The 72,089-nt window shown below is 36.4% G+C and overlaps 1 protein-coding gene across 1 annotated transcript; it reads right to left on the minus strand.

Moving 5' to 3' along the window:
- Positions 1-26,293: 26,293 nt before the first annotated feature.
- Positions 26,294-27,745, minus strand: LOC114653909 (transcription factor 21). The gene is made up of 2 exons (XM_028804457.2): positions 27,192-27,745; positions 26,294-26,539 (listed from the first exon to the last, which is right to left on the minus strand). The coding sequence occupies exons 1-2, from the start codon at positions 27,642-27,644 to the stop codon at positions 26,453-26,455; spliced, it is 540 nt and encodes a 179-aa protein (XP_028660290.1). The 5' UTR covers positions 27,645-27,745; the 3' UTR covers positions 26,294-26,452.
- Positions 27,746-72,089: the final 44,344 nt, after the last annotated feature.

The raw sequence follows: 72,089 nt of genomic DNA on the forward strand, positions 1-72,089 counted from the left end.
TTAAACCTGATACACTGTACCTGAAGGCATGTAGCATCTCATTTACTAATGCTCACTCCACTCTAATATTCAAAATATAACTTCTGTTCCCTATAATTATTAACTATTGAAATGTTTAAACTGCAACTTGTGTTTAAACCGATTCTATATAAATAATGCCATTTGGCTTTTCTGTTGTTTCTTCTGGGTACTGTCATTTCGTTAACATTCTGAAGATGTACAATTAATTGACAGCTCTAAATTGGCTTGATGCAAATGAATATGTGAGTATGTGTGTTTGTGCACAAGTGTGGCTTACAACTGTCATTGGTTCCGTCCTGGTTTAATTTTTGCCTTGTGCTTAGTGTTGGAATGATGCAGTAGATTCAAAAACTATTCCCTATTCCACACATTTTATTGTGTTGTAGATTTATTTTAAATATATACATTTGCCATTTATGCCCATCAATCTATACTCAATAACCCATAATGACAAAGTAAAAATATGTTTTCAGAGAGGTCTGCAAATGCATTAAAATCTAAAACTGAAATCTCTTATTCATATTAGTGTTCAGACCCTTAATTAAGCACTTTGCAAAAAACACTTTTGCAGAAGTTATTGCTTCAAATCTTCTTGGGTTATTCTGTATAAACAATGCACCCCTGGAGTTGAGTTGTTTGTCCCCTTCTTCCTAGCAGATCCTCTCAACTTCTGTAATCTGTCATCTTCAGGACTATTCACAGATGTTCTATGTGGTGTAGGTCTAGACATTGGCTGGGCCATTTAGGGACAGTCAGAGAAAGTCTCAATGCCACTCCAGCATTGTCTGGGCAGAATGCTTCATTTCATTTTGTGCTAAAAGGTGAACTGTCACACGAATCTGAGGCTGCATGCAGACTGGAGCATAGTTTGTTCAAGGGTCTTCTGTATTTGGCAGCTTTCATCCTTCCCTCAATTCTCACCATTCTCCCTGTCCTTGCCACTAAGAAGCCCCCCATAGCATGATGCTGCCACCATCATTTTTCACATTCTTCACTGTAAGGATGATATTAGACAGGTGATGAGCAGTGCCTGGTCTTCAACAAATATAGTACTTGACTTCTGCCCAAAGAGTTAAATTTTTGTCTCTATAGAGTAGGACTTCTTTTTCCTCATGCTGTAAGAGTCCAAGAGAACTGTCATATGCATTTTGGTCCCATCTAACCACTTTACCAGTTGACTGATTGATAGTCAGCTGCAGAGATTATTGTCCTTCTGAAAGATTCTGAGAGATTCTGCTGTGTTAGAGTCTACCTGACCTGGTTACCTACCTGACTACAGCCCCTCTTGCCTGGTTACTCAGTTTGACCAGACGGCCAACTCTAGGATGAGTCCTGGTGGCTCAGAACTTCTTCCATTTCACAATTATTAAGTCCACTCAAAGTTTTAGAAGTGGTTTTAAAACTTTGCTCTTATGTACTGTTTGTCTTTCCAGAATTTGGTTGCAGAACATTCCTTAGTCTTAGATTGTTTTTTTGCCTGTCATTCCTTGTTAATTGTGAGTCCTTTTACACACAGTTGTGTGCCTGTATAAACGATGTCCATTTAATTCAGTTTGCCACAGATGGACTTTAATCAGGTTCTAGACACATCTCAAGGACAATTAAAGCAAAGGATACACCCAACAATAATTGGAGCTCCACAGCAAAGGGGTCTGATTCTATATATATATAAAAGCTAAACACCACTGACTCGCTAAGAAATGGTTTTAAAAATTTCGTGGTACAAGCGCAAAATTTCTTATAGTTTTTTAGACCCGTTTATATGTCTGTCCGCTTTTCACGAGAGAACTACTTAACAGATTTAGATCAGGTTTTTTTCTATAATTTACTTGAACATTCCTTTGATTTTGTGACATTCTCATCAGGCTAAGTATCATAGTTCGCTTGCAGTACCGATTTATTAGCGCGAATCCAAGAGAGACTCATTGGGCTGCGGGGAGGGGGGCAGGGCCCTCCTCACTCACGTGTCTGCCTCGGGGCGTAACCTTAACTCTGCTTAGTTAGCGAATGAGAAAACTACTTAACAGATTTAGATCTTTTTTTTTCTATAATTTGCTTGAACATTCCAGTTGATTTTGCGACTTCTCTCACTGTGCCAAGAATCATAGTTCGCTTGCAGGAGCAATATATTTGCACTAATCTGAGATTGAGGCTGTGGGCCGAGAGGGGTGGGGAAGAGTTACGTCAGGAGTAGAGAGCTGGGCGGGGCCCTCCTCACTGTCCTGTTTCACTAATAAAAAGTATGTGAATTTCCCCTTGGGATTAATAAAGTATCTATCTATCTATCTATCTATCTATCTATCTATCTATCTATCTATCTATCTATCTATCTATCTATCTATCTATCACTAATACGTGGGTGAAGCCACAGGGGATGGCTAGTACTTATATAAATGAGAGATTTCAGTTTTTTATTTTTAATAAATTTGCATAGATTTCTGAAAATGTGTTTTCACTTTCTCATTATGAGTTTTTGAGCATAGATTGATGGGCAAAAATGGCAAATTTATCCATTTAAAATTAAATCAGCAGAGCACAATAAAGTGTGCAGAAAGTGAAGGGGTCTGAATACATTCTGAATCCACTGTAGGTACTGGTCACCTATGACTATTTATTATATAAAGCACACTGGAAAAAATGAAGGTTTAAATACAAGTATTTAGTACATCATCTTGTTTTCGAAGACCTACTTATTTATTTATTTTTGTTCAATGTGTGCCTGACTTGTGATTTGTATAGAAGGGAAGGTGGAGGAATCAATATGCAAAGTGATTTTTTTTGTATAATTGGAGGAAATTGGAGATGCAGGTACAAATAGAAAAGATGAAGTTGGAGACAGTTTAACCAATTTCTTATAAATTTTACATTGTTTTTTGTTTTTTTTTTTAGACTTCAATGAATTTTAGCACTGGCCATTTCTTGCTTTATTGCTAGTTTTTTTGTTGCTTTATCTGTTTTTTTCCTTTCAGAAGAACAAATGATTACTTGAAAATAATGATATATTGTTTAGAGAGCCTTATCATGTGGGAGAAATATAATGAACTGCTTCTCCACTGGCTAATACTAATATTGTACAGTGCCAGAAATAAAAACATAAGAATTATGCTGCAGCAGTTAACACACTAGACTAGGGGTACTCAAACGGCGGACCGCGGTCCACAATCCGGACCGCCAAGACGTTTTTGGCGGACCGCGACTGTCTTCTGCGTAAGTCAAAAGTCCGAATATAAAAGCACCAAAATTATTGTTGTTTTATTATTTACTCTGTAGCAGGGTTGCCAACTGGTATTTTTTATGCCAAATAACTGAAATCTGGCATTTTTGAAAACTGTTTGGCATATAAAATTTGCGTTTGGTCATCTGGCATTTTTTGGTCTTTTTTACAATGCGAACTATCCACCAAAGTAGGAGCTCCGTTCACATAAGATCGACGTCCTTAAGTCGTCGTTGGTAGCGAGTTCATCGCTGATGACGAAAGCGACTACCACACAATCAAATGTTACAGAAGCTTCGCTACGCATTGTTTGGGTTCTTGGCAGACATAAGAAAGCATTTACTGATGCAGAGGTTGTTAAAGAATGCATGATGTCTGCTTCTTCGGTTCTGTTTAGCGACAAAAAGTGTGTTGAACTGATTCAGCAGATACCATTATCAGACAATACTGCTAGTCGTCGTGCAGATGACCTTTCTGACAATAGATAGATAGATAGATAGATAGATAGATAGATAGATAGATAGATAGATAGATAGATAGATAGATAGATAGATAGATACTTTATTAATCCTAATGGGAAATTCACATGTGGTCGGTGGTCAGTTAATATCAGATCTTAAACAGGCTAAATTGTTTGCTCTCGCGTGCGATGAATCCACTGATAAAACTGACATGTCTCAACTCTGTATGTTCACAAGATTTTTTGATGGCCATAATTTTGTTGAAGACTTTCTGACATTACTACCGCTAGCAAAACAGACCCGCGGTGAGGACGTATTTTCAGCATTATCGCAGTTTATGCACGCAGCTGGATTGGATGTAACAAAAATGGTTTCCCTTACAACAGACGGGGCACCAGCAATGACTGGTAAAGATAGAGGACTTGTCACTCGTATGAAGGCACTTCAGCCCAACATTGTTGCTTATCACTGCATCATTCATCAGTCTGCCCTCTGTTCAAAACTTTGTGACGAACTGGCGGAAGTGATGTCTACTCTTGTGAAATTAGTGAATTTTTTACGATGTAATTCGTCTCTGCAGCATCGTCTGTTTCGTTCTTTTCTTGAAGAGATGTCTCCAGAATTTGGAGATTTGCTGCTTCACAATGACGTCAGATGGTTAAGCAAGGGCCGTGTGTTGGAAAGGTTCTGGAATCTCCGTGAAGATGTAGCTGACTTCCTGCAGTCTTTGAATACAAAGAAGCTGCAGAATTTTTAACATTTATTCAAGACAGTGACAAGGTCGCACTGCTTGCATTTCTTGTTGATATTATGGGACATATAAATACACTGAATTTGTCACTTCAGGGTGCAGACAAAACCGTTGTCAAATTGCAAAAAAATGTTGTGCCTTTGAAACAAAACTGAGCATTTTCATCAATGACTTGGAAGGTGGCAAGATGCTGCATTTCCCAAACCTGAAGAGCTGCATGACAGCTGATCAACAGGCATGTTTTCAGTTGATTTCCACATTTCTACATCATTTGAAGGTCGAGTTTGATGAACGTTTTAAGGATTTCAGAAAACTGAAGCCTGTGTTTTTGTTTGTTGCTGATCCTTTCATTGTCCAGCCTGATGGTGAATGGACTCAAACCCGTCACTGTTGCAAATGGAAGCAGCTGATTTGCAAGCTTCTCACGTTTTGAAAGCAAAATTGAACGAAGTCGGCATAACAATTTTTTGGTCAAAGTTTGTTCCAGATTCTCAGTATCCTGCTGCAAAGAAACTGGCGATTTCCGTGCTCACTATGTTTGGTTCAACATATTCTTGTGAGTGTGCGTTCTCCACTATGAACACTATCAAGACGAAACATCGAAGTGTATTTACCAACCAGAACCTCAGGAATGCAATAAGAATTGCACTGACTGGTTACTCACCGAACTATGCTGCCATTATGAAATCGAAACAACAGTTTCACACTTCACACTGAGTGACAATCATTTACGTACTAGCTGTTGTAATTGGTGTGTTAATTGCAAGTAGTCATGTGACTTTTTTGAATTGTTTTCCATGTTTTGTGTATGTCTTGGTCTTCTGTAAAAATTTTATCATTTCTGTTGAATCTATTACTAGCCTCCTACAGACCTACACCTACAGTCCTACAGACCTATACGGTAAACCTAGCTATAGCGGACCCCGATGGTTGGTGGCGAACTGAATGTGGACCGGCATTCAAAAACTTTGAGTACCCCTGCACTAGACTATAGACTACAAACCTCATTATTTAATTCCTGCACCTGCCTTGCTACATGAAAAAATAACTAGCTCTCTCTTGCCTTTTATAATGGAGGTGAAGAATACCAAAGTCTTAAAGTCTTTGAAACTTAATCAAATATGTTGATCTTTGAAGCCAAAAATATTACTGAGTGTTGAACCTTCTCTTGAGATTATATACATATTGCATAACAAAATATCTAAGTAATTTTAAGAAGGAAAAAAAAAAACCAAAACACTGTTGTGACATTCAGCCATTATAAAGAGAGACTGTGCACTTTACAGCACTGCTCGTCTTCCTTGACAAGTCAGAGCCATTGATTCGCCTTGGAAAGCCATTGCTAAGCGCCATTATTAAAACTGAGTATTAATGCCCAGATGTGAATTGACAGACAATCAGGCAATAAAAACAGAAAAAACACATTTGTAATTGCTTATATTCTTTCTATATAGAGCTTATTTCATAAATTTGCCATGATACTCCCTTCTTCCAATGGGCTGAAAATACATGCATGTGCTTGAGTGAGAGAAAATATTGTAATGACACGGAGGGAGTGAGAGACAGAAGAATGGAATTAACCACATTATGCTGACTGCTGGTGAGGTGTCCCTAATAAAGACTTTCTGGTTTCTTCAGCAACTGCCCTATCTCTGCTCGCCTATGGTCAGAGGCAACTGTATGACATTCTTTCCCTCAGCTCCTTACCAGCAGGTATGTGTCAAGGCTGATGGACTGTAGCAGCTGGGAAATGTAAAAGTAACATCACAGTGTCATGGTCTGCATGCGTTTTACACAATCTCACCATGTATTTATGGATTGACTGTTATGAGTGAGCCTCAGATACAGTAGTTTACTCACTCAAACATGTTGCCATAAGTTTTTTTTATTATGATATTCTCAGCTAAAGTGACTCATTGAGCATTAAAAAAGTAATTAATTGATTTGTGGCACTTCATTCAGGTTTATCACTCACACTACCTTTTTCATTTTTTTTATCGTGCATGTACGGAACACACCATGGAAACTGCAATGTCGCAGTGGTTTGGTTCTTTGAAAAATTTAGGGCTTTTATTAAAAAAACAATGCTATATAATCAGTACTCTTCAGATTTATTATCGTTTGTACGCTTCCCTGCGTGGAGTTTGAATGTTCTGCCCGTGTCTGTCTGGGTTTCCTCCGGGTACTCCGGTTTCCTCTCACAGTCCAAAGACATGCAGGTTAGGTGCACTGGCGATTCTAAATTGTCCCTGGTGTGTGGGTGTGTGTGGGTGTGTGCGCCCTGCGGTGGGCTGGCACCTTGCCCGGGGTTTGTTTCCTGCCTTGTGCCCTGTGTTGGCAGGGATTGGCTCCTGTATTTAGGATATAGCAGGTTGGATAATGGATGGATGGACATCTGTATGCATAGCCCTATTTGCCCGTTTTCGTTTTTTTTCTTTCTTCAGTAATATTTCAGCAAACCCGGAGCTTGTCAGTTCAAATCCTGGTACTGACACCACTGTGTGACCCTGAGGAAGTCACTTCACCTGCCTGTGTTGCAAAAAACAAAAGTAATGTAACAAATTGTACCTCAGATGTTGCAAGTTGCTGGAATAAACGCATAAGTAAAATAGATAAATATGTATTATACACATAGGAACTATTAATTTATTTTCAGTTAAGTCACCTGCAGCAAACCTTTATAAATGAGGGTTTCTCCTTTTTAGATAGTGCAAACTGTTTCTTCTTCATTGACGTTTTCTCTTGGAGAGCTTTTTTCATTTCATTGAAAATGAAAGCAGCAGCTGCCAAAATATGTAGCTTTCTTATTAATTTTTCAACATTGTGTAAAATAAATTTATAAAGTAACATAAAAGGTTTAAATACTGGTTATCCTTTTACACTAAAATATTACTAAAGAGATACAAAAAAAGTAAAATGCATATGTTGTTTTTCTTTAAGGAGATTAAATATTACTGAAGAAAGAAAAAAAAAACTAAAACAGCCAAATGGGGCTATGCATACGAACTTAAAAGGTTTAAATAAAACAGAAATACAGTAATCCCTCCTCCATCGCGGGGGTTGCGTTCCAGAGCCACCCGCGAAATAAGAAAATCCGCGAAGTAGAAACCATATGTTTATATGGTTATTTTTATATTGTCATGCTTGGGTCACAGATTTGCGCAGAAACACAGGAGGTTGTAGAGAGACAGGAACGTTATTCAAACACTGCAAACAAACATTTGTCTCTTTTTCAAAAGTTTAAACTGTGCTCCATGACAAGACAGAGATGACAGTTCTGTCTCACAATTAAAAGAATGCAAACATATCTTCCTCTTCAAAGGAAACAGAGAGGAAAGCAAACAAATCAATAGGACTGTTTGGCTTAAGTATGCGAAGCACCGCCGGTACAAAGCTGTTGAAGGTGGCAGCTCACACCCCCTCCGTCAGGAGCAGAGAGAGAGAGAGAGAGAGAGAGAGAGAGAGAGAGAGAGAGAGAGAGAGAGAAACAAAGTCAAAAATCAATACGTGCCCTTTGAGCTTTTAAGTATGCGAAGCACCGTGCAGCATACTTAAAAGCTGCACACAGAAGGTAGCAACGTGAAGATAATCTTTCAGCATTTTTAGACGAGCGTCCGTATCGTCTAGGTGTGCGAACAGCCCCCCTGCTCACACCCCCTACGTCAGGATCACAGATAGTCAGCGCAAGAGAGAGAGAAAGAAAAGTAAGTTGGGTAGCTTCTCAGCCATCTGCCAATAACATCCCTTGCATGAAATCAACTGGGCAAACCAACTGAGGAAGCATGTACCAGAAATTAAAAGACCCATTGTCCTCAGAAATCCGCGAACCAGCAAAAAATCTGCGATATATATTTGAAATATGCCTACATATAAAATCCGCGATAGAGTGAAGCTGCGAAAGGCGAAGCGCGATATAGCGAGGGATCACTGTATATACTTTTATTTTTACTTCCTTAACTTGTGGAGGGTGTATCCTGTAGCAAAGCCCTAACTTTTTTCGTGAAAGCCCGTTTCAGTCAATAAGTGTTAAAAACAGGTGTAAAGATATTGACAATAAGCTACGCAAACCCACCAAGACATGGAATCGTTTAAATCAAGTATCATTACATCTTCCTCTCTTAAAGAGAAGTAAGGCAGTACTTATAAGCTTACATATATATATAGACATACATACATATATATCTATATCTATATATATCTATATCTCTATATACATCTATATATATATATATATATCTATATCTATCTATATATATATACAGTATATCTATATATCTATATATATATATATAGATCTATATATATATATATATATATATATATATATATATATCTATATGTAAATCCCCGCAAAGTACTGCTTTTAAATTTTTATTAAGAAGAAAAGCTTTTTAAATTGAGGGAAAATATCCCAATAACAATGTGTTAAGGATCTGTTTTTTTGTGAAGCAGCCTTAACACAGCTTTTCCGCTGTTTTATAAAGGAACGTCATATAAGGTCTTCCTTTTTCCTTGCTTCGCCAAGGAAGGAGCCTTTTTATTAAATCCAAGGGTTCTTCGCTTTTTTTTTTTGTTCGTTTATTACGATTGTTATAATTCTGTTTGTATACCACGTTGTCAGTTCAGCACTCCGGTTGTAATATGACCAAGCTGTGCAAGCTTACTGTTAAGAATGCAACATATAGTTGTACGGGAGAAAAGCAATCTTGCCTCAAATCAATGGCAACCTTTTGTAGGTCTATGAACTTAATTTAAACTTTAGGTTTACATGGTGCTTTCTTTCCGAAGTACTTGCACTCATGAATATGTCTGTATGCGTCCGTCGCTCAAATCCACGCGCTTCGCACCGGGGAAGTACTGCTTTTAAATTTTTATTAAGAAGAAAAGAAAACCTTTTTAAATTGAGGGAAAATATCCCAATAACAATTTGTTAAGGATCTGGTTTTTTGTGAAGCTAACTTCACACAGCCTCTCCGCTGTTTTATAAACGAACGCCATATAAGGTCTTCCTTTTTCATTGCTGCGCCAACGGAAGCAGCCTTTTATTTAAGCCACGGGTTGTCAGCTGTTTTTTTGTTCGTTTATTACGATTGTTATAGTTCTGTTTGTATACCACGTTGTCAGTTCAGCACTCCGGTTGTAATATGACCAAGCCGTGCAAGCACATTCTTGAGAATGCAACGTATAGTTGTACAGGAGAAAAGCAATCTTGCCTGAAATCAATGGTAACCTTTTGTAGGTCTATGAACTTAATTTAAACTTTAGGTTTACACGGTGCTTTCTTTCCGAAGTACCTGCACTCATGAATATATCTATATGCGTCAGTCGCTCAAATCTCCACGGTTCGCACCAGCGAAGTACTGTTTTTAAATTTTTATTAAGAAGAAAAGAAAACCTTTTAAAATTGAGGGAAAATATACCAATAACAGTTTGTTAAGGATCTGTTTTTTTGTGAAGCTGCCTTCACTCGAGTGATCACTTCGAGCTTTAAGCCTGAGAAATCACCCCGTAAATGCACACGTTTAATTGCACATCTGTTAATATGTATGCTTACACAGTATTAAAAGACACTCAACAATTGCACAGTATTAAAAGACACTCAACAATTAACGTCATTTACCTTCGTTCCCGCGTTTGACTCGTGCTGTAAATCTCTTCCTTGTTTTCAGTTAACGTGATTACGTAGGAGGCGTAATACGTGATGACGCGATACGTGACTCCGCCTCCTCCATTAGAGTATATGGACAAAAAACAGGTTCCAGTTATGACCATTACGCGTAGAATTTCGAAATGAAACCTGCCTAACTTTTGTAAGTAAGCTGTAAGGAATGAGCCTGCCAAATTTCAGCCTTCTACCTACACGGGAAGTTGGAGAATTAGTGATGAGTGAGTCAGTCAGTCAGTGAGGGCTTTGCCTTTTATTAGTATAGATTTGTTGCAATAAATAGCTATTGGTACAACTGCATTTAGATACATTTAATTGTGATAATGATGTCGGAAATAAAAAAAAAATATATAAAATTAAATGGGGATGTAGAAGCTTATTGTTCCTATTACATCTTTATATTTACATGGCATGTTTAATGTTTACACGTTATTGTTAAATTGATGATGTATAAATTAAAATAAAATCCATAATTGTTATTGAAAGAATATGCGTTATATTAAATACAGTTTTAATATCATGTACACATTTATTTATCCATGATACAAAAATTTCGGATGGTTGTTTAAATAAGATACTACATCGGTTGAGTCATTTTTCTCAAATTTCATATCTGTTTACTTTTTATCATTATAAATATCTATACAAAATTTGAATCATCTATCTGTAATTACAACCTTAGTTTACTTGTAAATTCGCAAAAGTATTCAGTTAAAGTACCAATACCAGTTGTGCGATTTTTATCAAATTTCATAATTACTTATTTGTTCGTCATTTCCAATATCCACACAAAATATCTGAAATGTGTTCAGGTAAAGTACCTGTACTTTCTGGTCGCGGGAAGTGGCCGAAAAGTTGATAGGATTCCTTATTTTTGATATAAAGCAGGTGTTCAAAATCTCATTGACCTAGGTCAAAGTTTTTTTGAGTTATCGTGCTTACACACAGACACATAGACAGACAGAATTTCAAAAATGGTACTTTCAAACTCAGGAAAGTCTAAAACGTCAAGACTAATTAAAATCTTGAGGTCGAATTTTTTCATGATTCCTATACTTTCTGTATACTATGTATATGAGAAAGTAAAAAGTAGGTGTCATTTTGGAAATAATAATCATGATTTGATTGTGAATCTGTCTGTTATTAGAATAACTCCTTTGCTCATCACTATCTATTAAATTTTTTTAATACTACATTTTACATAACTTACATAGTGAGATTTGAACTGCCAGAGTAAATGCCGTCAAGCATGCAGATAAGAACTTCATTTACTATGTACTCATGACAGAAAATCTGAAACAAACTCATGATGTTAAATTTATCTCAAAGCGTTACGCTGTTGTGCACCTGTATAGCTATATCACTATACTTCAGCCACAATAAAACAGAATGAAGCACAAGTTTTTTAGCACCTTCCATTGTTTAGATAGAATATGGTAGAAAGAATGGCTGAGAATGGCACTACTTTTACTGCTTCTTGTTGGTAGACATTTATCCAAAAATTATTTATCAAATTATCATATGGCACTGCTGTCTAATAATATGAAGCCCCACAGGCCTCTTTATTGCATATAGTTTCTGCAGTCCATGATGCATTAATTCATCCATTACCAAATTTGTTTAACATGATGCTGGAGCGTACTGTATGCATGCAGCTTTTGGCACTTGACAGAAACCACCCCCAAAAGGGATGCCAGTTCATTGTAGGGCACAATCAGGCCCACACACGCACTCAGACATGGGAGGTCTATTTAGAGTCTGGAACTAAGATAATTAAGTCACCTTTGGTAGCTATACAATTCTAGACATTCAGTGTCAGAGACTGCAGAAGCTACAGTATATTTGATTCACAAGCAGTGTCATTGTAGAATACCATGTAAGTATATTGTTTGTAAATCCTAATTTATGAGCATCAAATATATTGCCTCTATTTCTATATATTTTAGTACTAGGGTGTTGTACCGTTTTAGCCATTATGAATGTAGTGAAAAGTCAAGCAAAATGACACCTTTTATTGGCTAACTTAACAATTAATTACATCTTGCCTGAAGAAGGGGCCTGAGTTGCCTCGAAAGCTTGCATATTGTAATCTGTTTAGTTAGCCAATAAAAGGTGTCATTCTGCTTGACTTTTCACTCTGTATATTTTACAAACAGTAGCATACTGTACATGTGTCCTGACAAATCAAAAAATGGTGTCAGTAGCCTGTAAATCCAATTCAGAAATTAAAACAAAAGCTGTCATTAACAATGAGCAATGATGTCTGTTTCAAGCCAACATAGAACTATGGGTAACCTTCATCACTAACACGGTGTTTCATTTTACTTGTTCAGAGGTTGCAAAATAACCTTCTGGAACACTTTTTTTTAGATACTGTGGATATAATTTTTTGACATGGGTTATATATGCTATTTAAGCGATGTAAAGAAACGTAAAATGTTTTATAACAAGAAAAATTTTTTTGTGAATGTTCATTTGTAAATGAAGAGCTTTTCAATCTGAGATTTCTACAGTAAAGTGCAGACACACTTCATTAAGTGGCCATACATACATTGCCCCTAACATTTTCGATATGAAACTTTCTTCTTTTTTTTGTAGGGAGCCAGACAATGCATGGAAACCTTATAGTATTTTACTGTTGTTTCATATTGTCAATTTTCTTCTTCTAGTACACATATCTATTTTAAGTTTACAATGTGTAAATTATGTCATTTAAAACGCGTCAGGTAAATTTGAACCATGTGTGTTTTGTTACGCTGTGCTATCTGTGGCCCTTGCATCATCTCATTGTAGCAAATATGTCATATTTATAGGCAAGTAATAAAAATAACGTCAAATGTACTGTATTTATATTATGTATAATGTTATTGAACCCTTGTGCTGTTTCAGTGCTTGTTATACTTCATTGAGTGGAATATTTGCAGCAGTTCTAAATGATACCAGTTCTTCCTGAAAGCCCTTCATTTTTCACTCATACACACGTCACACTTTAGGCATGTAGTGTACTTCAGTGACCGAGTGATTGCGATTTAAACCACAAGGTCTCAATTGTGATTCGGTACAACACACTAAGAAAATCACTTATCCTACATGTATTAGCTGTTTGTTCTTATATAAATGGATATTGAACACTCATCATCAAAAATATTAGTTGTTTAAAGAATTCACAAAAGAGCACTGATTTTGATACCAGAGTCATAACTAGAGGGTATGCCAGGATCAGAATCAGAAAGATTTCACAAATAAGACAAAAGGCACTAAGTAAATTAGCTGAAACAACAGTTTCTACCCATTAGAAAAAGTTGTTAAGGGGTAGATGGAAAAAATTGTGATTGTTGAGCTAAGATGCAGCTCATGTAAACCGTGTAAAGCTTGACAGATTAATTCACAAAAATTAATGCAGATATGCTATATGCTTGCACTGGCCAATGTAAAGGTGGAAATATTCTAAACAAGCTACGCTTAAGTAATAAATAGTGAAGGTGTCAACCTGACAATAAACAAACACTTCACTTATACTGGATTGATAGCAGATTTACATTAAGTGCGCTTAGCATACAAGAATTGATTTGGTAGTATAGTTACAAGTGTAGCCTATTGAAATGAAGGAGAGATATTTTATTTGAATATGACCACTGACAGATATGTAGAAAGAGTTTTGCAGATGGACCTAAAAAGGGTTTAGAGAGCAGGAAGAAGTCAGAGAGCTAAATGTGGTTTGGCTGACCATTGCGTAATAAATGCTTGTAAAATAAAGGAGCTTGCCTTGGAGAATTTTAGGTACTGTATGTGGCAATTTGGTATGAGGCAAGCAATGCTAATATATCATCTGGATATATATATATTAAAAAAGAAACTGTATGGATGCCAATTGTTTATTAAAGTATTTTAGCACTCAGTATTAATGTTATAATGAGGTGGAGAAATGGGTGAATCTGCAATCATCGAGTTTCTGCTGTTTGGCCTTCTTCTTCCCTTTTCTCTGTTAATTCTTCCTTACAAGAATTCAGTATCATATCTTCTCCTGAAACCCCTTATAATATGTCTACGTATTTTAGTGTATTTTCTTCTTTATAAATGGAGTAAATAAAAGTTGTTCATCTGTTCCTGAAGTCAGAGTTGATTTTAAAAGTTAGTTACTTAATCTTAACAACACTGGTCTGCAAACACTTTTTTTTGTTCCCATCGAAAATTGCAGGTGTCCTTTATAGATCTGTGGGTGCTGAAACCAACTCAGCCAACAGAATTGCTCAACCACATCCAGTTTTAGAAAGATGAAGGTTCAAGACAAAAAAAACACTATTTTTTAAAATTAATTATTCATACTTTAAAAAATAATAAATTACAAATTCTTCTTCTTTTGTTATCTACCATAAGGCAGGTCTTTCATTCACTAGTTCCTCCATTATATACTGTCTTTTAAAGTTCTTTTCATTTCTTGGTATGATTTACCATCTTTCAGGTGATGTAACACGTTTTGCCTTGGGCTCCCTCTTGATTTCTTTCCCTCCCTCTCAGCTTCTTCTAGTTGTGTTGCCTTTTTCTCACTGTTACACATATAATTATTTTAAATATAATTACTTACAAAAAGTAGTTACTTGCTTTTTTTTTCCTCTTATAATGCTCTTATGGTGTTTCACGGTGGAATGACCAACAGATGTGTGCTAAAACAGACTCACTCCACTTTCCACTATAACGTCTCTGCATGTGATTGATGTCTTTGTAGAACCTCTCTCCATGTTTACTAGAGGCTGCTCCCAAGTTCCTGGGGGAAAAAAACTCCAAATCAGAACATAGGAAGTAGATATAGTACTTAAAGACAGGTTGAATCCATGGTCTAGGTAAGAAGTGAGAAGCTCTGCAACTAAATCCTCATAGTTTTCTGCTTTCAATGAAGGAAGGCTATGTATTCTTTTATACCTGGTCAAGACAATGGATGAATCAATTCAGCCTTACACATTTCTGTAAAAACCATTTAAACAACGAATTTCTCCCTCTTGGATAATAAACACACATCTTTTTAACTTTCTAAATATAAATTCCTGGCTATTTTGAAGGAATAACAAGAGAAAGAGAAATAAATGTGTAGCCAAAATTTAATTTTGGGTTGTATCCACCTCAACTAACATTAAGAACAATAAAGACTCCATATATACTTCAGATAATATTCTGAGCATGAAAAATACTTTTGACATAAAACAAATTTGTTTTTTTTTTCTCATTCTGATGTTTTCACCGAATCCAATGTGTGACAGAAACAATTTGAATTTCAGAAATGGATTCAGCACACCTAAAACAAGCCTTCTGCTGTTTCCTTGTGGAGATGTTCTACATGGCTTTGGTGGAACATTATCTTTCCCAAGAAGGATTTTTCTATGGTATCTTTCTCTTGGTCTCTTTGATAATTATACAGTAGTTTCATAATAGGAACATATACTTTTGATAAGCATCTTAACATTTTAGCTTTGTAACTGGATACAGATGAAACAAAAGAAAAATGTAATATGTATCATTATATTAAATTATTTGACCTAAAAATGTGCTCTTTATTCCATTTTGGTATAATAGCTTTTTTTAACGTAGCTGTGCAGATTTCTTTGATATAGTAGTAACAGGATTAAAGAGTGCAGACAGCTGAATGTGAAGTGGAACAAATCACTGGGCAGGTCTCCAGTTCATTGAAAAATTGTAAATGAATCTCTGTGTTGAATGACAGCTGCTTGGTCACTAGGCACACCTCCAAAATAATACAGCAGTTTTACATTTCTTTTCTCAGCTTTTATCTGTTTACCTAGCTTCATTTTATATAATTTCTTGATCTGTTCTACCATATGCTGGTGCCAGCTTTTTATGGTGTCTGATGAACAACTCCTTTCTTTCCTTCTCTCTGGTAAAATATCTATGTTGATTCAGCCATCTCCATAATTAAAAGATGTCTGCTTGCTGCTCTCTTTTTCCCCACATTGCTACTTTCCCAGCCCACCACAATAAAATAAGTTTACTTAATTTCTAACATCTATTTTTGGAAACTACCTATTCCAACAGAGACTCACGTGGAGTCGGAATCTATACTACTAGTACTGAGCATAAGGTAGGAAGAACACTGGATATAATAGCAATATTCAAAAGTTCATGGCTGGGCAGGTAATCATGCCAGTGTCTGTACAGCTGTGAGGGAGCAGTACTAATTTGTGCAACATATTGATGCCCAAGTCTAATAAAAGATTTGATATGTTTAAAACACTTGATAAGTATTGAATTTAATAGTAACCATCTGAGGTGGTTTAAGGTGGTCATGGGCCCCTAGGCTACTCTTTGTGTGGGCCCCCTGTTGCAGAGGATATAGACAGCCCCAGAAAAAAAAAATATTTAATGCCACGTGTAATAGCATGCTGGAAATATTACATAGCCGAAATGCACCCACTCGGGGTGTACTAGCATAAATAAACATCCGCAGAAATACCTTGACAGCCTTTACTATAAATAGCAACTCCATAGATAAAAGGCATTAACAGTGGATCTGCAAGTTAATAACCGCTTTTAGCTTTCTAAACCAACGGGTGCAATAATAATCACACATATCAAATAAAACAAACCCCATAAAAATGCAATACAGTAACACAAAGTAATAACACAACAGAATCACAATCACATGGCAAATATACATTTTCCTACCTTTAGAAGATTTTGTTCCTTGTTTTCCTGAAAGAGAAGTCCTTGATGAGGCTAGAAAAATCCAGTTTGTGCAAAATATCACTTTCAATGGACATCAGAGACAGGTGATTCAGTCTGTTTTGGCCCATTGTGGATCACAGTCTGTTTTTAACTAGTCCCAGTTTTGAAAATGAACACTCCACACTAGCATTCGTTACAGGCAAAGTCATAAATATTCAGAGTGCTATATCAACATCCTCTATCCTGTGGATCAGCATTTTGTTGCTGACTGGATGAAGATTCAACAGCCTTGAAATATCCAGTCAATTTAGGGATTTTCTTTAGCAGTTCTTGGTTACACTGTCCTTTCAGTCGTTGTGTTTTTCGTTTTTGTGCTCCGCTGTCATATTTTCTTTCAGGCATTTTGCTGATATGCTGTCCAGTTACCCAGAATAACACAGTGGTGTGGTATGAACTCAAAACAAAATGAACTTTAACCGGGTCACATCTACCCAATCAGCTGTTTAAATTAAAATGTTTCTTATTGGTTCTTATTGGCCAATGGGCATCAGGGAGGCAGTTTTCTTGTAGTAAATTTAAAAAATAATTAGAAATAGTTTGGCCAATCCCCGGTCCCTGCATACGTGGGGCCCCTAGGCTGTAGCCTAGGCCAGCCTGTGCATTAATCCGCGCCTGGTACCCATGTTAGCTGGGTTATGCTATGTGTTATGTGAGCAATGCTGGAGCACCACAAGGAACACTCCTGTCTCCTTTTCTCTTCACTGTGTAAACCTCCAACTATAACACCTTGTCATGTCACTTGCAGAAATTTTCTGATGATTCTGCACTTATAAGGTGTACTGATAAGGGCGGTGAGACAGAGTATATGAGTCAAGTGGAGAACTTTGCTTCTTGGAGAATTGTTTTAACATCAGCAAAACCAAGGAACTGGTTATTAACGTTCACCACACCGAACAGCCTCTATTTCTAGATATAGAAGTGATCTATTTCTAAAAGTAATTGGGGGTCAACATTAATGACAGGTTGGACTGTATATAAAAAACTATATAAGAGAGGGCAGAGCAGGTTCTTCTCCTTTAATGTGGGTAGTGTTATCCTTCACATTTTCTACAACTCTGTAATGGCTAGTGCAATTTTCTGTGATGAGGTGTACTGGGCTGGTAACATTACTTCAAGAGGGGCCTACTGAATAACCAAGCTAATCAAAAGGGCATGTTCAGTTACGGGACACACTCTGGACCCCCTGAAGGTAGTAGAAAAGGAGGGGATTAAAACAAAATCAGTGCCATTATGAACAATGCTGCACATCCTTTCTCTGACACACTAACACTGAGTACTTTCAGCAAACAAATTATTCAGTAGAAGTGTGTCAAGAAACACTACTGGGGCTCCTTTATACCAAAAGCAATACACCTGCATAATGCCTCACTGTGACTGGAACTGCCAAGTCAGATGTTTTCTTTCTTTTTAAATTTTATTCCTTTTTACTCAGTCTGGTGTGTGTTCAGACCACAGTGTGTGTTTGTGTGACTATATATTTATTTATTTATCTATTTATATATTTATTTAATTTAAAAAGCCAAATATCCTCCTGGGAACAAATAATGTTCTATCTATCTATCTATCTATCTATCTATCTATCTATCTATCTATCTATCTATCTATCTATCTATCTATCTATCTATCTATCTATCTATCTATGCACAACTTCTTGAAAACTGATAATTTTATTTAACATTCTTTAATTTAGTATTTCTTTTGAAGAGTGAACTTCTTTCTGTATTCATATTTCATTGTAAAAGTAGTGTTAGTTGTACAAAATTAAACTAAGACTGGAAAATGAGGAAAGGTCAACATGAATTCTAACTATCTATTTTCTAAGTGATTTATTGCTTCTGGGCAGTGAGGGCCAGTGTCCACCCAAGCAGCAGTGAGCACAAGATGCTAGTTATCCCAGGGCACCATACACTCAGATGGTACAATGATGTGCAAACTCCTAACAATGGGCTCATGTAGTGTCTTCAGTCACTCATTTTCCAACCCACTACATCCTAACACAGGGTCACGGGGGTCTGCTGGAGCCAATCCCAGCCAACACAGGGCAGGAACAAATCCAGGGCAGGGCGCCAGCCCACCGCAGGACACACACACCAAGCACACACTAGGGTCAATTTAGGATCGCCAATGCACCTAACCTGCATGTCTTTGGACTGTGGGAGGAAACTGTAGCACCCGAAGGAAACCCACGCAGACACAGGGAGAACATGCAAACTCCACGCAGGGAAGACCCAGGAAGCGAACCCAGGTTTCCTTACTGCGAGGCAGCAGCGCTACCACTGTACCACCGTGCCGCTCGTAGTGTCTTCATTTAACCAAACGTGAATTTCTTTGGATAGGAAGAAAACCAGACTACCCAGTGGAAAAGCCAGACAGACATAGGGAGACAATCACTAGAAACATGCCATACAATCCTTAATTTGATAATATTATCTTTCTCACTTCCAAAGTTGTTAATAGTTTAACGCAACCTTGTTTCACAATTTGGACGGCATATATGCTAGGAGGGCATATATGGATGCAGGCTTCCTTAATATTTTGAGGATAAATAATGCAGGAAGTACAGCCTTTAGCTATTGGGCACCTAAGGTCTACATTGATCTGCCTATGGATATTAGAGAATCCTCATTTTTATCAGCATTTTAAGTACAAGCTCTGAATATTAATTATTTTAGAATAGTACGTTAGTGCTGCTGCTGTGACCATTTCATATTACTGTCTTAACATTGCTTTTCAGTTAACTGCAGCAATTGCTTCAGATTTTCTGATGGACCTTTTTTCAGACATCTGCTATTAAAATAAAACTGTCATTGTTTGCATGCTTAATCCTTTACGGAATGCAAATGGAATTTTGATTTAAAACTACAGTTTATTTGTGAATGCATTGTATTATTTATACATGTATTGTATATAATTGTATGTATTGTTTGTTATTTCTCCCTTTATGTTGCAACACTGTTTCATTTTTTTGAATTTGTAATTATTGTATAACTGGTTCATAAGTGGTTAATTAAAACAGATTGAACTGAATTATTATATGTTGCTCAATAAAGTATAAAAAAGCAAAGACAAATTCAAACCACATATATAAAAGCCACAAAAAAAGTGATGTTATATAGAAAAACACTAGATTTGGTCTTGGGAATTCTTGATCCTGAGACCATAGCCATAGGAACATAACAGGAAAAGAGAAAATTCAGAAGCAAGTCAGCCATATTAGTGCACGAAGGAGGCCACTGTGCCTGCTCTTTTAGTTTAAAATGGGGTCTATGGGGCAATTAATAAGTATTCAAACTTAAACATTAAAACTAGTCCAAATGTACGGTATCGTTAATATAATTTCTTAAAGTCAGCAAAATGTAAGTCCTTTGACTAGAAACTCTAAGAGAAGGATGAAGAGGAGGTTGAGAGCATAGGCTGATTACAGCATCTTGCTGCACCCACTACACGACAAACCACCTGGATTGGGATCCGAGTGCAGCTGTGCAACAGGTGACACCTAAAACTGTAGTTCAACTTCAAAAAACATTTACTTTTACACTATCTGAAAAGATATAGACAAGGTTGGCACAGCCTTACTTGGAATGAACCACCTGAATGTTCCCATCATTGACTAACTCGGAGCATAGAGAAAAGGAAACAAATGAGAAATTTAAGTAAGCTGTACTGCTCAGAGGTTGTTCCTCATTTACCTATCACTCATACTGAATTCTTTTCCACTTCAATAATTCACAAATTGTCCTTTCAAAATTTATTTTCTCAAAAAAGATCTCATTTCCGCTGCTTTGTATTTTTTCCAGCTTTAACAGCACCCTACAATGTGCTGAAGACCTTTCTTTTAGTAAGCATCACTTTTAAATTTTTTATACATTTTTAGTGGCTTCCACTCACAATCTCTATGTACAGTCGGGTCATACACAGTTACGTATTGAACAGCTCATGGCTTTTTTTCTCTGCTGTACATTCGGTAATGTACCTCTGTAAAAAAGAAAACAGTGTTCTGACTCTTCAATTATTTTTTCAACATGTATTTATCTGAGTATTGCAATACATACAATACCATGAAGTATTTTCAAAATCAAAAGAAACATTGGGTTGGTATCAATAGAAGATTTATTTCTCTATAATTAACATTGCACACAGGCTATTAATGAAAATAAAACTGAGTACATAAAATAATTTTTGTATATGCACAAACAAAACAAACTGTTAAAAAAAACTTATTTACATCTTAAAATATAACATCCCATTTTTAAGTTATTTTTTTTTCTGTCAAATATCATTTTCTAACAAAGACTATTTAGTTCTCATTTTGTAAAATGTAATATATAGAATACCTGCTTAGGAAAACATTGCCACCATTTATATAGTAAGGCATGATTAAAATTTTATTGTAATCTGCAAGAGCAAGTAGCACAACTGATGAGGAAATGATGGAGAAATACACATCTGATTAATTTCATGTTTCACCAGTTGAGGGTGCCATATGCATATCATATAGTAAACCTTTTGCAGATCAGATGTGAAGAATGTTATTGGACGAGAAAAAAAATGTAATGCTTTATTTTAGGATTTCCAATTAGATTCTTATTCATTACTAGCATCAACAAGTCTCTTGTCTTTTATATATTCTGTATATTTAGAAAATTTATAAAGAAAGGAAATCCCTTAAACTAATTTAAGCACATGGTTCAGGGTATGTAACCCTGGTTGTGTATAGTGACTGCAGGATTTTGTTACATTCAAATTACTTGCTGTCTGCTATAATTCCATTCAGTTCTTTCCCCCGGCTTTTTATTTTTCCTACCTGTGCATCATTTTTGGGGGAAAATCTGTAACACATTCTATGGATTTTAACCCCATATTCCTCACTTTTCCCTTAAATTACAATATAAAACGTTTGTGAAAATTAATTTGTGCTAATTAAACTGGTAACCTTGTGGCTATCTTTATATTTGCAGGTCATTAATAACTAGACAGTTAATAACTTCTAATCCAAACAAGGCAACTGAAAGAAAAGTAAGAACATTACATTAGATAATTTGTGCTCTAAAATGTGTGATATTTATGAATCTTTCCACATTTCATAGAGAACCAGGAGATTAAAAATGACAAGAAATCAAAGTCTTTTGAGACTAATCTGAAATTTAACCAAAACCCACTGCAGCTCAACAGATTCAGGGTTATGCTCTGCTGATCTACTGAGTAACTGCAGAAAAGCAATATTTTAGAAAAGGGTTAGGCGTCTTTTCAGAGTTAAGTGCTAAATGTGTAACTTCCAGGTACAAGATAAGGTATGACAGCTTTGCCTGTTAATTTATGAAGAAGTAAGAAACAGTGAGACCTAAAAGAACTAATTACCTTAAATAGAGTAACCTAATTTTAAATTGTAGAGATTTTATACTGTTTTAATTAACAGTTGCTGTTGGTGGAAAGATAAAAGACAGAGAAGTACAGGCCTCTAATTCAATCTAACCCAATTTAATCATTTTAAAAAATACTCATCGAGTTTTATGGCTTTACTTGCTTGAAGAAGTGTCTACACTTCCAGGTTTTTAATTTATGTGAATGATTTATGTGGAATTTTGATTTTTAAAAAAACATTTTATTTGGGTGGCATAAGAATGCTAGACAGCATAGTCACCTCTCATTACCACCAATATGTATAAAGATATTTTGATTAGGTGGCAAATATATAATCTCGAAAAATAAACAAATGTAGTATTTTATTATTAATCTGAATATAATTTACATTTTTGATTGTAGTATAGTCTAAATTTATTTCAGGCTTCAGCTTCAAGCAGTTTACATATTAATTCATCATTTTCTAAACTGCTTAGCCCTGAACAGGGTCATGAGGGTCTGTCGGAGCCTATTGTAGCTAACACAGGGCGCAAGGCAGGTACACCCTGGAGAGGGTGCCAGGCCATTACAGGACAAACACATATGCACATCCAAACACACACCTGGGCCAATTTAGGATTGCCAATTCACCTAACCTGCATGTCTTTGGACTGTGTGAGTAAACTGGAGCACCCAGAGGAAAGACATGAGAAGAACATGCAAACTACACACAGGGAGGACCCAGGACGCAAACCCTGGTCTCCTTACTGTGAGGCAGCAGAGCTACCACTCTGCCACCGTGTGGTTCAATTTCTCCCCAAATTTGAAAAACACATTATTATATTTACAATCACAGTGACAAGTTTAACAAAGTGATTTACAGCAGAAATAGTGGCCAGATATTGGCTCATGAGACAGGCAAAATTTAGGGCAGATGTTTACCCTTCACATACTGTTATCTTATGCAATACATCAATTGCTATAGTGACAGCTAGTTTAAATCTATAAAATTAAACAAACTAGTTGAAATAATTTAGGCAGTTTCCTGTTTTTTTCTCCATTATAGGGGATTGGCCATAATTGTGGTAATCAGAAAGGTGTAAAGATTCCCTGCCTGTGTACTTGTCATCACAGATTAAGAAATCCTGCCCTTGTAAAAAGAGTCCCAATCTTTTTATTCCACTGTTCTAACAGAAAGGTTCATAGGACACAAATAGGGTTTACAGAGCTGTAGTTTGCATTTTACCGCAACAAATATTAAATTCTGAATTCCATACTAGCCATTTATCCATATATTTGAATTGCCTTTTGTAGTAATGCGTATAGACAGCCTATACCTGCAAAAAGCCATGGTAGTGATATTACACCTTCATAGAGCAAGCTAATAAAATCCTAAGTGTAACTGACCAGTTGGTGTTTGGGTGTAATCTCATAGAAAACTGAAGAGCACATGCAAAGTCCATATTGTCTGTGAAACAAACCCAAGACCGTGGAGACCTAAATGAGCAATACTAACCAAAGTGTCAACATGATATCCTATAATATCTCAGATTTCATTCTTTTTGTTAGTAGAGAATTTCAACTGAATTTCTAAAATGGTAATTTCATTCATTCACTTTCCAGACCTGCTTAATCCTATACAGGGGGAGATCAAATCTAAATTATTAAATTTAGGGCTGGCAAGACTGTACAGAAGTTAGAGCTCCTGCTCACAGATCAGCATTCCTGGATTCAAATCCTGTGTCACATCACCTATTGTGTCTGCATAGATTTTTCTTTGGGTGTTCTAGACTCCATCACTACAATGTCTATGTTTCAGTTAATTACCAATTCTAAATTGGCCCTGCAAGTAGGCCTTATTATATTTGATGATGCCAGGTTAGGCTCAAGCCCCTGTTACCATGAACTGAGTTAAGTAGGTTTTGGAATGTTACATTATACTGTTGTTTTTATGTACTGTATCTGTTTTTAGTAATCTGTAATCTGTTCACTTGATTAAAATGCTGCATGATTCAAAGTTGCTGAAGGCTACGCTGAGTTAAATTATGCTTATTAGAATATGTTTAGAATATGGTAATAATCCACAGAATTCATGCTGTAAAAGATACACAACCTAGAATTTTTTTAACAATGCTCTGTTTAATTTGATATTTGGTTACTCTGATGTTTTCAAGACAGGTGATACTAAAAATCAAACCTACCGTGGAAGGTATAGTCTTTTCAATATTCTTCAAAGATTTCAGAGAGATCTGAATCCTGCTCTCTGAGTCCAGGAAAAAATGTAAAGCCACAATCACATATCTCTTCTGCTGTACATTTTAAAGATTTGCTTTACGTTCATTTGTGCCATATTTTAAGACCATGATGAAAAAATAACCCTGAGACAGAACTGGTATAAAAAAATGATACACTGCTTGCTCTGTGATTTTAAAAGGAAGATAATTAAAACATGGCAGCTTTACTGGTTCCTCAGCTACTCTTGGTATTTTGGCATTAATGCTGTTATAATATTTCTGATAGGTTAGAATTTTTTATGCTCAATGAACTATAAAGTCCTCACTTTAAATTAATTTACAATTATTACGAACCGTAAAAACCAGAGCAGTTTAATAATAATATTTTCACAATGTTAAATCCAGTTGGATTATTTCCACTGCATAATGATTTTATTACTTAAAGGCATATTGACAACTGTTTCCACTTTACTCTAGTTACAATGCCGATACACAGAACAATATTATAGATACTGGAACCCTACTTGAATGCTATATCTGCAGCTGGAGTTATTACAAACTAGCACCTGCTTTATTCTATTAACATGCTGAAAACATTCTTAGTGAAATCGCTGTATTATATCACACCTTGAAATTAAGAATACCAATATAGTTTAACATAATCACATTTAGAAAAAGGGGCAATTTCTTTTCTTTTTGTATTGCAGATTTCGCTCAGAGATGATTTGTGTTGAACGCTTATTATCTATTCATTTGAATACATCTTTAAAAATAGTTACTTAACATTCATCACAAGAAATTTTTAAAAATAATTACAAAATATTACCAACCTGCAAACTATTTAAAACTCATTTTTTACATTTACATCTCATATGAAACTAATTTCTTTTCCTAAAGCACTTTTCTTAATTGAAGAGGATTTATAATGTACAATAGTACAGTGATATATCTCATATTGTTGCAAAATATTTAAAATATCCATGCTTCTTTAAACTAACAGGATTTTTTTCATTGAGAAATGCAGAATTGAGTTTTGGTGACAAAGACTTAAATATTAAGAATTTATGAAGACTTAATGCTATTTACATTATATTATTTACAGGACAGTGTTGTGACAAGCTGTAGAAGCAACAGGCACACCAGATGAATTTACATTTGTCAATTAATCTTACAAGAAAATCTTTCAAATGTTGAAAGTAACAGTCACTGAAGGAAATTTTTAGACATATGGGGAAAATATGCAAACTTCACATCCTGGAACTGGCCAGAGTTCAATTACTTTGATTAGTCAGTCCTACTCACAAGACCACCTGACACTCTAATATGTCTACATTATAAATTCAAATTAAAAAGTATGGATTCATTTTATACACATGTAACTTCCAAAAGAAGCCTGATGGGCTTAATGATCACATCTCACCGTTAAAACATCTATATTATTATTTAATAAGTTAAAAAAAATGGTGATGATGCCATACCATTTTTAAAATAACTGACATACAGTAGATATACTACGTAGATATACATAAACCTTTTTTAATAATCATCAAACCCACTATAAATTCCTGTTTCTCAGGCACATTATTTATCCAGTAATGCAGCAAATTAAAAACATTTTCAATAGTCTGCATTCATACCAACATTAAAATAAAGTACACTCGTAAACAGTATAATGGAGCTCTGACTAACATCAATGTAAATGTAATGCCACAGTCACATTTACAATTCTCATTAGACGCTGCAGTTAAATTAGCTAAATTTGGCTCTATTTCCTATTTTTCACAAAGTTTATGACAATAATAGATACCTTTATTCTGGCCTCAGTATGTTTTGCTTGGTGTACCAAAGTTAACTTGCTACCTTTCCTTACCAGGCTTTGTATGATACTTTATATACTGTAAAACTTTAAACAAAAAACTCACAAACAAGAGCGCAAAAATATATATTTTGTTTATATATATATATATATGTATACAAAAATACACACACATATTTACAAATGCACTGTACAAATAAGAACTATGCAGTCTTTTATGCTGTGGCTCCACAGAGCCTGGTTGTTGAGGAAACATCCTTGTTTTCTGTATCTGGTCTTCCAGAAACTATAAAGGGCCAAGTCTGTAAGAAAATCAATTGAAATTATAACTTGATAATAATACTTAACAAGTAAAATTCTTCTTACCATTGATACATTCCATAGTTTGCATATGTTGCCTAGACGTAATGTTTAACTTTGAAATTTTGTATATTCTTTGCAGAACTGTCAGTTTCTTTTCTGCAGCTAAATGATGATTTTGTTGGTCTATTACGAGAAACATCAGGTTTAAATTTGTGTTAGGCAATGACTGATACGTTTTGCCCAGGACCTAAACAAACGTGGACACTATAACATATACAGTGATTTAATGTTCTTTATCCCTGAAATAAGAGATAAAAGATTACACAAAATAGAAATCTTTGTGTTCTTTAGGTTTCCAACAAACAACATTCGGCACAATTTTGTAAGTTAAACGCTGATATACTTGCTGCACAAATATGCCACCCATTCATTACACTTTTAACTTTTTTCTTTATTTGTGTTTACTGCCGGAGTTTTAACAAACACAACTGGCAAAACACATTTAATGTGCAAAACGCTTGAAGTAAAACTAAAAAGGTGGCGGTAACGTTGACAGCTCATTTGTGGAGAGCAATAATGACATAGCTCTACTTAGTTGTAACATGCTGTATTGTTTTCAGGGTGTGTAACTGACGTATATAGAGATCTCACCAGGCTGACAGGGTGAACGAAGCCATTCCCGTAGGTGTCCTCCTGAAGCAGCTGCCGGAGATGCGCGATGTAGCTCGAGGCCAGTCTCAGGGTGTCCAGCTTGGACAGTTTCGTGTCTGGTGGCACCCAGGGTAAGCTGGTTTTTAACCTGGTGAAGGCTTTGCTCAGCACTCTCATCCTTGCCCGCTCTCTGGCGTTGGCCGCGTTCCTCTGAGACTGTTTGCAGTCCCTGTGACCCTTTGGCACCTGACACCTGAGCGACCCGGACTGGCCGCCTTTCCCCCGACCGCCGCCAACGCAGAACTCGGCGCACGATTCGTCTTCGGAGTTTTCCGGAGAATGGAAGGCTACGGTGTCCGTACAGGTCCGTGCAGAAGCGCCAAACTGCAACCCGAAGTCCTGGATCATCATCTCGTGAATGTCATCGTTATCACTGACCGAGCCAGTAGACATTGCACTGACTGGAAACCCCGCGCCAGGTAACGCCTTTGCAAACGGAAGCTTTATACAGAAATTCTGACAAAATTATTTCCTTAAGCAAACTTTTCTACATTTGAGCATGGCATTGCCACGTGTGGTTTTGACAGCAGTATTTATTTTAATTCTGCAGATCAAACCACTCTCATGTAGGTGGCATGTGACGAATATTTAATTAATACAAGATTTGTAATCTGAATCTTTGAAGCACAACTGATTCTCTCAACAAATTTTTAATAAATACATATACATTTTACTTTACTATTCCAAAATAAAATAGACTGTTTTGCGCATATTAGAGTGTTTCTTAACTGCTAAATGTGAAATGGTACGGTCCAGAGTGCCTCTTAAGTCAAACTTCGCTAGAACTTCAGTTTAACTCTTTCAAGACTGAAAAGTGTCATAACGAACTTCTCATAGAGCTCCAGTGCCCTGTTAACTAGCACTGTGAATTCTGTACTGCTTTTCAAAATAAAAACGCTACACATACATTAGTATTTATTTTTTCTTTATAGATATATAAAGAATTCTATGTGTTTTTAAATCAATTCATTCAGATGGACAATTTCTGATACTTGACCAAGCTAAAAATTGATCTTGAATGGGACACCAGCCCATAGTATGGCATACACACTCACTACTGGACCAGTTAAGCCTTTAATCAACAGTGTGTTCAGAAAATATTTAGACCTAATCATTTTCTGCACAATTTATTGTGTTGTAGGTTTAATTTAAAATGTGTAAATTTGCCATTTTTGCCCATCAATCACTCAATAACTTATAAGGTCAAGATAAAAACAGAAAGGTTTGTAAATTTATTAAAAGTGAAAAAAAATGAAACCTCCAATTCATAGAAATATTCAGACCCTTTTGCTGGGGCACTCCAGATTGTGATGAGGTTCCTCCTGTTTGCTTTAATTCTTTTTCAGGGGGGTTTAGAACTTGGTTGGAGTCCACCTGTGGCAAACTGAGTTAACTGATCATCATTCTGAAAGGCACACAACGATGTATATAAGGTCACACAATTTACACTGCATGTCAGGACAAAAACTAAGCCAGGAATTCTCTGTAGATCTCTGCGATAAAACTGTGGTGAGGCATAGACAAGGGCAGGGGTGTAAAACAATTTTTAAATCTTTCAGTGTTCCCAGGAGCACAGTGGCCTCAATAATTGTGAAATGGAAAAAGTTTAGACCCACCAATACCACTCCTACATTTGGCCTTCCGGCCAAACTGAGTAAGCAGGCAAGAAGGGCCTTGTTCAGGGAAGTGACTGAGAAACCAACTGTTACTCCAATAGAGCTTCAGAAGTCTTCTGCTGAAACAAGAGAACCTGTTGGAAGAACGACCATCTCAGCAGTACTCTCTTAATCAAGCGTTCCTTGTAGAGTGGCTAGACAGAAGCCACTCTTGAGTAATGACAGCTCTCTTGGAGCTTGCCAAAAAGAACAGCATTTAAAGAACTCTGAAAGCATGAGGAAAATAGATTCTCTGGTCTAATGAGACAAAAATGTAACTCTTTGGGCAGAACTCCAAGCTTTAGAGTGCAAACAACTTCAGACTTGTTCAATAGTTCACTGTTCACCGCAACAATGACCCAAACCATACAGCCCAGACAATACTTGAATGGTTTCTGGACAAGTCTCCAGTTGTTCTTGAGTGGCCTAGCCAAAGCCCAGACTTAAAACCCATGTGGAGAGACCTGAACGTGGTAGTTTATAGATGCTTACCTTCCACTTTAACAGAGCTTCAGACAATCTGTCAGGAAAAAATGGTATAAACTGTCCAAATCCAATTATGCAAAGCTTATAGATACTTACACAGGAATACACAAGGCTGTAATTGCTGCCTGAGGAGCTTCTACAACGTACTAAATCAAGGGTCTAAATACTTACATGAATGAGAGATTTCAGTTTTGATTTTTAATAAATTTGTAAACCTTTCTGAAAACATGCTTTCACTTTGTCACTATGTTATATTGAGTGTAGATGGATGGGCACAAATGGCAAATGTATCCATTTAAATTAAATCTACAACACAGTAGTGTACAGAAAGTGAAAGGGTCTGAATACTTTTTGAATCCATGTAACTCATGCATCTTTAGGTTGAAAATCAGTTAATCTGAGAAAAAACAAGCAGGCATGGGGGAAATGTGCAAAATTAACACAGACTGAAACTGGGCTATTATTCAAATCCATTCTGCTACAGCTGTGAGGCAGCAGTGCTAGCAATCATTCTGCACTGACATCCCACTTTTTTTTACATCCATCATGAAATCTGTTGATTTGCAGGATCAGACACAAGCCTGGGACCAGTCCTGAACAGAATGCTAGCTACTTGAGGGGCATATTCACTTACAGGGGACTATAGCCACCAAATAACTTGGGGAGAAAACCAGAGCACCTGCAAGGAAGAAAAAAAAAACACTACACAGATATGGGGAGAATGCGTAAACTCCAAAAGAGAGCCCAGCTCAGGATTTGAGCTCTGGAATTATGAGGCAGCTGCACTTTCTTCTGTACTACAGCATTTCTCAGAAAGATATTTGCACAACAAGAAGATCATAACACACATGCATTTATTATTTCTGATGTTCTAGGTAAAAAGGTTTTGAAAAATGATCTTATGCCTACTTGGAGGCCACGATTTAGAATTTTTTATGGGGGTTGTGGTGTCACTTTAAATTCAGAAGGATGGCCACAAAAATATTTCAGAGAAAGCACAATAGAGTTAAAAGACTTGATATAATCTTTAATTGTTATTAGTGGTGCTGATATGCTTCATTCCATTCTACACATACCTCAAGAAAATTCAGGTTTTTGAATGAACAGGATTACAACTCAGGACCCTCAACTTGGATGGCTCACTCTGATGCACAGTTTTCCTGATGTTGAGATGGGCTGTGGTGCTCCCTTATTGTAACTAAACTGTACATTCAATATGAAAAAAATCAAAGCATTTCATTCCCTATCAAGTATACTTCTTAGTGATCTATGGCAAAGATATCAAAGGTTTGTCTAAAAAAGGGTACAGAGGAGTTAAGAAATACAAAATTAGGTGTTGCAATCTACAGGCATTTTCTTCTAAACCGATCAGCCAAAATATTAAAACCTCTGACAGGTAAACTGAATAGCATTGTATTCCACATTACAATGGCAACCATCAAGGGGTGAAATATATTACTACAGAAATGACTCGAAACAACTCACATAACACAGAAATCTAAATATTTTACAGAAAGGAATCAAAATCACATCATAAATACAATGTCTCTGGGAGTCTGACGGGCTAACAGAAATAGGGAAAATAGTTCTGGAGAATGGGACCCACAATCCTGAATAACATTTAATTGAGAAATTAGGATTTAAAACAATGAGGAGACAAATTTCTGACTTAATCCTTTGTTGATTACGTAACTAAAACTGGCAGCTCTGATATGTGTTATGAGTTATTTAATATGAGAGCTCTGCTAGTGTTTACCACTGTCTTGAAATGTAGCAGAAATGAGCTCATAGTAAATGTACAGAATTTCTAAAAGAAGAACTATGTGATTACTGTGTCCAGTGTATCCTAGCGCTCAAACAGTGGTGTTTTGAAACATTTGGAATGTAGTTTTTTTGCATCAAAAACTTTGAAAAAAGTATATGTTAATCCATGCATCTAAAGTACTCTGAAACAGCTGAAATATGAGAATGTGGTGATTATAGAAGACGCAGTCCTCATGATTCAAGGATATACACTGTAGCTTGGACTCATTAATAGCTTTACAGAAAAAAAAATTCTTCAGTTACACTGATGCCATGATTAAAAAAATGTTGAATATCAACCATTAAGGCAAATTGTGAGCATTTCCAGCACTGAGAATCACCAGAAATAATCTTCATGCATTTCTAGGCATGTATCAACACGGGTGCAGAACATGTGTCATTATGCTTAATCAGAAGATTCAGTTATTGGAATGTCTATTTATATAATCATTGGATTATATATATGCATACTAGTAAATGCTCCAGTCCTTTGTATTTTAAAAGCAAATGATTAGTTTAGCATACTTTGTGCAGTAAATTAATTTATGAATTCTGAGTGGACTTTCATCTGTTTTCTAACTACAGCTGTGATATAAATATACAATGCTAAAACATCTACATTGATCTCCATCTGGAAGATGTAAAAATAAAGTTCCATGTACAATTTATGTATTAATGAAAAAAGCACTATCTGCTGTGATATACAGTAACAGTTGTTCTTTCTGTCATAGGGCCACTGACAGCATAAATGAGGAAATTTTAACTGATCCTGTGCCTGTTTGCTAAGCTCAAAAATACAATAATGGGTTATAGTTCTATACTAATGTGGATGTACAATAAAATCATTACAGCTCAGTTTTTGAATTTTATTTAGAAATTAAAAGAAATACTGTACCAAAAATGAAGTGCTGAAATCATGGTAAATACTTAAAATGGCAACCAGACCACATCTGCTAAGCATCATTTTCACCATACAGTATCTTCCATCCAGCTAGCTATTCATTTACTGAACCTGATTAATCCAGTTTGAATGTTAAGTGGCCTCAGAGCCCATCCTGTTAGCCACACAGTCCATACTTGCTTCTACTGGATTAGTTTAGAGTTAACAGTTAGCCTAATTTATATAACGTTTGGATCTGGGAGAAAATTAGGAAAGGGTTCAAACAGATGTGGAAAGAACATACAAACTACATAGAACAGGGAGCAGTACAAGATTTTGACACATTTTCCTGAAGCCATTAGACAGTGTTATTTTTATTTTTTATATCATTTTCCTTATTCCCCTTCTAAAACTGTCTTTTAGTTCCTCTGTGAAACAGGTAGAATTGGGAAGGCATATTTAATAAATATTCAGATTAAAGCACAATTAACATTCCAACTAGCTTTTGCTACCATTAGCTAACTAGTCAAATTGTCTGACTACACCCCACTCCCTACAAACCACTAGTTGGTGATTACTCATTCACTTTATGGTCCTTTTCCAGTACCCATGAGGTGTACATAATTAAAATAATAGCGACACCATGAGTCATTGCAGGATACTGAGAAAAAAGGGAACATTGGAAGACTCTCCAGTCTTGACTTATTTTAAATGTTTAGATCAATGAAGTCTCTCTAACACTGGTATGACCTGACGGTTTCTTCGGTTGAGGGCCTTGATATCTACAATATTGTTGAATTCTAAATAATTTATGTTTGCACTGTATATTGTTGAATACAGTTATTATAAAGGGTTGCCTAGCTAGCAAGTGCTTAGCTGTTCAGAGGAGGGCACAAAAAGGATGCCATAAGCAGAAAAGATCTCCAGGAATGAAAGACAGTCACACTAACAGCAGTAGAAGATGTCTTGTATATGACAATGTGAAAGTGCAAGGGGTTACTACAGTTTTATACAGCCTCTATGTCAGATGAATGCCCAGGAACACAATAGGCTGGGGCTTCAGCACAAGAAATAAAGTGAGTGGCGCATTTTGTTGCGATGTTCTTCTCGGGTGCTGGAGGAAAGATGACCCAGCTGTTGGACTGTTGCCTAAACCTCTACTAATAGAGAGTACAAGCACTTATAAATTGCCAAATGTCTTCAGTACAGCAGACACAACGTCTGTGAAGAATAACTTTTAGCCTGGTGTCCTTTGAGAAAATGCATGGCTACCCTGACCCTGGATGTAATTCATGAAGTTGGCTGGGGGTGACCAAGTAATGATTTTTAAAACCACATCATGATCAGCAGCTAATTGAGCCAGAAGTCAGGAAGAGAGTTTGCAGTGAATGTTCAGTTTCAGAAAGAGAGGCTAAGATTGTAAAAAGAGATAGACAGAGATGGGAGGTGAGAAAGGGAATACCATGCGTACTTTTCTAGTGGGTAAGTGAGTGAGCCTCTCTGTCTGATGGAAAGAGTCAAGAACTGTATGGTTAGGCTCTAACAGACAGCAGATTAGTTGTTTTGTTTTTTTGTTTATTTATATCATGTGTTCTCTTGTATATCCCATGCATCCCTTCCTTAAATATTTTCTGGGTTTTGGCTCCTTGGTATTTTTCTTCAGTTATAGAAGTAATAAGTCCCATTAAGTTTAGGCAGGCTAGGATATTTAATGCTTTAATATGTTAAGAGGAGAACTGTAAAATGAGCTATATATTTAATTGGAAGTCATTGCAGTGATTTAAGAAGTGTATTAACACAATCATTCTTCCTAGTTCTAATTATAGTCTCTGCTGATATAGTTTGAACTACCTGTAGAGTAGTCAATTAACAATTGATTATTTTTTTTTATTTGAAATCTGCATTTCAGAGAATATGCACTTATTTTAGCTTGTAAACTTGAGCAAGTAAAAAATTCAGAATTAGACTAATTCTTTTTAATTACTGTACATATAGGTCAAGCATATTTAAAAATCTTACGCTAATTTATGTTAATAAATATTATTTCACTTTATCATATTTTAAGAATATATTGTTAGTTAAAGTGGTTTACCGATGTGCATTCTTTATAACTGAAAAAAAAATTCTTTTTATATAATGAATACATTTTAAGGATAAACCCTTGTCATTAAGTGATAAAAACATTCACATGTGTAGCAGAATCTAAAGCATTTCGAAGTTTTAACCTTATACTGCATGGCATCTCTCTTATGGAAAATCCATATGCTTTTCCATGATCCAGGCTTAGTTTTTTTAAAATGTTTGTTTGACAGAATTCTGCCACATGTTGTTAATTCTACACAGTAAGCTGACACTCCGGGTATTAATATAGGACCAGTGAAAACAACTGTGCCTGCATACGTAAGGATCACAGATGTATGTGTGTTTATGTGTAGTCTTAAAATTCATATGATCAACGTGTGGTTGTAAGTTGTGATTTTAGATTTTCTTTATTTCTCTTTAAGAATAAAAGTTAATATGTACAGTGTGAAATGTCCAACAAATGAAAAAACATAATTGTTTGAAAGAAGAACCTTCCCTGTACATTCATAACTTCAGTATTATCTTTCACAAAATAATTAATATTTCTGAGTATTTTTGTCAATACAGTACATTTAAAGTGACTTACCAACATATTGCACTTTAATTTAAAATGCTTTTGCTTATAATACTTTAAAATGTTCATTGCCGTTTCTGCTTAAATATGACTTCTTGCCTATTCAATGCTTTTATTTATGGTTGTGTGAAATGACTGGCAAATTTGGCTAATTTTCAATTGTTTGACAATGAAGGAAATGCAAACATATCTTTAAGATAAAGTAGTAAAGAACACATACTGTATAGTAAGCCTCTTTTTTCCATACAGATGTTTTAGCTTCAGGAGCTGAAAGCTCTTCCATGCCCATCTTCTCAATCTATTAAGCATGACCGTGAATATGATAAAATCTTTAAATACTTTGAGAGCATGAGGGTGGAAAATGACAAATGTCATAGTGTGTCTGAGTTTTTGGAGCATACCATATGTATGTTTTACAGCCTGAACAAAAATTTCACCCACACTCACTCTTACTAGGCCCATTTAATGTCATCTGTTAGTCTCCTTTGAGAATGTACATCTTTGGGAAGAAAACAAGATTATATACAGAGGCAAACCCACAAAGAGACCAGGAAAACATGAACACTCCACACAGGCAGTGCCCAGGCCAGAATTCAATCCCCAGACCCTGGAGCTCAGAGACAGCAGTGCTAACCTACTGTGCAACCATACTGCTCTATTATCAATGTATGATTTTTTTTTTTGTAAAGGAAATAACTCCTCCAATCGTTTAGTTCAACTTCATTATTTACAAAAATACTTCATATGGAACTTTACAATAAGTGCAAAATTATATTAAACTTCACAACATGTGGTATAATGTTATTTGAGTTATGGAAAAGTTGATGATTTTTCATTGTTTTAAAGAAATGCAATATCTATCTTCTGAATATCCTAACCTAACAGAAACAAATTCAAAGAATTTACACTCTCAGTAGGTATTCATTTGTTTAGCAACCATTCTTAGTAAAAGCATGAGATGTTTCACACATTCATGCAGAAAGAAAAATAACAAAACAGAATGAATGATGGAATACAGCAGAAGTCATCAAAACAAAACAAAACCAATTTTGCCTCCACAGGCCTTCCCACATATTGTTTTGGTCCCCATATGGCCAAGGGTGGTTTGTCATCAAGAAAATGGCAAAGCATTCTTCAGCTCTCTCCAGTGTTTCCCATTCAACTCTGTTCAAATAGATGCAGACACACTACCTCTCTGCTAGTGAGGTTTTGCTCCAACTCATCCATTGTGTGCAGACTGAAGTCACAATCCCTTAAACATAGCCCCTTTTTATTGTTATCCTCAACTTTTTAACTCTTCACAGTTCTCTTCAACAGCCCTTTTTAAGTTTTTCATTGTTGAATGAATCAATTTTCTTTATTATTACAAAAAAGAACATGAAAATGAAAATTATAAGAATGTGTACCCATTAATATTTTATTCAGTATTATTCCATTATAATTGAATTAATCTATCTATGACCTGCATATTCTTTGGCCTTTTCCAATTTTAAGAGATGGTTGAGTACTGTAATGTGCAGTAATACACAGTAAAAGGTTGGATATTACCTTGCAAATAAAATTCTGGCTATCATCTTTGTAATGTACTGTAAATTATATATTGTTTATAGAACAGAGCTTCTTAAAGAAGCTCTCCTTTATGAGTTAATCAGGTTCACCCAAGGGTATACTTAACATTCAAAATTACTAAGAGAGAAGATGCCGTACTACACTGAGATCATTTGGTACATCATCCTTCACATAGTACATTCATCATAAAGCGGTAGTTCAGGACAGATTAATGCATGTTTTGTGAACTGGTGTAAGAACTGTATGTTGACTAATAAAATGCCTGTTATGCCTACAGAAAAGAAGACATGATTACTATGTTCTCTTTACATTTCATGTAAATTTTCATTCATTTCTGCTACAATGGAAATGGTAAAATCCAACAGTCTCCAAATGCAACATGAATTGGGCAGAATAGCAACCATTGCATTTCTACCATAAGGTTGTAAATTATTTTTATGTCTAGAAACACAATGGTGTTCTTCATAGGATTCCTTTTTATTTCAATGAGTATCTGTTCTCCAAACTACAATGCATCTTTTAGATTAGAAACCACACGATTGGAGTTTGCACATTCTCCCTTCGTCTGTGTGACTTTTCTTTCCACATTCACAAAGAACTGATGGTTAGGCTAATTGGCAATGTTAATATTTAGAAGTAACTCGAAATGCATTTTAAGATATGCGGGTTGGATAATGGATGGATGGAAATACATTAAAGATATACTGTATTAAAGTGAACTGCAGACATTGGCCAATATATCCATTTCAAGATATCATAAGTGCATTTTAAGTAATTTAAATAGATTTCAAGATAATAAGTAAGGAGGTCCTATGACCATTCAGGTATGTTTCTAGCCTTATGTACAGTGCTGGCAGGAGTGGCAGGACTGCTTGCAACCTTAACTGTGACTTGGCAGACTTAAGAATGTTATGTTAAAAATTTTAATGGATATTAACAAAATTCTTTTTAAGACAATTAAGCCCCTTTCTTAAGTGTTATGTGTACTATATGTTTGTGAAACATGGTGACTATTGCAAGTCATAACCAAACTCAGAGGGACTATTTTAGTGTGTATAATGCACACATGGCTGGTGAACACAAAAAGAGTAACAACAGTACAAAAATAGATGCAAGAATGCCATAAATTATATTGCCCCTCTAGACTTTCCTATACTAGCTAAACATCATATGCCACCTCAGACACTCCTTGTTCTTTCACACATCTTTTTACCATAATGCTCTGGCCTTGTCTCCTACTAGTATTTGAAGTATCCCTGCAGTTCTGAGCCAAAGGTCAACCTTAAATGTCCCGTATATAATAATCAACAGCGGGGGGACCAGGTATGATGCACAGAACCCCTTTACCTCACCTGTTTAACTGGGAAAGTCTACTTTATTAATCGAGGATTTCCATTGTCCTTTCTAATAAACAGGTTTCTGGAGTAATTACTTTGGGAACACACTACATAAGCATACAACCTACTGTCTCCTGACACTATTCCTTCAATATTGGGTTGCGTGGAAAAAAATCAGGAATGGTCTCCTCTAGACTTTCTCATATACTCAGATATGAGGATGGATATCTGAGGAGTAAACTGCAAGATAATGATTATTTTGTTATATTATGTACATTAAAGAACCATTAACAACAAGTCAAATAAAATGAATAATACATTGAACAATTATTATAAAAGTAAAGTTGAATAAATCGGACTCTGCAGCTGCATGAATAAAAAAAAAATAATCGAGTATGTGTTCAGGTAAAGTACCACTTCTGGTTAGTGGAAATAGCCCCAAAGTTGACAGAAATCTATGTTTTGTGCCTAATACTTGTATCAAAATTTGTTTGACCTAAGTGAAAGCGTACTCAAGTTATCATGTTTACATACACACAGACAGACACACAGTCATAATTCCAAAAATTGTATTTTCGGACTCAGGAAGGTCTAAAACATCGAGATTCATCAAATTCTCGACATGAAATTTTTGGACGATTACAATACTTTCCCTTTACTTCGTATATGAGAAAGTAAAAGTGTAAATAAAACATTGTGTCCACCAATGATGACAGTTTTACGAAAGAAAGGCTGGTTAATTAAAGACTTACATGTGGTTACATGATCACTGCACAACACAGCCATTTAAATAAATTTTAAGAGTACTGTATTTGTAATTTGTATTAAATTAATTTGAAGATAGTGGCATGGTAATGCAGTCAGTAGTGCTGCTGACGCACATAGCCAGTGTTTTATTATTTATTTCTGCACCTGGTGCTCTAGTCTTCCGCCTACATTACAAAAGGGGTGCACAGTAGATTAAATTAAGATCCCACATTGTCCCATACAAGTGTGACCCAGTGATGGACTGGTGCCCTGTTAATTGGAGTTTTACGCTTTATGCCCAATGCTTGCTGTGATACACCCTTGCTCCCCACAACCTTTAACTTAATTACTAAGATTACTTGATTAACCAGGTTTAAGAATGTTATGCTATGTTAGTTTTGAAGATACTTAATTTGTAAAAACACAAACTGAACTGCTTTTTGGGAACATCATTGATCATACTAAGAGTAGATTTACTGAATTTTCTGACTAGCTAGAGCAAGTAAAGTTTGTAAACTGTTTATTGTATTCAACAATTTCTGATTACTGTTTTTCAAGCATGTTTAATAAAAAACATTCATATTACAGAAAACCACATTGTTCTATAGGTAACTCCTTATAAGCCTAATTAATGGAAGTCTACATTTCTGACAATAGTTTCCCGTGCCTGAAATTCCTGTGTTGGTCTTGTTGCTTACTGCTGGAAACTTAAAAACCTCAAAGGGGAAAGAAGTCATTTTTAATTGTTTAGGCTTAATACTTTCCTAAGCAGCCTAATGAAGCTAGAGTTGCTCAGGTAACCTTAATTTTCAGCACACTTTCCCGGTGGATTAACAGAGTGAACTCTCTTTTAATACCTTCTGGCGCCAGAAGAAAGTTCTCATGTAACAGATACCCTTTGGTGCGAAAGCTGTGATTCCGTTTAGTATGTCAATCAACTAGCTGGGTTAGAGTGCACTTTCCCCTTCAAAACAAATGTAATTGCAGGGATCAGTTGCGGAATTAAAAAAAAAAAAAAAGTAATGTGGGTGTTTTAATTGTTTTGCTGATTGGTATTTTCCAGATTTAAACAATGGAGGAATTGATATCCAAGCCAGTTGTTTTGGTTGCTAATGATTTGTAATCTGCAGATCTTGTCCTCTTAAAATATCTGGGAATTAAACAAGCAATCCTGAATTTCAGTTTATCTTGGTTTATGTAAAATATTGTAAGTCCATATTGGACTGAAAAAAAAAAAAAACGACTTGCTATTTTTTATTTTAAGTCTGAAGATCTTATTTTTAACCAGCTTGATTTTTTTATGTAAATTGTTGTGTATTCTAGGAAATGTGTTGCTAAACACACAAAAATACTAATAATTGATAATGCTTTTAAAAGTTACCACTTATTGTATGACAACACACCACTACTGCCCTTAAACCTTGAAAAATACACAAAGATCACTGTGTGAAAATGGAATTCTCTCTCCTATTGCAATTGCAGTAGGGCTACTAAGCAGAGCAAAAGGTAGTATCAACACCTCTGTTCACTTGAGCCCTGGTCTTTTTCATGGTTAAGGTGCTCTCTGTGTGGAGTTATTCTGTCCTCCAAAGATTCCCCTTTCCTTACACAGTTTAAAGACCATGTTTTAGGTGGTTTTGCAAGTCTGAATTGGTACAGCTAGGATGTGAGTGTGGGTGTGCGCAGAAAACTATTCTGCAGTAGATGGAAGTGATTTTTTGTTGTGCCTGATGAAGTCATAGTACTGTAAGTTCCTGTTTTCTGCTGTATTGTACTGAGAACAGCTTGGAAAATAAATGGATGGAATAACTCTTTAGTACAGCTTTGACATTTGGTTTTAAATATAATAAAGTTTTAAGAAGAAAGTGATTTTGCTGTGTTGTGTTCTTACATCTAAATACTGCCTGTACATGTGGTTAAAAGACGCTGTGTTACTATGCCACACTCTTAAAAATAGTGGTTCTTTAATGACATTTTATGGTTCATTAATGGTTTGTGTGGTTCCTCATTGAACCATTGTCTGTCAAAACAACATTTCATCCTGGGAAGGGTTCTCTGCATATGAAGTTTGTTCTTTGTGCTTTGAAAAATGTCCTGATATGTACAAAAATACTGAAACGTTCAATGTATTGTATGCTACCTAGCAGGACACTAACAGATTAAGAAAACCGGGATTTAATCTGTGTTATTGTATACTGCAAGAGTCCTTTTAAAATCATGATCTATTGGTATTTCACAGATGTATTACCATCTATTCATGGTTATTTACTTCATGGAGCAGGCCATGAATCTAAATAAATTAAGGTTCTTCCTGGAACCTTCATGTGAATGGGTCATTTGTGAACCAAAACTGGTTTCCCTATGGCGTCGCTCTGAAGAACAACTGCGACACCTTAATTTTTAAGAGTGCATGTTAAGTAAACAAATTACTGTAAATGTTTCACATAAAATGGCAAAATCTAGAATTATGTCTCCATATTACCAGAAGGACATCACAGCACTAGAAAAAGTTTACAGAAGGGTTAGTGTTCTGCCCCACATGCTGTTAGCTGTTATTGTTATTTGTTGAGTTGTGCTCCCTCTTTGTCTTGTCAGTTATTAACACACCTGTCAGTTATGTCCCACACTCACAGTGGTGACATTAATGTCTATGAAACTCACGTAAAGCATGTAGGTCCCATAATAAACATTTAAATACAATACACCCTATGTGTCTCACGTAGGCACCCCTTTATGTCTTGTTTCGGTCATGTCCAAAGCGTATCTTTAAGGAATATAAATCCCTGGGTCTGGTTAGTTGTGGTATGCAGCAATTTGGACCTCTGTCTACACACTTCTCTTTGTCTCACTTCTCTTTTAAAACATTATTGTTTAATGTATACTGTCTGGTATGTATTGCTTTGTAAATCATTATTTATTGTCTTTGGTTGTACACCTGTAAATACCTGTATGTTTCTTTTGTATGTATTTCAGTTTACAACGAGGTATGTTTAGTAAAAGCCTTCAAGAAAGCTCACCCTTATCATTTTTATGTGGATGTGCCAAGTTGTTTAAGCTCTCTGCGGCTATGTTGCACAGACAGCACGGAGTGAGGCAGAAAAGCCAGGGTAATTACAGGACTATAGGGTACAGATTATGAAAAACAATTGAAGGAGCTTTTCAGCTTTTTTGCTAAAGGTTTTTAGTTGAACCAAACCTAGATTAGGAGGAGGCACAATAGAACTGTTAACAATTATAAAGAAAATATTGAGGATTGATGCCACATGGTACTTTAAAATCTGTTTTTCTAGAAGAATATGTAGGCCTTGATAGTAGCTGCTGTGGTAGAAATATTAGCAAGTAATGTAGCTCTTGTTTCCTTATTTAAATATCTTACATTTTCAGATGAAAACATATAGAGTGTATCCAACCCACATACAGGTTTTTGCCAAAATCACATTATCTTCAGTTCCACTAACAAAGTAGACCACTTGAAGCTGGAAAGGAACAGGTTTCATTTTGTTTTTAATGTTTATGTAAATGAAAGCAGTTTTTTTGTATTTGTTATACTTGATATGATAACTCTTTCTAAATTCTTTTAATACTTGGTGCTGTGTAAGTTGAAGGGTGCTGTATAAAATAATCACTTTTTTCTATATTGCTTCTTCCCAACAGTAAACAAAATAGTACACTGTATACTGAAATAACAGAAAAGGGTTTACTTGGTGCTGTCTAGGAAAGAAATGAGATTTTGCCTGAACAAGTCTTAAAACTTTGCCTACTATTAACTTTAAATTACGTCAGTTTCTGCGATGTTGTATTTTTTTTGCACAAACACCACATATATATGGAAGAAGATATCAAATACTGTAGCATCTTGGAGACCTTCAAATTAGAAATGTAAACTACTTTGGAAAATTAAATTGAGCAAGAGCTGAGCAGCTATGCTGGGCTGGGCTGGATGGATTGATTTTAGACAAATTTTAATGTTCTAAATGTTGGTTGCATGATAGTGCAGAAGACAGTGCCACTGCTTCACAACACTAGGAGATTGGATTAGAAGTCCAATGTGATTACAGTGTTGGTGGAGCTTGGATGTTTTCCATATGTGTTGATTTATTTCAGGCACTCTGGTTTTTCTCCTACATCCTAAACATATGTTCTTTAGGTCAATGGCAACTTCTAATTTACCCTATTTGAATGACAGGTGGCTGTGTGCATGAGTCTGTCCTGTAATGAGCTGGCATCTTTCAAGGTTGGTGCATGGTTGACGATGCTAAGACAATGTTCTGTTCCCGCTCTAAGCATTACATAACATTGATATATGTGTAAATTCAGGCCAGGAAACCATAAGTCAATACCTGAATCAGAAGTTATCTTTTTATGAAATCTTTACATATGAATAAATTTAATGTGAAATTTGTATGAATTTAAAATTAAATGTACAGTAATTTTGAAAAGATTATATAAGAATATTTTTCAAATGTAGCATTTCCGTGATTAAATATAACACAGTCAGATTACTATCAAACAACAAATTGATTTAATATTTTGTTAAATTTGCAAAAAATGACTAGTTAATTCTCCTTTTATACAAAAAAGAACTAAATTAATTTATATTTGACAGTATATCATAATTAATACAGAAAGAAAATGCTTTCAGTTTGTGCTGACATTTTGGTTTCTTACCATTAGCATTTCTAACTTATTTTGAATTGTTATAATGAAATATTTGACAATTCCGTAATATTCATGTGTTTAAGAAAAAAGACAAATTTTTATTTATATAGTTTAACACCCAAAAGACCAGAAAAATTGACTTGTCTGCCTATTAACAGAAAACAGTATTACCGTACTTTAAGAAGTCAGGTCTTTATACAGTATGATTCTGTCTGGAATATTTTGTTTATTCTTTCTTAAGGAAGGCCATTAAAGAGAAAAGGGATTTAATACAGGTGAAAATTAAGAGTTTAACTTGTTAAGTTTATATTTATATTATTTTCTCAAGTAGAGGCCTATCTAGGTAGCAATAGGCAAGAAGCAACTCTGGGCCAGTTACCAGTTCACTGTGGTTCAAACACACTCCTAATTGGCCAAGTTAGTGGTTGCCAGTGCACTTATTGTAATATTTGGAAAGGAAAACCATGTAAACACAGGAAGAATCTGCAATTCTTGGCAGACAGTGATTAGATCAGAACATGAAGTCTGCATTTATTAGCTGCACCATTCATTATGTAGCCAATATTTAATTGCATTTCCTTTATTTATTATTAACTTAGATGAAGGGAAGAGCTGAGAATAATTCATATATGACAGAGCAAAGTGATTGTAGTCATTATGTGGCTTTCACATTTCATATAACTTACAAGTAAAACTTGATAGAAATGCAGTTAATATGATCAAAGTTTCAAAACAAAGAGTCTAGAACAGCTTAAACAGAAACTGAAAAATGTCTTAGGAAAGTAAGAACTACTTACTTATACTTCAGAACTGGTAGCCTGTACATCTCATCCACTAAAGACTATATTTTTTACTGTAATTATAAATTGAATACAGTGAATAGCATGGTCAGTGACCTAAAAGATTTCATAAGTACTATAAGTGGATAATTTGAATCTTACTATTAATGTTTGTATTCCTTCACAGCCATCTTGATTGGCAATAATTGCCAATTACCAACATCTTTGTAAGTGTGAGGATTTTAGGGGTGTAAAATGAATAGACCTTGACACTAAAAAGAGGTTTGGGACAGCCACCTGTATACTTGAATAAGGCTGCAATAATGGAGCTTTGGTAACATTGAACGGAAGTGACGTTCTTGGGACCGGAAACGGAAGTGACATTCTTGGAGCCAGAACTGGAAATGACGTTCTTGGGACTGGAACCAGAAGTGGCATCACTGGGCTGGAACTGGAAGTGACGTTACCAGAATCAGGCAGAATTTCCAGTGTCTGGTCTGCAGAGATAGAACAGAAAGGTTTATTGCACCCCGCCACCTCCAGGCCTGGTGTGGAATTACCTAGTTTTGGTACTTCTAGCTGCCTCCCATGCGCACATGTGTGACAGGAGTTATATTTGTACTGTTTCCAATTTTAACTGTATTGGTGACTTTTGCTTTCTCATCTTTGTTTTTTTCTGGTTATTTCCTGATTTTTGCAATGTGTTTATAACTATAACTTTCAGCAAATATTGCTGTGCAGCATCATGGACATCATACTTTGGATATAAAATGGTTTGCATACCATTGTTGATGTAGCTTTGTTTGGGGATTTTTTGTTCGCTTGTTTTTCTTTCACTGTGATATTATTTCACTGCCATTTGGTGTAGTTTTCTTCATAGTCATGGCCATCTTGTTTATGGTTTCTACATAGTTTGCTACCATGTCACGTTTGTCATGTGATGCATGCAGTCATCTCCCAGAGAGTATTTAAGATGGGAGCGTAGTATTGTGAACACCCTAGCTTTTGGATATAAAATAAACAACTTCATGTGCCCTCTGCTTTCTTTTGGGTCAGGGAAGTTTAATTTGGTTTTCACCTTGCTCATTTAATTGATTTCTGATTCTGCCTAAGATGTTGGCTTATTGAACAACTCTCTCTCTTGGTTAAAAGTAAACAAACTCCTGCTTTTCCTGTTGACTACAGATTTACCTTCCCCATTTAATCTTTCATTTCTCTGTCCAAATGAGTATCTGTTTTTGTCTCAGAATGTTTCAAAAGAAAAATTACATTAATGATCTAGTGGGTTTCAAGGAGGATGTTAGTGTTTCTTCTTTTTAGTTGCCCAGTGGATTGGGATAGTTGTGCTTTGAAGGAGATAATTTAGGATCTGAAAAACTTCCTTATAAAATAGCTATGAATCCAACATATCTACTTCCAACTAAAAAGAATCAAGGGCTTGAGATGTTTTAGAATAGGACCCCATCTGAATGGACTGGTTTTCTGAAAAGAGCCTTTTATTTCATTTACATTTGTACAGTTACTTTTTGTGAAAAAAAATTGCAGCAAGAAATAATGTTTTTGCTGAATATTATATAACAACTCGCAAACAACAACAGATCTCTGGACTTGCTATACTGAAGATGGTGAGCAGTTAAAAAATGTTTCTGTTTTATCATAGTTTAATATAACTTTCTCATGAAATGTTGTATGTTATTAACAAAAATTAAATAAAGTTTACATTTTCATTAAGAAGTTTTTAATATGCTCTTTCTGACTTGTAGGAAAAAAGAGAAAATTATCAGCTGTGACAGATAGGGGGCGCTCTCGCTCCCTTGAACCCTCGGATCAAACGCCAGACACCAGGTAAAAGTCCAAATATAATATTTATTTGGTCTATACAGTGCACAAAGCACCCTCCTCTCCACAATACTCATAAATAATACAATCAATAATTAAACAAGGGCGGCACGGTGGCGCAGTGGTAGCTCTGCTGCCTCGCAGTTAGGAGACCCGGGTTCGCTTCCCGGGTCCACCCTGCGTGGAGTTTGCATGTTCTCCCCGTGTCTGCGTGGGTTTCCTCCGGGCGCTCTGGTTTCCTCCCACAGTCCAAAGACATGCAGGTTAGGTGGATTGGTGATTCTAAATTGGCCCTAGTGTGTGCTTGGTGTGTGGGTGTGTTTGTGTGTGTCCTGCGGTGGGTTGGCACCCTGCCCGGGATTGATTCCCTGCCTTGTGCCCTGTGTTGGCTGGGATTGGCTCCAGCAGACCCCCGTGACCCTGTGTTCGGATTCAGCGGGTTGGAAAATGGATGGATGGATAATTAAACAATCCTCCACCACTCCCAGATGCGTTGCCACCCTTCCACCCAGCTCAGCTCAACTCTCGGGTCAGATAAAAACTCCTTTTCTTCAACCTGGAAGCACGTCATTTCTTCTGTCCACATGCTTAGGACGCACTTCCGGGTTGTAGGGAAAATACTCCTTGTTCCTCCCTGCAGCGTCCTCTAGCGGCCCCCATGGTATTCAGCAGGGCTGTGGATAAAAACTCCATTGTCCAAGATTCCCTGCTGGTCTTCGGGGCACCTCCATGCTGCAGGGAGGGCTCCATCTGGCGGCCTGGGGGTATTGGCTGGGATGAAAGGCTGGCCATATCCCACACAAATAATCTCCCGCATAAATAAGAACACAAACATTTAATACAAATGAAAATATTGTTGGCAGATGATAAATGTATGACATTTGCCAGTCTATAGAGCATTACAGTGTACCCATAATTTACAGCAGCAGTAGAAATTGCTGTTTTCCATTTATGTTATTCTCTTATTCAAAATTATGCATACTTCATTAATTTAATTTAGTAATAATCACTGACTCTATTATTTGATTTATAGTGAGATGTGTGAAATGGGGAAATTGCTGTTGATTTTATTTAACAATTTACCATTTCTATAAAGTTAAAAAAATATATATTTCTTTTCTACATGAAAGAAAAGTAGGAAACAATTGGTAAATAAAAACATTTTCCAAGTTTCGTAACAAGTAATTTACCACTCCAGGAGATGCAGTGGGGTGTTTTGAAATGATTAAAATTTTAGCGTAGTAGAGTTTTTTTATTGTATTGTAGTGCAGCTTTTTATAATCTATGGTAGGAGTTATATAGCATTTATGCTTTCTGTGTTAATGTACAAATATCATACATGAGTAATTACTGTACATAATGAGCATTCTATTTAAAATCTGTGGTTGTCCAAGGGAGTGACAGGCTGAAACTGTGACAATTTTTGTGGTGCCAACCAGGCTGTCTCTGATTACTTGAAGATATAACAAAAATAATGCAGAATGGCGTTCAAAAAGAAAGAAACCCGCTGTCACTGTAGCGTTCGGGTTAGCTTAGTCCGAATGACTAGGTTCAATATAAGTACTCTGTGGAGCTCTTCTTTTTAGGTCGCTTGGACAAGAAGTGCAGCCTCCTTCTGGTCAATCTTGCTTTTATGTCCGAGTGACTGGAAGGGGCGGAGTCAGTTGCCCTTACTGGGTGGTTTCTCTGCACTGTGGAGGAAGAAGAAGATAAGACAGTTTGTGGCAGCACTGCATCTCGGCTCAGGGTGGTAGCACATACCTGGGAAAAACTCAAACGGTGACTCTTTGACGTGCATACATGACAAAGCAAATTAGTAGGCATTCTATGTACAAGAGAATTAAAAAGTTGAATTATATTATGTCAAGCTATCCCATTACATTTTTATTTTTTGCTCCAACTGTTCACCTCATAATGTGAAAATGAAAATATTCTGTAAAGCCATTTTATGGTCTGCAATCTGGAAAGATAATTTGAGTTCTGAATATCACCTAGCTAATTGGCAGAATGAGAACATAAACTAGAACCAGGCATGATATCTGCAAAGCAATATTTATTAATTTAAAGATGACCATTATGCTCTGTAATAGACTGGTATCCTTTTAAGGGTTGATTCTTGCCTTATTTCCATGGTCCTAAAATTGAATTATGTGTATACAGGTAATGGATAGATGATGGAGTTCAGGCCTGGCCTTAGGCATAGGCGAAGTAGGCGACTGCCTAGGGCCCCGGCATCCGGGGGGCCCCGGATCGGCGGCGGCCAGGCCCCCGGCCCGCCCCTCCCCTCGCATGTTTAAATCACGGGGGGCAGCGGGGGCGTGTCCGCGTGGGCGGCTCCGGGCGAAAAAGGGACGCAGGGTGATGACCTCGTAACATTACAAGAAAACGTCTCCTTGGTCTAATTTTCACACATTTCGCAGAGCTTCCAGGGGGGCTCTGCCCCCCTCAGGGGGCCCCTGGACCCCCCTTTTGCCTAGGGCCCCATAATACCTAAGACCGGGCCTGTGGAGTTATTTGTTGCTCTGAAAATTTTCCTCCAGTCCTGATGTTCATCACTCAGTTGTCATCGTTCTGATTTGAAATCAGTGTTGGCTGGAGTTTGTGACTGCTTGGAGATAGACAGTAAACTGTAAATGATTTGAAGACTGGTGACAATGTGTGAGTGATTTTTATCTTGATGCAGAAAGTTCTGCTCCACCAAAACCTTTATATTTCTGTTCTATCATGAAAGTCAGCTGTACATTCCACTGACAAATACAAAATGTTTAAAAAAGTGGAACCAATGACTTATTATTTCACTTTATCTAGTGTATTTTGCAGGGCCACAGACTTTCTGAAAACTAGGTTCGTTTATGTGAAGCACAAAAAAGAGTCGTCAGAGACCAAAACATAGGTGGAGGGATGGGTATTTAACTTAGCTTTCAGTACTGGTTTAACTTGATACATACAAGCACCTATGGAGACAAGGAACAAAGAACATATCATTATCCAAACAAGAGTCCCTAACGCAACAGGACTGTGGGCCATTTTTTTGTCTGTCTGAGTTTATTGGTCCTTAAACTGTTCTCAGGTGACTTAGTTAAAAAAATGTCAAATGTCTGGTTGGTTTGATGGCTACCACAGGATGGCACTCAAATATATTATTAACACTCATGAATACACAGTAGATAGCAGTAGCAGAGGATAGCACCTTCCTGCTTTTATATTTGTATTTAAGTATTACTTGTAACAGGTGCCCAGTAAGTAACAGAAATCCATATATATATATTTTCCTTATGCTAATCAGATATTTCTGTCACTTTCTAGGCTTGACACTGCAACCTTATTTATTTACTTCCTTTCTGTACATTTCAAAAAGACAATCAATAAAGCTCATATAGTGTCTTGTATTCTCATTATTTGTTTATTGAATTAGCAGTGTACATTCTGTGATTGCAATTTATGTATTAAATAATTGTTTAAATTATTAAATTCTAACAAGTAATTTTTGGACCCATACTTATACTCCCTCACATATACACATATATTCTAAATCCATTTTGTTCACTTCATGGTCAGAGTTTGTTGGCAACTCTCAACTTGAGCAAGAAACTATTTCTGTAGGAGTCACGAGTTTGTTCCAACTCACACCCATACAGTATTAACATAGAGTTGCTTATCAGCATAACAACACATCTTTGCACTCTAGAAAAGCTGTGGGAAAACACGTGTGAATGTACTGTTAATTTAATTTTTCTGTCTTACTAGGCTCCTCACTATCTCAGTCGTTTCCTGTTGACAGTGGGTTCTTATGTAAAAGTTCAAAGTAAAAGCACTGTCCTCTGTGTTATTCCTATATCAGAAGTGTGAAATTATGAATTTATTATAGTGATGATATACAGCCAGAAATGATCTGTTATGTATTTTAGCCTTCAAACATTTGAAGCATTTGAACAAACAACTTACTGTTTCATTTTTTAACATACCGTAGGCATTTTGTATCTCATATTGTAAAACACTGCAAACTGTTAATTAATAGCAACTGTGTTACATTATGTCATTTCAACTGAACAGCACACTTCTTAATCATATATATGAAAAGCCTTGCATTTATATTTTACTAATAGCACATAATAATAATGTAACTGAAGTCATTTAAGGTGATGGCTTTATTTTCTTCCAACTTTATTTTCATAGAACAAGAAATAATCGACTTCACAGTTTTTATTTAGTAATATTTCTCATGTTTCTTTTTCTCATTGTACAAGAATGTTCCATAATCCAAGGACACTTTCTCATACATTCATTAATCCTGCAGCTCTAAACTGTTTCACATGAAAACCCCAAATCAGCTGGATGTTAGTAATAGAGGATCATCCTTGAAGTTGTCATCTGTTGAGGTATTGAATTCCAGTATGTTCTCAATTATATGATCTTGAAAATTTGTGGCACGTTGCCATTTTAATCTTGCTTCCAGTAAAAAGTGAGCATCTTAATTGTAAAAAAAAATTTCAAATTTTTATAAAGTAGTCCAATATTGTAATATATTTTGAGACCCAAGCAGATAAAATAGTAATGATTCTTCAGCTTCTTTTAAAGGGTATGGTAAATGTAAAATAATATGTTAATTAACACCAAAGCATAAAATAAGAACTTCGTGTCTTGTATAGGAGCCCGGAATACAGTGGTCTTGTTCACTACTGTCGTATAAACATGATCACTCTATTTTCTTTTACATGTACATCCAATTTCAGTTTTAACCACAAAAATCTCATGTTAGTTGCTGGTTAACATAACACTATGAACATTGACATTTTTTTTTTATTCTGACCCATTTTATCTGTGACCATAGGGGGGTTTACTACAAAAGTGGGACTTTGGTATTATGATAAAACTTAAAACACTAGACAAAATAAATAATAAATGTTTACTATAGCTGTATTGATGCATTTGTAACAGATACCGCCATAAAAAAATGAATATCACTGTAAAACACATCTTTACACATATTGTGAGAAGAAGCAATTTAAGTGACATGGGATTCCAGTTATAAAAACCAAACTTATGAGGTTATAACTTCAAATACACTTTAATTGCTAAAGCAACTTATTTCCATTTCAAGAACCCCCACTGAGTTACTGAAAACAGTACTGGGGTTTAATGATTATTATATGGATCATTAATTTGTGATTATACACAACAGGCATTGCTTTGAAATATCATCTGTTACAAACATTTCCGTTAATGATTGATAATTTTTTCTTATACTGCAAAGAACTTCTTTCAGGTAAGTACATGGACTACTGAAAAAATAAGTTTAAAAAATACCTGTCTAATATACAATTATTTTTTTAGGTTCAAAATGCTTCCCCATAATAAATCCTGCCAATCCCCCAAAACCTTGAAAATCAAAACTGAAAGAGTGTTTGAAAAAAAAAATTAAAAGCATGTTGTACTATTATAAATTATTGAGTTTGCAAGAAAGTTTTACAGCAGATTGCAAGAGCTCTTTATAGGAAGGACAGGTATGTTTGTCTGTCTGTGAGTACTTCACCCCGGATGGAGTGTGGCAAGCTGGGCGGATCTAGTTATTTGAGTGGCAATACTCCTAATTTTTTTTTAAAGAAATAGAAATCTGGCAAGGAAGGAGAGAGTGCCTTTGAATCAGGAGAGTCCAATTAGAGGCTGGGAACTTTCTTAGGAAACCAATGAATTTGAAGCCGACACATGTATCGATGCTTGCCTGTTTCAGGCATTGTGTCAGTGGTGATAAAGAGTGCAACGGTGATTGCTGATGCTCATAGTAATTAGATTGGGAAATGCATAAGCCAAGTCGAGTCAGTTTTGGAGGCCTTTCCTGTAACCCATAAAAACAGAAAAGTGAAATCATGTCTCATTAGGCTTTTAGAGTGCAGTGGTTCTGTATATTGTTGTTCAATTAAAAAATGCCCTTTATTGGAATGTCCTTGGCATTTTCTACCAAAAGGACAGGCGATCAACACACTTTAAAGGTATTTGGTGTATACAGGGAAATAGTTGAGCAGAGCTATAGTGGCCTTTGACAACATTTGAGCACATATAGTGTATGTGACAAAAATTGGCTTTTTAGTGTATTCCACTAAAAAGTGTATTTCCAGGAAAGTATTCAGCAAACAAGGTTACTGGCGAACACAGCATATTTGCTGCAAAAAAGGTTTTGTCGAATTTTGCCAATCAACACTAATAACCAGATATCTGGCCAGGTGACCACAAATGAAATGTGAGTAACAGCAATGGAGGAGACCTGTGTGCTAATGTTAGATTCAAGGATGGGTCATGTCACACCATTTCATCAATGCCATCCAGAAACATGTATATTCCATTATCTCAGTCTGAAAAGCATTTTTTTTAAATCTATACCTGTTTACCAGCATGCATCCTGTGTCCAATTATCTATCCACTCAAACCATTCAAGCTATATAGGATTAAATGCAGAGTACAGCTTTTAGCTGTGGATTCTTTTACAAGAGTAAAGTATAAGCTTCGCAACTTTGTCTAGATAAGTAGACTATCACACTTGCTTCAGCATGACATCAATACTTGCAATTTTTTGCCCATTCTCAAAATCCCACATGATATGCCTCTAACCGGGCAAGGTAGATCAGATCCAGGAGAAGAAAACGGTGGGAATGATTGAGTCATCAGAAAGTCTGTGGATTACTTCAGCAGACATAGTACAAGAGAAGAAGATGTAATACAAATTAGGCTGCTGTTTCTGTGAACATTGCCAACATCTGAATAATGTAACAACCAAAAACTCATGGTCTACCCCTTATTGATGATATTTTTGGATTTGCTTATTGTATAAAATGGTTATGTTTTCTTGATTGTTAGCATAGTAAATGGTATGTGGCTTTTTAAAAGAAGTTCATCCCAGTGACTGTGGTTTATGATAAAGTTATTCAGTCTTTATAAAGCATCTATAATTTTTAAAAAACTATTGTTCTGTGATCAGTTGTTAGTCAAGTGAAAGATAATTGCATGAGGCAATTTCAGGAAGAGTATCCAAAACAGATGGCCAAACCTAGAATAAAGTTATTTACTGCACAGAAAAAGTGACGCATCTTAGCACCTATGCTGAGTATGATAAAGTAGCTGCAGTGAAATAGTGGCAGGGTCACACAACAGATGTCAAGGTCGGAGATTCCTGGGCCTTGCTTCCTAGTGCTAGTGATACGTGTTATGGCTTACCACAATCTTTTCCCTTCATTAATGTTGGTAGGAAGGAAGGAAGACCCCTTCTTGTGGAATGAACAGCTGCAGGAAGAACAAGATACACAGCCAATGTCTCAGACCATCACATTCATAGCCAGTAACTCTGTTCCTATATGCACTGATGACAGAACAGTGGGAGATTGAAACTGTAATATGTCAGTGTCTACCTAAAGGTTTATTAGATAAGAGCTTTTAACAGGCTTAACCACAGGGATAAGTTAATTGTTGGATTGAACTACATCAGGCATTTCAATAGCAGATAGAGTGCTGACAACAAAAAGAAGAAATGCTTCAGAATAGATTGTTGCACATCTGATGATGCTGAGAGTTTGTACTGTGATTGATGAAATATTCCAAGGAATACAAACAGATATTAAGAAGCCATAATGTAGTACTGACTGATGTATCTATACAGGGACACAAAGCTGTGGCACCTTAGTTAGGAGGCAGTTACATCCACAACTTTGAAGGTTAAATTGTTACAGATTCAATGGAAAACTCAAGCCCTCTGTGAAAAGTGGCTCTAGCTAAAGTGACCTCAGAAACCATAAGGAAATGAATGTGGGATGAAGCATTGCAAAACCACTATATTATATCTGGTAAAACACATTTCTGTAGATATTGTGAATAGGATTCTAGTAAAGCTTTTATTTTTGAGAGGGGTATTGGCTTATGATTTTTTTCATGCACAAGTCAAGCAGCTTTATGTAGTTGGCAAGGAATTAAAGATGAATAACCTCTGGACCACCTGCAAGAAACAGGAGCCTAGCTCTCTAAGATCTAAGATGACCTTAGTTGTTTTGTAAGGGCTAGGGCAGGAAGAATCAGCACTGCTTGTTAGGCCATGAGCCTCTTTTGTCACTATTACTTAAATTTGCAAGAATTCTTAATGATTTTAAGTGACAATTTCTGCCAAGGTTGAACAAATTGTGACAACTATGCAGCAGCTCACTGTCATGTTAAAACAGTGAACAAGGAAAACGGGTTTAGGTTAAAGTGAAGGAGACTAATATGAACTAACAGAGACTATACTCCAAAAAAAACTCAGTTGTCCATTTTGGAATCTTAGTCTTACAAATCTACTCCCTAGGACTTGGTTTTTCAGTTGCAGAAATGCAACATGAGGGGCAATGGAAACAAGAAAGGCCCAAATTAGGTAATTTACAGAAAGAAATATCAATTTCCAAAAATTTGCAGAGTTAAGAGAGATAATATTATTTGAACTTTCAGATTAAAGGGTGCTTATTAGGATATTTTTGAGGGCATTCATTCACATAAAAGTATCAGTGGGGACTTGAAGGAAGCTAGTATAATCCCTCACTGGCCAACAGAAGAAGTAAGGATAAGCGATATTTAGGGAAGAGTGAGCATCTTAGAAACACGTCTGTGTATCTAACAATTTAATGACAACAACGTTCATTGCTATAGCACAAAAATAAAAATTTGAAGAAATCCTAACAGAATTAAGCTTGAAAATTAAATTGCTGTTGGCCATTTCAGAAGGAATATTATCAAACGAACAAACTGGGATGGACTCTTAACTAATGAACGAGGCGGGGAGCTGAGTCTTCAGTTCAAATGCTTGGGTGCCTCTGTTTTTGTTCACAAGTGTTTTCCAGAAGTGGTTTATTTAACAATGTTTTTATAAAAATGCATATGTTTGGGACATTGTGAGCATATGACTGGATAACTTGGCTTGTGGATTATGCACCATGAGTAAAGTGGGTTTTTATGGACTTTTTGATATTATTTACTATTGTCTAGTTGATGCCAATTATATCGAGAACTTAGTTATCTCCTTAAAGCTTTTTTATTCATGTCAATATCTAAAGTGAAGAGTCCAGATTTGAAAGCATATGGTATGGTCAGATGGCCAGAGAGGGGAGGAAAGCAAAAACTGCAGGTGACATGATGCCGAAGATGAAATTAATGTGCGGCAGCTGGTGTGAAGGACTCCCGCTGCTTATGTTGTAAAGCAGAAATCCAGGAGCTGTCATAGATATCTTTGCTTTTTACTGGGCAAGAATCAGGATATACAGTGAAATTAAGAGTCTGCACGAGCCTACAGGACTTTATAGAATTTCTCATGATCTGAATTGGGTATAGATAGGATCTGCATATATTTCTATCCAGTAGTGAGTTATGGTAGAGGTTTCTTGATAGGGTTACAGAATATCCACTTGTATTCAAAAATACACAATGGGGCAAAGTAAATAGAGGTCTGTGTGTTTTTTGATCTGAGACAGAAGTTACCCATTATATTCAGAATTCTTGTTTTTCCATGAGTTTGAATTCAAGCTGATGATTTTAAAAAGTAAATATTTACTATATTTCTTTGTTCCAAATGGTGTTAGCTTTCTTAATAATGTTCATTAGAATAGACAGTGTTAGGCTTAACTTATGGTTCATTTAGTTTATCATTAGTGATGAGCAGGGCAGTGATGTATCATCCATCCATCCAACCATTATCTAACCCGCTGGATCCGAACACAGGGTCACGGGGGTCTGCTGGAGCCAATCCCAGCCAACACAAGGCACAAGGGAGGAACCAATCCCGGGCAGGGTGCCAACCCACCGCAGGACACACACAAACACACCCACACACCAAGCACACACTAGGGCTAGTTTAGAATCGCCAATCCACCTAACCTGCATGTCTTTGGACTGTGGGAGGAAAGCGGAGCGCCCGGAGGAAACCCACGCAGACACGGGGAGAACATGCAAACTCCACGCAGGGAGGACCCGGGAAGCGAACCCAGGTCCCCAGGTCTCCCAACTGCGAGGCAGCAGCGCTACCCACTGCGCCACCGTGCTGCCCGTGATGTATCATTTCACATACAATTTTATGAAATTTCTCCTAAAATTAATTTTGCATGCATTTTCACAATTGCAAAAAATGAATTTCACTAAAATTAGTTTTATTTTTGGGATTGAGAAGTTGTTTGGGATAGAAAGGAAGAAATATTTGTCGCTAATTGCTGAAACTGCCATTTTTTTCCTCCACCACTACACTGTCTTCCTTCACGCCGCTCCACACTCTCTTATCTGCTTTATGCACATCCTGTCTTCTACTTACTACTTTCCCAAACTCTGTAAGATGATCTAGGTCAGTATCACACCCAGGCCAATGGATTTAAGCAGTGGAGAAGTACTTGCAGGCAAGTGTTCTCCATCTACTTCCTCCTTTCTACACTCTGCACCAAAATAAATTTCTTTAGGTTTCTGTACATGGGTAGCAGATGAAAAATATATGTGTTAACGATACAAATTTCAATGTTTGCAAAACAAAATTTGTTTTGTGAACAGTGCAAATTCTGTTTCATGTGAACTGTTTTCCTTATCACATGGAGTCACTGTTAGTAAGAATGTGCTTAATGTTTCTAACTTAATAAAACCTTGCCATATCCACTTGATCTGGGATGTGAGGTCTGACGCCTATCCCACTGCATTAGGTGCAAGGGGAGACCCAACAATGCAGGCTAAAGGGCCCATGTAAAAGGAGATCATTTTAGAATCATCAGTTGACATAACATGCTTGACTTTAGGATGCAGGAAAAAAAAAACTATTGTACACAGAGAAAAACACACAAAGACAAAGGGAAAATATACTACCTTACCAGAGAAAACAGCCAGGACGAGGATGTAAGCCCATACCACAGGATTCATAAGGCAGCATGTACTAATCATGAATTGACTTCATTTAATGATCCACAACACACTTTGATATTCTATGACATGCATCCATCTTTATATATTACTTAATTATGTTCTTAGTCTGTCTACTATATTTAAGTGATTGTTCTGATTTGTTAGTAATAACCCTTCTGACAAATCAAAACTTAAACGTAAAATTTGAATTGAACTAAAATATCCTTCCAGTTACTGTAATTTAATATTTAGCTAGGTCTAGTGCAGACGTCCATTACTTTTGTACTTTTTTCTGTTTTTTATTTCTACATTGTGTGATAATAAAAACAGTTTTGTTTTTTTTTCTTACTTGCACACTGTTTTTCTGGGTTCCTTTGTGGCAGCAAACTCAAGGAGGTGCCCTGTCATAACAAACTGTATATACAAAATAGATTTAAATTTGTGTTTTTGCACAATAAATACATAAAGTGAAATATAATATGGTTCTATTTTCATTCAAGGGTGACATTGGATTTAATTAAAGTTTATCCTGGTAACATCCTTGATCTAATCTTAGTAGCACTGCTGATATTATTCTCCAAACAAATTCTCCAGATGTGTTACAGAAATGGCTTATACTGTTGAATTCATATATATGTGACCTTGTCATGTCAGGATTATGATATAAAAAGAGACTTTGTACTGCAGCATATTTTGCAGGAGGCTGCGGAAAATACAAGGAGACAATTCCTTACCCAGACTTTTAGACTTTATTTAATTGGCACTGTATTTAGGATGGCACTCACTCCTCCTCCTTGTGAGACACTTTATACTCTTTTGATCCTAAACACCATTGTATAACTCTACTCTTTATCATTCAAAGTAAGAAGTTCTTTCTTTTTGCTAAACATTAAAACTCCAGTATAGTTGGTAGAGGAATATTTATTTGGAATTACAACTTTTATGTAAATCCTCATTTTTATGTATAATTAATTGAAAGCAAATTAGAAATTTTAAGAGCATTAAGAAACTATTACAAGAAATTTTACAGATAATAGCAATGTTTATAATATAAGGTATATGTGTATTGATCATCAAAAGCATTAAATTACAGGATATTTCATAATGAAAAACACACCAAACAGTACAGTAAATAATCTTTTTATAATAAATTTAAAAAGGCATGTTAAAATTAACTAACAGCTATCAAATTCAGAAATGAAATAGAGGCCTAGTACCTAAGGTATTGGATTTTGAACTTCAGGGTTGCCACTTAAAGGATTGTCTTTATCCATGTGAAACCAGAAAGCTGTGAGACATCTACAAGCCCAGAATTAATCCTATTAATTAATCCTTCAACATCTGCAATAAGATGCTGCAGATGTTCTATCAAACAGTTGTGGCGAGCGCCCTCTTCTACGCAGTGGTGTGCTGGGGAGGCAGCATTAAGAGGAAAGACGCCTCACGCCTGGACAAACTGGTGAGGAAGGCAGGCTCTATTGTTGGCATGGAGCTGGACAGTTTAACATCTGTTGCAGAGCGAAGGGCGCTCAGAAGGCTCCTATCAATTATGGAGAATCCACTGCATCCACTTAATAGTATCATCTCCAGACAGAAGAGCAGCTTCAGCGACAGACTGCTGTCACTGTCCTGCTCCACAGACAGATTGAGGAGATCGTTCCTCCCCCAAACTATGCGACTCTTTAATTCCACCAGGGGGGGTAAACGTTAATATTTAACATTATACATAGTTATTGTCTGTTTTTTTCACCTGTATTATTATCATTCTTTAATTTAATATTATTTATTGTATCAGTATGCTGCTGCTGAAGAATGTGAATTTCCCATTGGGATTAATAAAGTATCTATCTATCTATCTATCTATCTATCTATCTATCTATCTATCTATCTATCTATCTATCTATCTATCTATCTATCTATCTATCTATCTATCTATCTATCTATCTATCTATCTATCTAAGAAGCACTGGCATACTTAAAAAAAATAAAAAAATAAAAACATGTTTTATTAACCAAAACTAAACATACAGGAATATATAATAAAGAGGTATTAGTAACAACAAAAGAATACAACAAAATAATAAAGACTAGTGCTTCTCTGGGGTTACATAAACATGCATAAGACCCCTACAGAGGAGATGCTGCTCTACCCACCACTTTAAATTACATTATATCCTAATTGCTTCTTTTTACCTTACCTACCTTTTAACCTTCTACTACACTTGCCATTCTTCCTCCTTTCAAGTGAGCTCTTTCTAGCTACTCCATTTTGAACTCCAACCTCAGATGTCCAATGCCTGGATGGGGTTTTGATCCCTGTCAAGACACTACTTTGAAGGCAGGTTCATAAATGGCTTCTGGCATCAGGAATGGCACTGGGTACTCCAGGGCCCATCTTTCTAGAACTCTTCCTATCAGCCCTAGGTGTCCCACAGTCCTGAACTCCCTGATATCCCTTAGAGGGCCAGATAAATGCCAGGAAAGTTGAAAATTACAATAGTTAGAGGATGCCACTCATTGAGTTGCCTTATATTAATTGGGTGAGTATAAAAGAATAGCGGCATACATCTCAGTGTACATGCCAGCGTGTGAGTGTGCAATTGACTAAAAAACTATCCAGATTTAATTCTTGCCCTGCTCCCCAGATATTCTTGATTTCCTTGTTCTTCCTAAAGACATTCAGGTTAAGTTATTGGCAATATAGGTGTGTAGGTGTGTATGCAAGTAGGATGTGCGCACCCTGTTTTGGGCTGGTTTCTTTCTTTCACATGCTGCCACATTGATAAGTTCTGCTCCTCCCAACCTTGGCTTAGATAAATCAATTTCAAAATGCATGGATGAATGGGTTTAATAAATTGATGTTTTTAAGTGACCATGCTAACAAACCTAAAAGCATTATTATAACAACGTATTTTAAAAAGATGGAAAAAGATTTGATTATAAAGCATACAGTATATATTTGTTTCTGTTTTCTTGTTTGTATTTTTCTTTGTATAAAACATATAGACATATGCCACATTGAATGATGTTTTATTCTTCACACATCCCCTCTACATTACAACCATTAATAATGATTACCATATGTTAAATGACCACATACTGAAGTAAATGAAATGTTTATCATTGACAGTTAAAATGGTTTGTGTCTTCCATTGCTACTAAGATAGGATACACTGACAAATGGCCTGGATAAAGCTAAATGGATTGAGTATACAGTATTTTGATGAGATCTTCATATTTCTAATAGTGGTTATGTGATATACCTCTGTAAATTTTTACAACTACATCTAACAAATTTAATCTATCACTGTATTTTAACACTGGCATATCATCTTCCAGTGATGAAGATATAAACAGTTATTTGGGAGAGCGAATTATTGACACAGAGTGGGTGTGCACACTCCCTAGAAATTATTGGTAGTGGTTTGCCAGGATGGCTCTATGATGGAACTGCAGTTTCTTCAATTCGGTTTTCTGCAGTAAACTTCTTTCATATTTTGTTACATCTCTTAATTGTAGTATTGATTTGAGCAAGAAGCCCACATTAGGAGAATATGTTAAAAGGTTTATGACCTTTAATTTAAACTTATTACCTACCATAATACATTGACTAGCCATTTTTAAATAAAATATAACTATAACTATGCAGCAAATGTAATCAATAATTAATTCTTCACTGTGATTTATGATTTAAAGGAATAGGCAGATATAGTGTACGCATGAAGTTTTTGTTATATTTATGTATCTTACACCTAAACTTTACTTGCATTCATCCACATACATTAAAGTATTTTAGCTTTTACTAGGAATATTAGATACTATATGAGGTGTAAGTCAAGCAGGGGTGCATCTAGGAAGGAGGAGGCCAGTGGGCTTGAATTTTTGGTCAGGCCCTGCCTAGGAGTTCTAATGAAACCACCAAAAAACTATCAAAGCTTAGGAGTTGCCTAAACTTAAATAGGTGCTATACAACAGCAGCACGTAGTGCATGGGTATGAAAGGAGTATATGGATAGCAGCAAAAATCACAGAAACGGCATTTGAGATGTAAAAACATAAAATGATGTAATTGAACAAAATGTATGTGTGTACAGAAAATAGGACAGAATGATCAAACTTGTTTGTGTTTTGCGTACGTGACAAAAAGCATGTATACTTTCTGGAAGTTTTCTTTTGATGATGTGTGTGACAAGAAAATATACCTTTAGGGTAATGACTTTACAAAATTGGAAAAATACAATGAGTCAGGACGCTATTTTTATTGCTTACGTGGTCAACGATCAGGAGATTAGAAAGGTATAAAAGAGCAAGGACATCTGCGCTCGAGGCAGATGAAGTGCGGTGTCCTAGGACTGTGTTTCTCTGTCATTTTACCCTTGTCTGGTATGTATCAATAAAAGGTTTTGACTAATTTTAATTTTCTTCTCTGTCTTCAGTCACAAAAAGTGTCCACAGAGATTATGAGTGATAGAGAACGATGGACAAAGCATGCAATGCCAAAGCTTAGAATTATACTTGGTAGCCGTCAGCAAACAGTATGCCATGTTAAACATTAAAAACAGACAGAGTTTCATTGTTCAAGTATCAATATCTATTTTGATAGAAAGAGATTGTCAGAGAAGAGAGGTAGGAGAAAATATTTAAAACATTCTGGCACCTAATTATTTTCACACTATCAGTTATTTTAAGTTGTTAGTAAAACCAATAACAATTATAGCAAAAATAAGGGAAAATAATTTAAAAATAAAATAACACATATGCAAGTTTATTTTGTCACCAGTTTCCTGAGTTTTTGACACTTCTCTCAAACTATCAATAAAGACTACATGTTGTTCAGTAAAGCTACAGCCAGCTCAGTAATTGTGTGAGGTACCGTTTGTACCGCTACATTGCAAAATAACCTTCTAAACTATGTGATTTGCCAACAACAACATTTTGCTTATTACCTTTGTATACTTCACTGTCCCTAGAACTACAATCCACAATGTCATTATTGGCTATTGCTGAAGAACTGTTACTAATATGACACGACAAATTGCTTTCTTCTGCATGAACTTTCCATTCCAACAGCCTCTATTCAGCTCTCCTGCTGCCACAAATGCTATCCAACTGCTGCCCTCCATCATTATCAGTATTTTACTGAAGATGGGTAAACGTGGAATGACTGGTTTATGCAATTAGCAGTTGATAAGTGATTTTAGGAATAATGGTAGATAGATACAATTTTTTTGACCTCAGGGGGAAATTTCACTTTTGATAAAAGTTCATGAAATGAATACATATACACATACACTCACACTATGGTCTGAACACACAACAGAAGAAAGAGAAACTAAAACAAAAGAAAAATGTCTGACTTGGCAGTCACAGTCACAGTGAGGCATTATGCAAGTGTATTGTGGTTGGTATAAAGTAGCCCCAGCAGAGTTCCTTGGCACATTTCTGCTGAATAATTCATTGGCTGAAAAGTATTAAAGCAGACTTGATTGGCCAGTTTACTGAAACCCAAAGAACAAATAGATTTTCATACATATTTATTAAAGTCAAGGCCTCTGTAGTCCACTGGTCCTGGGCTGCAGCCCAGTTTACCCATATAAAAATTGGTTAGTGGAGTCAAGAACCCTTTCAAATATAAAAATTCAGAGACAACTTCAAAGTAAGATACAGCTTTAGAGCAAGCCCAGCCTCTTTTGTATAGCCAAAAACTTGCCAGGATATTCTGGTTACCAGAAGACACACAGGGAAGACAGAGAATATATAGAATTCTATTGTTAATTTGGCTGCTTTTTTGTAAGTAATATTTTAATACAATAATTAAAAAATGACAGAAACCACTCTTTTCTCCTCACTTGCTTGTTTGCTATTTAACATCTGATTATTGTCTTTGTCGTATTAATTGAGCCATCTGGACTTTACACCTTTCCTTAATAGTAATTTGTTTGAAGGAGCTGCATCAACATTATAATTTAAACCAACTGCTATGTCTACTTTAAGGGTATACGTTGTGGCGGGCGGCTGGGAGGACCAGGAGAGGGACTACGCCTCCTCCAGACCACGAGAGGGCAGCCGCCCTTGTTTGTATGGTGGCAATGGGAACAGAGCATGGAAGCTCAACCCTATAGGGGCCCGTGGTCACCGCCAGGAGGCTCCCAGACGCCTGAGAAGCCCTGGACGTCAGCACTTCTGCCACACCCAGAGGTGCTGGCGGGGAAAACCAGGGACACCCGAAATGCTTCTGGGTGCTCGTGCGGCATTTCCACCACACCAGGAAGTGCAGCAGGAAGCTCGTCAGGAGGCACCTGGAGCATGTCTGGGTGGACTTAAAAGGGGCCGCCTTCCTCCATTCGTTAGCTGGAGTCGGGTAGAAGAGGACGTAGCTCGGAGGAGGAGAGAGGAGTGAAGGTGGTGAAGGAAGGCTGGACATTGAGAGGCCCAGACTGAGGGTGTGTGGTGCAGGGGCACCGGGTTGTGTGCAGTACATTGTATATATCGTAAATATGAATAAGCGTGTGTGGTGTTGTAAACCATCGGTGTCTGCCTGTCTGTGTCGAGGCTGGTCTACACAAAGTGAATTTTTGGACCAGCAGTAGGCTGCATGATAAAAGAACCTACTTTGCCCAATTTACTTTTGTCATCTGCAAAATTCAACACCTTGTTAATGCAACTTTAGTTCCCTCTCATCCTAAGAACTTACTGAAATCACTGGGACAAACTTTATGACTATGATTTAATATCAGCATTTTGGTTTTGGTTATGTGCATGTTTATTGATTTTCGATTTCTCTATTTGACTACAATTATTGTCACATAAATTAACAACAACATTTATTTATATAGCACATTTTCATACAAAAAGTAGCTCAAAGTGCTTTACATAATGAAGAAAAGAAAAATGAAAGACAAAATAAGAAATTAAAATAAGACAACATTAGTTAACATAGAAAAAGAGTAAGGTCCGATGGCCAGGGGGGACAGAAAAAAACAAAAAAAACTCCAGACGGCTGGAGAAAAAAATAAAATCTGCAGGGTTTCCAGGCCACGAGACCGCCCAGTCCCCTCTGGGTATTCTACCTAACATAAATGAAATAGTCCTCTTTGTAATTAGGGTTCTTAATTAATTAATTACGGCTTGGTTATTTGTTTTTTGACTTTCTGGTGTCAAACACATGCACATGGGTGGCAGCTAAAGGGCTCAAATGAAGGTAGTTCCATGCCAGACCAGGGGGTGGCGGAGTGTGCTAATCCTTTCTCTCTTTCCACTGCAGACCAGTTACGGGAAATTCCATCTTAGCCTGATGACATCACTTCCTGTTTTGGCCCAGATGGCATCACTTCCTCAGCCTTTCTTTAAAACCGCCATCTTTGCCTCAGCCGAATTAGTTCTGTTTTGGACTCCAATCTGTACACGCTTGTGCAAATCAATTTACCATTTTGCAGCCGGGTTCTTTTCTTTGACACTGGCTATGATCCACCACTTGTTGCTTTGGTTGCAATTAATATTCTGATTCCTTTTTGAACTAGTTTATGCTGCTGTCTTTTGCAGATCAGAAATTGTCTAGAATTCATTAAATTAATTGTAAATGTAGCATGCTGGACATGTGCTGAAACTTTTTATATATATACTAGGGGGCTCTACCCCCTGCTCACTTCGCTTGCCATCCCCTGGGTGGGCGCTATGAACCAGCCACTTCACGTCTTTTCTGCTCGTGTATGTGGATTTCACTTTCACCAAACAACAAATCTTTTAATTCTCGTGGATACACCTCTTCATTGGGAAGAAACACTACTTTTCCCTGATGGCAACACGAATTAGACGATCTACAAGTCTCCAACTTAAATTTTAAAGCCGAGCAATATCTACATACTTCTGTTATATCATCTATGTCCACATATTCAATCACTTTGTTCGTTTGTTAGCGCTAATGTGATCTTTACTATAAGTTTTTTGAGACTTTTGAATTTTAATACTTTCATAATCTCTAATCTGCTCTCCATGTGTATCACGCCAATGTTTTTGAACCTCTTTATGACGTTCTACTTTGTCTTCTACTCTTTTTCTTTTATTTCCGACCCTGCTTGGAACTGGGAGCACAGGAACTGTGTCTGACAATAGCATTCACACGAATGAGAAGTGAGTGGACCGTGGGAGTGGGTGTAAATGTTTGAGAGGATGGCGTGAATTGTCAAAATCTCTTGGCAAATAGTCTTGTCTCATGGTACCAGAAATTATCTCTCACGGGAGTTGAAATTATCTCCGAGAAAGTCTCGTCCCAGGGTTTCCTTTTATAATAGAAATATATACTGTATATATATATATATATATATATATATATATATATATATATATATATATATATATATATATATATATATATATATATTGCTGCTTTTTTCTTTATGAAGGGTCACTACAGAAGGAGTTGTAATGCTGCATAGCTCCTTGAACTTTGGGGCTTAAGGGCTCAATTGAATGGATTGTTCTCAAAATATATTATTTATTTATTTATATATTATTTATTTGATTCTGTTTTGTTTTACATTTTTTAAATAAACAAAATAAAAATAAATAAATAAAATGAATTCCTTGCCACAGTACCATTCCAGTTTTTTCCTACTGTTATGTCATGAATTATTGTCCTGCTGAAACAGCTCACTCTGCTATTTTGCGGCCTTCCAAACATTGCTCTATTCCAGTTAAATTAACCAATGTGTTCTATAAGGAGACACCCACTGCTTTACACTACTACCAAACTGCATTGCTGTCACTTAGATTCATGGATCCACAATTAAGAAATTACCTTCAGGTTAGACTCACTTTATCCAGTACAATGTAACATGGAGTCAGAACCTATTCCAATTGCTTCCAATACAGCAGTGGTCCCCAAAATTTTTGACAGCAAGGACCACTTTATTAGATGCAAATTTTTCCACAGACCGGTCGGGGGGTCTGGGGTTGGTTGGGGGGGGGGCAGTTTTATACACAATTTACATAACATTTCTATTATTATTAAAGTTATTAAGCAGTTCGCATACATTTGCAATCTGAGATTTTTCTTCTTTTTTTGCATATAACAAAGACATATGCTTTACATTTGTCATTCCAACAGATTGCACATCACAAACATTAACACTGCTATCTTTTTTTCGTGTCTGCCGTTTCTATAGGAGGGTGACAATGAGTTAAATTCCAATGGATGTTTTTCAAATGTTGACAAGCAATAAGCAAAAGGTATCACTGAAAACCACATGGAAACAAAAACAGCAAAAAAAAAAAACAGTACGAGGAAAGTTCGAAGAAAGAGATTTTTTTACAATGTTTCTGTTTGGGGATCATTGTGCAAATGTGCACAACTGAGCTGCGACCACAGATCTAACTGCTCTGTGGATGATTCGTTCAAGCATTTCAAGGTCACTTCGTTGTAATGAAAGCATCTGTTGAATGTACTTCGTAGTAACGTGATTTCTATAGACTCATGTCATATGGGGAAACTGTCGGGACCATAAAAATACTTTGTTGCAATAGTCTCTCACCTCGGTCTCTCTCCTCTCTCTGCACTGCTGCAAAGCCCCGCCCGCCAAGCATTCTGAAAAGTCTGAGTGAGTCGCCGTTGCTGGCAGTTCTCTCGCGGCCCGGCTGTCAGACAGCTGCGGACCGGTAGTGGGCCGCGGACCGGGGGTTGGGGACCCCTGCAATACAGGACAGAACTGAGACCTAGAACACCAGTTCATGGTAAGGCACAGTCAAGCACATGTCTTCTCATACCAAACCAATTAGCAGAAAACATAACTTCATGTCTTTGAAGTGTAAATGAAAACCCAAAAATAAAAGGCCAATGCATAGGGTTCCCTCATCAAGGATACTGGTGCCAAGAGGCATTGTATAACCATTACTCTTCTGTGGTGTCCCACCCTTCTATAATGTGTATTTGTATACTACTACTTTGTATGATTTTTACATGAACTTATATTAACAGAAATGTTGGAAAAGATGGTAAGTTTTGTTGAATACCATTTCAGCCATTTCCATAAGGTTGATTGGAAAACAAAATGTAAAAAAAATACCATGTTAAAATCAATAGATAAAGTCAGCTTTTAAGCTCCTAATGTTTAATAAATTCTCCAGTGGTGAAACATTGTTATCATTGCATCAGCTCCCACAGCTCTCATGAAGTTTGACAGTGACAGGTGCAGCTTGATGACATCAGGAATTTACTTGTTCTGCCATTTGAGTTTGTTCTCATGGATTCTATGATTTAGCAGCTGTATCACCACATACAAAATACGTTTTGAAATTGCATTCAACAGTGTGGAGAAAGGACAGATAATAGTTCTATAAGGAATTCATATTTAACTAAAAGTTCATTTGGAGGGCAAATATTACAAAGCTTGCAATATGAACTATATGTAAATAACAATAAATGTTTACAAAAATGTAGTTTTGACTCAACAACATATAATTAGAAAATGTGAGAAAAAATATATTTAACAAAAATACTCAATTTTTAAGATCTTACATTTTTAGATTTTTAGGTAAGCAGATTGACATATAATTATTAATTCTGGAAGCTTAACCAATTGTAAATTGGGTATGTGCTGAAAATGTATTGTACACTTCTTTTTATATTACACTGCTTTGCTTCAATATATGTAGATACTTCTCAGACTGTTCTGAAAAACACTGCAAACAATATATGAAAGAACAAGGTAAGGCTTATCAAGCCTTTAAAATGCTAACCTAAAATCAGGGGGCATTTTATATCATTTGAAACTCTAGGCTAACTTTGCTCAAGAAGCTCTTTCCAGGGAAATAGCAGGTTGTTTCCAGTGCTAATGTGAGACTTTTAGCATAGCCGAATAGAAAACCACATAGTGTACAGTGCGCAATAAATTTCACAGTGAATTTAACCAAAGGACAGCATTTTGAAATGGGGAGAATATCATAGGGCTCATCTGGACCCTTAGTGTAAGATCAACATGTCAGTATGGAGAACACGAGATAATTCAGTTACAGACTCGTATCATTCACAAGTAAACCATCACTGTATGACAAACAAAACTACTGTTGCTGAAATGATATTTGAGGTACATTACATAATGTGTTTTAAAAGTGGATGTGTGTGTGTGTAGGGTAATTACTCCCTTTTTTGACACTAACTGCACGCCCAACCTACTTGGAAAGAGGTCTGTCTTTGAACTGCCTTTCCCAAGGTTTCTTCCATTTTTTTTCCCTACAAGGGATTTTTTTGGGAGTTTTTCCTTGTCTTACTGAGAGTCAAGGCTGGGGGGCTGTCAAAAGGTAGGGCCTGTTAAAGCCTGTTGAAGTACATCTTGTGTGATTTTGGGCTATACTAAAGTAAATTGTATTGTATATACAGTATATACAGTGCATCTGGAAAGTATTCACAGCGCATCACTTTTTCCACATTTTGTTATGTTACAGCCTTATTCCAAAATGGATTAAATTCATTTTTTTCCTCAGAATTCTACACACAACACCCCATAATGACAACGTGAAAAAAGTTTACTTGACGTTTTTGCTAATTTATTAAAAATAAAAAAACTGAGAAATCACATGTACATAAGTATTCACAGCCTTTGCCATGAAGCTCAAAATTGAGCTCAGGTGCATCCTGTTTCCCCTGATCATCCTTGATCATCCTTGAGATGTTTGTGCAGCTTAATTGGAGTCCACCTGTGGTAAATTCAGTTGGTTGGACATGATTTGGAAAGGCACACACCTGTCTATATAAGGTCCCACAGTTGACAGTTCATGTCAGAGCACAAACCAAAGCGAATATATATATATATCCATCCATCCATCCATTTTCCAACCCATGAATCCGAACACAGGGTCACGGGGGTCTGCTGGAGCCAATCCCAGCCAACACAGGGCACAAGGCAGGAACCAATCCTGGGCAGGGTGCCAACCCACCGCAGGACACACACAAACACACCCACACACCAAGCACACACTAGGGCCAATTTTAGAATCGCCAATCCACCTGACCAGCATGTCTTTGGACTGTGGGAGGAAACCGGAGCACCTGGAGGAAACCCATGCAGACACAGGGAGAACATGCAAACTCCACGCAGGGAGGACCTGGGAAGCGAACCCAGGTCCCCAGGTCTCCCAACTGCGAGGCAGCAGTGCTACCCACTGTATATATATTCAGTATAACATAGTTTACTGTCAAATAATGCAAAGAGTACACGACACGTGTTTTGCCCTTATTTGGGCTCATCAGGCGTACACATTCCATTGCACCCTTCTCGGCGATCGAACCTCGGACGTCAGTGTCAGAAGCGAAGCCTCTTTACACTGCACCACGGCGTGTGGTTCGTTTATTTGACAGCCTGGAGATCAGAGTAATTACATTCGTAGTCTGAGTCTCAATCTGATTGTGTGGATGGTTACCTACCAGGTAACGCATGTGGTTGGTCTGCCTACGGATGCTATGAATGTAATTATTCCGATCTCCAGGCTGTCAAATAAACGAACCACACGCTGTGGTGCAGTGTATATATATTTAATCAGCTTCTGTAAAAAGCCATATTTCTCCCTTGTGGACAATTAAAGCTCTATCTATCTATCTATCTATCTATCTATCTATCTATCTATCTATCTATCTATCTATCTATCTATCTATCTGTCTGTCTGTCTGTCTGTCTGTCTGTCTGTCTGTCTGTCTGTCTGTCTGTCTGTCTGTCTGTCTGTCTGTCTGTCTAGGAGGCAAATGAAGTAAAGTAAGGTAAGGTTTAAATAAATATTGCTTTTAACTTTGGTAGAATCCTGTTTTGCTTGTGGGCAATTTCTGTTGTAGAGAAGGGGACACTGAACCCCTTTGGACTCCCCTGAACTCCCTGAGTGGCTGGAATTAAAACTATGTGGTGGTTCCTGAAAATAAATTTTAAGGTATGATGTTATAAATTGCTTAGTGCCTGTTATTGGGTTTGGCAGAAAATATTGCAGCAGCTGGCAGCTGACTGGGAGGGGAGGCAGCAGACTATGAACACTTTAAAGGCTGTGTAGGGCTAGATGCTTGATTGGCAGCAGTGGTGCATGCAATGGGAAGGAGGAGGGAGGAGACTTTAATAGGACATCAATAAATAGGAATCCCACTCAAGCATTAGTGTTTGCCTTGATATCAGTGGTGGTGGATAGCAGAAAGTGACAGTGATTGCTGGCATTGTAATACCTAAAGTGCTCGCATTGGAGGGGAACAGAGTGAGGGCAGCCTGTTTTTCTTCCTAGTTCATATTTGTTGTTTCAGAGGCATTTCTCATGGTCAATAACAAAAGGAAAGTGTTGTTAGTCTTTTACAGTACAGTGTTACTGTTTATTTTTGCTGAGTAAGCAAGCTCATTATTGGGCTAAACTGTTATTCAGTGTATGCCTCAGTTCTTCCATCACAGTGTTTACTGCAATATACTGCAATACAAATTCAGAAAAGGCAGATATTAGGGTGTTTCCTTTTACATTTGCCAGTTTTACCCCTGAAATAACATGTTTGTGATTTCTGTATTTTCAGCTATTTAGAGCTTTAGCAGTGGTCTGTGGCAGGGTGGCACTGAAGCAGATTGGGTCACTGAATGTACTTACCTTAATCTGCATGGTGGAGTAGTTATTTCAACGCTGCACGTACAGTGTCTTAAGTTGCCATGTGTTATAAAAAGTGGCATGATGCTGGTTAGAATTACAGTGTAGTATGATTTTTATTTGTAGACTAGACAAAGAGCCCATTTTGACAACATAAGATGAAACGGGCACGAGTGGAATAGTAATAAGTATAAGCACCACAAACCTGATATAGGTGTATTGAATGAATGCGTAATTGAATCAGAATGCATAATTAGATAGATAGATAGATAGATAGATAGATAGATAGATAGATAGATAGATAGATAGATAGATAGATAGATAGATAGATAGATAGATAGATAGATAGATAGATAGATAGATAGATAGATAGATAGATAGATAGATAGATAGATAGATAGATAGGCCTCAAGCTGTAGTCGAAATCGCCTTTCAGGCCTCTAGAGCTTTAATCGAAGTCGCCTTTCTCTTTGAATTTTCGCGGCCGTAAATCCGCTGCCTGCCGCGATGTCGGTCTCATAAGGTTTTTCGGGCAGCTGCGCAGAAGGCGACTGCGCATTCGGCTTCAGACGGACGTGAGTGAGTGAGTGAGTGAGTGAGTGAGTGAGTGAGTGAGTGAGTGAGTGAGTGAGTGAGTGAGTGAGTGAGTGAGGAGGCTGGCGAATTATGTATTAAGATTGAATATCTATATATGTAAGAGATTCATGTCCTAATTGATAGCTGTTTCACTCTGTTTTTACACTGTACTAGAGTTCTGAGTTAATCCAGCACTGGAGCACTAATGGGACTCATTGATTACCACGGGGCATTTCCAACAGTAGAAGCACCAGTGCACAATATGTTTATGCTTATAAGGCAAAACATTAACCATAATTCAAAAAATCGATGTTGTGATATGTATTTGTTTACCATTTATTTTCACAAAATGAAGTTGAAAGATGTGTAATTTGCGAGGAAAATTTAAAAATATTTCATAACAATGTAAAGGATAAATGTATTAAAATAAAAAATGTTCAAAATACTGTATATTAATATAGTTTAAAGTGATAATAGTGTTTGTGGCAGCATTTGATTGAGAAAGATAAAGAAAAAATTATCAAGTCTCAGATGAAATAGCCTGTATAACCTTTATACCTCTGAGGTTATACAGAAAGAAGCCATTTTGTCAAACACGATTTCCTTCTGGGGCTCATTAGTTTAGGAGATTTCAGCTTAATAATGAACTGTTGAGAAAGCAGACCAGGTGTCTCATTCAGTGCTTGGTTAAAGCACACATATATTTCAATCTTGATAAATGAAAAAAAAAAGTCTTAAAAAATGTAAAATTATTTTGCAAGATACAATTTAAAGATATTGCAAGTTGCCTTTCATACTGTATATGTTAAAATATGCAGTCATTTTCATCCTCTTGTTTACTTTCTGAAACTCTTGCTCCAGTACAGGAAGGTGGAAAGCTGAACAGTTTCACAACAGCTTTGACTAAACGTCATGAGTCCACCATAGACTGGTCTCTAGTCTATCATAAGGAAATTTTAATTATATTGAGCCAATTTGGCTTTGCCAGTTACACTAACGTGATGTAAGCTTTGTAAGAACTTAACTTTAGGCTCTGCAGTTACAGTATAAGATAGATAGATAGATAGATAGATAGATAGATAGATAGATAGATAGATAGATAGATAGATAGATAGATAGATAGATAGATAGATAGATAGATAGATAGATACTTTATTAATCCCAAGGGGAAATTCTCATATAAGGTGTTAGTCTTCAAATTTCTTGAAATTATACTATATGAAATCTGTAAAAAGAAATTTGAATTTTTCCTTTTCACTTGCCCCTTTAAATAAGCTGTCAGTGGGAATTTCTTCAGGCCCAGGTTCTCCTTCTGTCTGGGAGTAACAGGATACAATCCATCTAACAAACAGAGCTTTAATTAGTGACCAGTTTTT

This window comes from Erpetoichthys calabaricus, chromosome 6, assembly GCF_900747795.2.
Source record: "Erpetoichthys calabaricus chromosome 6, fErpCal1.3, whole genome shotgun sequence".
NCBI lineage: Eukaryota > Metazoa > Chordata > Cladistia > Polypteriformes > Polypteridae > Erpetoichthys > Erpetoichthys calabaricus.

Excerpts from the sequence above, each read along its gene's own strand:
- LOC114653909 (XM_028804457.2), bottom strand. The coding sequence starts at position 27,644 with ATGTCTACTGGCTCGGTCAGTGATAACGATGACATTCACGAGATGATG. Across the intron at positions 26,540-27,191 it reads TCGTTCACCCTGTCAGCCTG|ACTTGGCCCTTTATAGTTTC; the intron begins GTGAGATCTCTA and ends ATTTTCTTACAG.